Consider the following 72,089-nt stretch of genomic DNA (forward strand, 5'->3'; position numbering starts at 1 on the left):
TTTCAACTATTATTTGGTTTGGTTTCTTGACTAGAGTTAGTCAAGATTTGTTGTTTTGTAATAGAGTTACTAAAAGGGGATTACAATAGAGTTATTATAAAGGGTGAGGTATTAAGAGTTTAATTCCTAGATTGCAATAAGTTGTAATCTAAAGTTTGCTCGGTTTAGTGTTGTAACGATCCGACCGGTTGTTTTACTTTCTAAAATCTTGCTCCCCTGAATGAGACTCCCCGTATGTTCTTTTAATGTTTTATGACATGCAAAAATGGTTAGTTCAGGATTTGTAATGGTTCGGGTTAAAATTGGAACACTTGGTTCCTTGGTTTGGCTTTAAGACGCTAAGTTTGACTTTGGTCAACATTTTGAGTAAACAACCTCAGAATTGGGATTTGACGGTCCCAATAGGTTCGTATGATAATTTTGGACTTGGTCGTATATTTGGATCAGGTTTTAGATGACCCGGGAGCATTTCGACGCTTAATAGTGAAAGTTGGCACACTGAAGGTTTTAGAGTTCTTTAAATTTGGATTGAAGTAGGATTTGGTGTTATCGAGGTCCAATTGGGATTTCGAGACCGGGAATAGTTCCATATGGTAATTTAAGGCTTGCACGCAAAATTTGGTATCATTACAAGTAGTTTAAGTAGGATTCGACGCATTCGGAGTAAGTTGGAAAAACTTGAAGTTCATAAGTTGATCCAATTTGGTTTGGAGTGTGATTACTAGTTTTGTTGCTGTTTTATGTATTCCGAGGGTGCGAGCGAGTCCGTTTTATAACTTCAAACTTTTCGGTATGTTTGGGAGGGGCTCCGAGTATTAATCGAACGAGGTGCGGAACTCACTTGGCGTTGGAAGTTTAACTGAAGCACCAGGCTTCTGGTTTAATCGCACCTACGAGCTCGCAGAAGCGAGCTGGAGATCGCAGAAGTGGCCTGAGGTTGGCCAGGCCTGGATCGCAGATGCGGCTAAGCTTTCACAAAAGCGGGTCCACAGATGCGGGGCCCGTCCGTAGATGTGAGACGTAGCCACATGTGCGATGGGCCAGTGTCCAGGCGTGTTCCGCAAAAGCGGACTGTTGACCGCAGAAGCGGAAGTCCCTTCGCAGGTGCGTAAATCGCAGAAGGCAGAATACTTCATTTAAGTCGGGACTTAGGCATTTTGAGCTCATTTATTTTATTTCTTGGGCGATTTTTGGAGCTCTTAGAGAAGGGTTTTCACCTAACACTTTGAGGGAGATAATTTCTGCATAATGTGAGTTAAATAGATAGATTATGGACATATTTAACATGTAAAATTTGTGAAATCATGGGTTTAGATGAAAAACCTAGGTTTTGATAAAAATGGAATTTAACCACGAAATGGTTATGGAAATTAGTGAAAAAAATCATTTATTTGAGTTCGTGAGGTTACAGGTAATAACTTTCTTTAAAAATTTCCGAAATTCGGGCACGTGAGCCCGGGATAAATTTTAGTAATTCTTCAATTAGGGTTGGGTAATCGCTTTAATAGTGAGGATATGAACTTTTGAACATGTATTGATTATTTTATATAATATTTGACTAGTTTCGGGTCGTTTGGCACCGAGTTGAGGGTTTAAAGTACATTTGTGGACCGTAAAATAAGCTTTGAGACGAGGTAAGTCTCTTTTCTAACCTTGTAAGAGGGAATTAACCCCATAGGTGAATTAAATTAATATGTGTTTTTATTTATGGGGGCTACGTATGAGGTGACGAGAATCCATGCGTAGCTACTAATTATGCTTATGTCTGGGTTATTTAGGACCTAAATCATGTTATACTTGCGATGTTTGCACCCTACTTGTTAATTTAAGTGCTTAAATCATATTGGAACTTGATAAAGGAATTGTAAAAGGTTGTATTTCATTTACTTGAGTTTTGGATGGGTTACTTAACCGTTAATAGGAATTGGTGCTTCTTTGAATATTAGTCTCTTAATAATCTTTGAATCGGTTGTTTATAAAGTATCTTATCTTCTTGTGGAGCGGGCTGAACGCCTCGGCAATAGAATAGATACATCTATGGTTCGTTCCATTCAACCCACGGTAGTGCACAATATATATGTTTATATTTTGGTTCGGGCCATACGACCTCGGCATAATTCGTGCGTAATAATACTTGGAGCCCAATTATACTTGATATTGTTTCATTGGCTTGAGAGGTTAAATTGTCAAACGATGGAAATTGAATTGGGATTTACTATTAGTGAAAGAATTATTTATTTATTTCTTGTTATTGAGTCTTCAGCTTCATTCATGTATCCCATGCTTAATTATAATCTCGGTATTTTATTGTTAGCCCATAGTGAGTGTCGAAGTCGACCCCTCGTCACTACTTTTTCGAGGTTAGACTAGATACTTACTGGGTACATGTTGTTTATTTACCCACGCTACACTTCTGCACTAAACGTGCAGGATCTGAGGCAGGTACATATGGTTATCATCCCTTCGTGCTCCCTTGATTCCACGAGACTTTGCGGTGAGCTGTCATCCGAGCCCGTTCTGCAGCACCCGAATGCTTTCTTTTGCTTTTACTTTCTGTCTATTTCACTTCAGATAATAGTATAGTATTTTTTGTATATTCTACTATTAGTTCATACACTTGTGACACCTGATCTTGGAGATCATGCTAGTAGATACCCGATGATTTTTGGATTATTTATTTCATCTCATTTGCTTTTAAAAACTGTTTATGTCTCATGTTATCAAATTTTACACTTCTTATTTATCCAATAACTAAAGATCAACCGTTTCAAAATTATTAAAAGAAATAATCACACGGTTAGTTCACTGTTGGCTTGCCTAGCGGTAAGTTTAGACGTCATCACGACTTATAGGAGAAATTGGGTTGTGACAAGTGTAGTTGGAATCCTACTAGGGTAGGTCGGGGTTTTTAATCGCTTGAACAAAGAATTTTCCACGTAAATATCGCATATTCTTTATTTACTACATATTTACTGTGGGAACAAATAAAAACCCTAATTTCAAGTACTGTTTGGTTTTACTTTCCGCTTATTTACTCTGGGAACACATACTATATTGTTTGGTGGACTCCCAGTTTTTGTCAATCATGAACTTGAAAATTCTATTTGAAATTGAAATTGAATTTGTGGTCTGAAAAGTGCATTTCAAGTGAAAACTTTCAGATTTTAAATTTTTATCTCCCAAATCTATAACTTTCACAAACTTTTTTCCATAAAAAACTTGACAGTAGCCAACACAAATCACAAACTTTTTCAAACTTCAACTTCAGATTCAAATGTATGTCCAATGGGGCTTCATGACTGAAATATATACCGTTCTTATATGTATTTTAGTCATTTTCGTAATGCAATCTTCCTTCATTTGCTATATCTGAATGTCATTAATAGAACAAAAATTCCTGTCACTATAATTCCTTGCTGTAAAATACTCCCTCCGTTCCATATTGAATGAGGTAGTTTGACTCGGCACGGAGTTTAAAAAAAAAGAAAAAAACTTTAGGAACTTGTGGTCTTAAAAGGTTAAGGGGTAAAAAAGTTTGTGGGACCATGACATTTGTGTGACTATAAAAGTTTTTCATTAAGGGTAAATGGGTAAAATGGATGAGTTTAAAGTTGAATTATTTCCAAAATTAAGAAATATGTCATTTATTTTGGAACAGACAAAAAAAGAAAAGTACTCTACTTAATATGAAACGGATGGAATAATGATTTTGATGGATTCAATCAAGAAATATTATCTGGTCCCTCCAGAAAGCAAGGTGTGTATTTGTTTTTGGAAACTTCTAAATAAAAGTTGTATTGTCAATCAAAATGGTAGGCAAGACATGTTTTAATTTTCTTATTCTGCTTGTTTCTTCGATGAGGGTCTGAGTTTTCTCGAAATGGCGGAAAGTAATAAGAGTCTGCAAGTTCGGGTATGGTACAACCTGTTTAACCAAAAATCTGAGTCTTTGGTCAAAGCTAAAAAGAAATTCGGGTTACTGATAATCAGGAGACAAAAATAAAATACTTTTGAGAACGATGGTAAAGAAGCAAATAGATGTATATTTCAATAAATTCTCAATAGTATTCCGTGTCCTTACAAATGATGATACTTCTTCCTTTTATAGATAATTCTAGGTAAAGGAATGAAGCCTCAGCTTTAATGATATAATCATGAGTAATAAATGATATTAAATAAGCCGTTATACAATCATTCCTATTAAATACCGACTTCATAACGTATCAAGTATTTAATAATGAATTTGGACTCCTTTCTGTCACCAGATCTTTGCTTTCAATGCCTTCTATCCGTTGGCTGTAGATAATTTAAATTGGTACGAGACTCGTATCTATACGTTGTCTCGTGCCTATTTAAATTCTTCTTCCCGTGGCTGTTTCCATCCGTGCCTCTTAGTCAATTGCTGCGCTTTGACCATTTAACTAATCCACGTGTCATGCCACATCATCTTTTAATATAAACTCAGTTTTTTCCCAATACAGATAGTCCCCCCACTTTCCATTTTTTTATCAATTAAATAATTGGGAAGTGGATCTTCATGTAAAAGGAATTTTTACCGCAATTAATGCTCATGACAGTACTAACGTCTCATCAGTCTTTTCCATTTAATGTTCTGCCCATGTGTCATTTTCTAATTGATTCCACTATTCATGCTCTTTTTCGAGACTTCTTCACTCTCACTATTTACGAAGTGATAGCTGCCTTTATTATAGGCTTTTCATCATTACACTTAAAAAGTTGACGGTTCCCATTTTACACATAACTTTGTCCTCCTTTGTCTTCTTCACAAATCTTCAGCACATACTTCCTTCTTAACAATGTCTTCTTCAAACCCTAACCGTAAAAAAGTTCCAATTTTAGATCAATTCCCCAACGCCCCTGTTAGACACAGAAGAGGCGGAGGAGGTAGGCTTCGAACAGGGTTAGAATCTACGCGAGGCGGCTCCTCTGGTTCTTCTTCAAGGAGTTCCATCCCAAAAGCCCCTTCTTCTAAGAGTAGGGAAATTCTTGATCCTTCTCAGGAACCCTCAGTTGATGATATAGTTCCCGGCGATTTGTCTTTTGAAAGTGACAAAACGTCTCTTCAAAAACAAATTAAAAATTTAGAAAGAGACGATACTTACCCAACAATAGTAACGGAACTTACAATCCCCACCATAAGAAGAGATTGTAACTGGAAGGATAGTCTCCGAATGTCAATTCCTTCCCCAAATCAAAGAATTTCCTCTTTTAGAAGTGGGTATTCTTCTGTTTACACTTACCCCTTCACTTTAGGTTTCAATCCTCCGATTGACCCAGTTATTCTCGATTTTTGTCGTTTCTTTACAATTTGTTTGGCCCAAATCGGTCCATTGGTGTGGAGAAAAGTGGCTTGTTTGAGATATTTATCTTCCAAGGCCAATGTCAATTTCACCTTTTCTCACCTCATTCATCTATACCATCCTAACTTAATACGTCATGGGGTTTTTACCTTAACTGCAAGGAGCAAAAAGGTTTTGGTAAATCCTGAGGATGATAAAGATCGTGGATGGTATATTCGTTATGTTGCTGTTCGTACAGTGGACTTGATTGGTGAAACAAATATTCCCTTCCCTGAGAAGTGGAATTTTGAACGTAGGTTTCCTTTTATTTACCGTACTTACTTTTGAGAATTTCAAAAGAAAGTTGTTTTATAATCTCGTCCCTTCTTGTTTTTTTGTAGCAACCATGGGAGATGTGGAACCTATTCCCAACTTTCGTGGTTGGGTAGATTCACTTTTGAAGATTGCTTCTAGGGAGAAGAGAACTTGGAAATCAATTTCTTCCTTACATGGCTGGAAAGTCAAAACACACGGTATCCCCTCTTTTATAATTTTTTTTTACATGTTAAGTGCTTTTTCCTCAACTTTAATCATGTATATCCATCCTTTAATCAGGATTTGGCATTAGAGGAATGACGGCTGAAGTAGCTATGGCCATTCGCATGTCTGCGAATGCTGCTCTTGATTTGGATAAGGCTCGAGCCTTGCTGCCTAAAAGGAAAGCTGCAAAGGAAAGTTCTGAAGAAGAAGAAGAGGAGAATACCTCCCTAATTACCAGGCCAAGGGTCAGGAGACGAATAATCATTGATGATGAAATTGAAAACACTCCTGCTCGTACCTCCGCCACCGAGCCTGTTTTGATTCAATCTGATGAGGACACCGAACCAAGAGATAATGATGAATCAATTCAGCATCTTTTTGACAGTGGTTTCGAGAGTGGCGAGCTCGGCCCTGTTTTTGATGAAGCTCCTCTTTCCTCATTTGTTCCTATTTCTTCCATTCCTCTGCCAGCCGTAAGTATTTCGTTACCAGTTTTGACGACTTCCGTTCTTTTGCCAGTCTCTACTGCTCCTATATCCGTTCCCTTGGCTGTTTCTACCGCACCTTCTTCTGCTCCTGTGGTTTCTACATCTTTTCCTTCCATTCCTTCCACTGCTCCTCTTCCCTCTGTTCATCATACAGAGACAGGTTCTAGCAGTGGAAGTATGACTATGAGAAGTGTTACTTTGGAGGTTCCTGCCAATCATAGCCTCTTGAGGAAGACCGGCAGAGCCGATGTTTGGCTCGAACCTCTAATTGGAGATATCGAGAAGAAGAAGATGGAGAGACATAGCTGCTTAACTCTGATGAATGACGTAGTTCATTCTACTTTGAAGGTGTTTTTACCAACAAGTTTTTTTTTAAAATTATCTTCAATCTCTCATTTCCATGACTTACCTCTGTAGGCTAATCTTATTGGCACGGAATTAATGGGAAGAATTTCCCTACTGGAAAGAAGAGCTCGTGAGTCTGAAAAGACTATGCACGAGGCCGAGGAAATAGCTAGGGGAGCCCAGCTTGAAGCAACCAATTGGAAGGAGCAGTTCGAGAATGCTCAAGGGACCATAGAGGAGTTGCAAGAAGATAAAAATCTCCTGGAGCAGCAAAACCGTGGTTTAACTTCTGAACTGGCAACTGTCAAAGCCTCTTCAAGCCAATTGAAAAGAGACAAAGAGCTTTTGGAATGCTCTTTGTCAGAACAATTATCCAGGGCTAGTGAAGAAGTTAGAGAGCTGAAGGCACTTTTGGCTAGGAAGGAAGAATATGCAGGAGAGTTAGTGCAAAGCTTGACTCAAGCTCAGGCTGACTTACAGACTTCCTCTGACGAGATTCATGCCTTGAAGAGTTCTCATGCTTCTCTTGAAGCTTCCCTTGATTCCCATTTAGCTGAATATCAAATCTTAAAAAACGATCTTGCTATGTGGGAAAAGGAATATGGACTTCTAGAGGAAAATTTTAACATAGAAGTGAGTTGGGCTTTCCTGAAATCTCGTCGTGATGCTTTGACGGAAGCTGCTCAAGAAGGTTTTGACTTGCAGTCTGAACTGGCCAAAGTCATAGATACCATCGAGAAAAGCCAACAGTCTGCTGATACTCCTTCTCCTGCACTTGAAGTTCCTGGAACAGAAGAACTTTTAAATGAAGAAGTGCATACTGCAGCAATTGGGATTACAATTCCTGCTTCAGCTGAAAACGTTGCAATTCCAGCTTCAGAGGGTGAAACTTCTATGACCCAGTCTGTGGAAGTTGAAGCTTCCGTGACTCTTGTTTCCCTCATTGATCCTAACATCTCAAGCTCTGCTGAAATCGTTCCTGTTGCTGCTTCTTCAGAAGTTGCCACCGTGCCTGTGGCTGAAAGTGAAATAAATATTGCAACTTCTGATGTGCTGACCCCTTCAATTGAATGATGGTTTTATCCCTTAGTTTTTTAAGGGATTTTTTGGTGAAAGTCCCCAGTTATCCTAATGGGGCACTTGTATAAACTTTAATTGACTAAGTTTCTACTTAGTCTTTTTAATTATATTAAGAAGTTTTGTTAGTACTGCAATGTGTTCTATTCTTGCCTTTAGCTTACTTATTTAGGACTTATAGAATAGTTTAGCATTTTTATCCTTTGAAAATGCTTTATGATACTTCTCATGACTTATTAACATGAGGATTATAAAAGAGGGCCCTTTTATTTTATCGACACTTAATGAAGAAGACGTCTCAACTTCAGAATGGTGTTATAATACGATGAAAGTAATAGGAAAACACACGTTTTATATGAAACAACTTTGGCAAGTTTTTATTCATAAACTTTTAACAAGTGTTTGATTGTTACATGTATTACAATACATCTACAACTTTCTCGTAACTGTTTTTCTTGTAACAGATTTGTAAATAACATAAAATAAACAAGGTTTTTCTTTATAACCTGTTTCAGTACATAGTCATGACCCTATCTTTACATGTTAAGAAGGGTTTGAGAGGTGACTTTATTTATGAGTTTGAGAGATGACTCTGTTGTTCTCATGAATGCTGAAGACTTCGTAACTTTTTCTCAACACTTGCTTCTTTGTAGCCGATTTTTGTTCGATAGTCGTATCTGTCTCTTTCTACACATATCTGTGTATAATATGTAGTCCCCCAAGTGTTTGAGCGGTGAAGTATGAAGCCTCGAGCATTTGTTTCTTTTACTTTGGCCCTTTTCCTGAAATAGAAAGATATACGGGACTCGACGGTGCGATTATAGATGAAGACTGCCTAACTCGTGTGTATTTCCATCAGATTAATTGCAACCCTGGGCTAGGAATTTAAGAATACTCCATTTTGCCTTGCAGGTTGTGACTCATCATTTGGCACGAGTTAGGATATTTTGCCTAGCATCTAAAATCGTTAGTAAAATATTAATAAACCAATAGAGAAATTTTAACATGATGATACCTGACATAGGTACTTTCTTAAAAGTAATATCTTTTTAAGTGGACAGCATTCCAATGTGAGGGTAAAATTTTACCATCCATTGTTTCCAACTGGTATGCTCTTTTTCCCGCAATGCCACGGACTTTGTATGGTCCTTCCCATGTTGGACTTAGCTTTCCTGAGTTAGCAGCTTTTGCAGATTGGAACACCTTTTTAAGCACGAAGTCCCCAATTTTGAAAAATCTGAGGCGTGCTTTCCTATTGTAATATCGTTCTATTACTTGCTTTTGTGCTGCCATTCTTATCAAAGCAGCTTCTCTTCTTCCTTCAAGTAAATCTAGGCTAACCCGCATCTCTTCATTATTAGATTCCTCCGTTGCCTGATCGTATCGTGTGCTTGGCTCACCTATTTCAACTGGAATTAAGGCTTCCGTACCATAAACCATCGAAAATGGTGTTTCTCCAGTGCCTGTTTTGGTCGTTGTACGATAAGCCCATAGTACTCCAGGTAACACCTCAGGCCAATTACCTTTTGAATCTTGTAACCTCTTTTTCAAGTTATTAATAATAACTTTGTTAGTTGATTCTGCTTGTCCATTCCCCACTGGATGATATGGCGTAGACGTTATTCTTTTGATCTGCCAACTTCGAAGAAATTCTGTAACTTGTGCTCCAATAAATTGTGGTCCATTGTCACACACGATCTCCTTTGGTACTCCAAAGCGGCATATTATATTTCGCCATATGAAGTCTTTAACTTCTTTTTCTCGTACCTGTTTAAATGCCCCTGCTTCTACCCATTTAGTGAAATAATCTGTAAGTACAAGTAGAAATTTTACCTGACCTTTTGCTTGTGGAAGTGGACCTACGATATCCATTCCCCATTTCATAAAGGGCCAAGGGGCTAAAACAGGATGTAGTAACTCAGCTGGTCTGTGCATATTATTGCCGTACCTTTGACATTTATCACATTTGGACACGAAACTGGTTGCCTCTTCTTCCATCTTAGGCCAATAATATCCTGTGCGAATTAACGTTCTTACCAGTGACCGTCCTCCTGCGTGATTCCCACAATGTCCTTCATGTACTTCTCTCATGACATATTCGGTTTGAGAGGGACCGAGACACCTTGCTAGTGGTCCGCCGAACATCTTTCGATAAAGATTACCTTGATATAAACAATATCGTGCAGCTTTTTTGCGAAGCGCGTAAGCCTTTCCTTTGTCATTAGGCACGGTTCCGTGCTGTAAGAAGGCAACAATTTCATTTCTCCAATCCCATGTTAGATGATTAAAATTTACCTCGTTTTTATCAGGTTCAAGAACGGAATGAAATAGATGTATGACTGAAGCATCTGTATTGTTTGCCACGTCTGCTGCGGACGCAAGGTTAGCTAAAGCATCTGCCTCTACATTTTCATCCCTTGGGATCTGCACTACTTTCCAAGTTTGGAATTGCTTTATTAACTCCCGTACCTTTGCGAGGTATTCTTGCATTTGTGACTCTCTGGCTGTATAAGTCCCCAACATCTGATTAACCACGAGTTGAGAATCACTCTTGATTATAATCTGTGTTATGCCGAGTTCTCGTGCCAATTCTAAACCTGCAATTACAGCCTCATACTCTACTTCATTGTTAGTTATAGAATGACATTTTATAGCTTGTCTTATGGTCTCACCTGCAGGTGGTACGAGGACTATTCCTAAGTCTGCCCCTTTTCCATTAGATGAACCGTCAGCGTATAAAACCCAAGTCCCCGGGTTCGCACCATTAAAAACTAATAATTCTTTTTCTGCTTCTAAATGCATCCCCTGGCTAAAATCAGCCACGAAATCAGCTAGTACCTGAGACTTTATAGCGGTCCTGGGTTGATAAATAACTTCATACTCACTTAGTTCTATAGCCCATTTTGCTAATCTTCCTGAAAGTTCGTGTTTATGCAATATATTTCGAAGTGGGAAAGCAGTAACAACTACAATGGGATGACATTGAAAATAAGGTCTTAACTTTCTATATGCCATGATCAAAGCTAATGCTAATTTTTCTAGCTGTGGTTATCGTGTCTCAGCTTCCAATAAGGACTTACTTACATAATAAATAGGAGATTGTTTACCTTGGTCCTCGCGGACTAAAACAACACTTACTGCGACTTCAGACACGGCCAAATAAATGAGAAGTTTTTCCCCCACCTTCGGTTTTGCCAACAACGGTGGTTTTGACAAATAAGCTTTCAAATTTCTAAGAGCTTGTTGACAATCTTCATTCCATTCAAAATGATCTTGCTTTTTAAGTGCAGAGAAAAACTTAAAACACCTTTCCGAGGATTTGGAAATAAATCTCCCCAAAGCTGCAATTCTTCCCGTTAATCTTTGTACTTCCTTTTTATTAGTAAGTATATCCGGGATTTCTTCTATTGCTTTGATCTGAGAAGGATTCACTTCAATACCACGATTAGAAACAAGAAAACCCAAAAACTTACCTGATGCCACCCCAAATGCACATTTTTCTGGGTTGAGTTTCATATTAAATTTTCGCAAAATTTCAAAAGTAACAGATAGATGAGAAACATGGTCGTGAGATTGCTGGGTTTTGACGAGCATATCGTCTATATATACCTCCATCGTTTTCCCTAAATGTTCTTGGAACATTTTGGTGACCAACCTTTGATAGGTTGCCCCAGCATTTTTGAGGCCAAAGGGCATTACCTTATAACAGTAAGTCCCCCTGTCTGTGATGAAAGAAGTTTTTTCTTCATCACCAGGATCCATTTTAATCTGATTATATTCTGAGTATGCATCTAAAAAACTTAAAAGTTCATGACCTGCGGTTGCATCAATTAGTTGATCTATATGCGGTAAGGGAAAGGAATCTTTTGGACAGGCTCTATTTAAATCGGTATAATCTACACAAACACACCACTTACCATTTTTCTTGGGTACGACCACCGTATTAGCTAACCAAGTAGGATATTTTACCTCACGGATTGATCCGATTTTTAATAACTTTTGGACTTCCTCCTGAATCACCTGGTTCGTGAAAGCACCTTGTTTCCGTTTCTTTTGCTTTATTAGTGTGAAAGAGGGGTCCTCATTGAGTTTGTGAGTGACCACATTTGGTGGAATACCTGTCATGTCAGCGTGGGACCAAGCAAAGCAGTCTAAGTTAGCTTTTAAAAATTTGATTATCATACCTCGCATGTTCGTGCTTAAATTGGCCCCGACATAAACCTTCCGTTCAGGTCACTGATCAAATAACATCACTGCCTCAAGATCTTCAATTGTCGTTTTGATGCTTTCATTTTCTTCAGGTTCTTGAATTGTGTCAGGTCTTGAGTCCAAATCCGTCTTTTCCTGTTCAGTTGAAGTTTGATCTTTTTTACCTTCAACTGTTTCCTGTAATTGCTTACTTTTCTTTATTCTCGGTGCTCGTACTTGTTACAGCGTTGACACTTTGAGCCATCTGCTGATCCCCACGAATTTGGCAAATTCCCCATGGTGATGGGAATTTAATAACCTGATGTAGAGTTGATGGGACAGCGTCCATATCGTGTATCCATGGTCTCCCCATGATCATATTGTAGGCCATTTCCATATCAACTACCTGAAATTTAGTTTCCTTCACAACACCCATAGCAAAAGTTGTTAGAAATACCTCACCTTTTGTTACTACACTTGAATTGTCAAAGCCTGACAAGGTGTGCGCCTTGGGTATCATTTTGTCTTCAGCTTGCATCTCTCGTAGTACCCTTAATAATATAATGTTTACAGAACTCCTTGGATCAATCAAAACTCGTTTTACATTTCATGTACAAGTAAAGATATTACCAGTGCGTCATTATGTGGAGTTGTTACTCCTTTGGTATCTGCGTCATCAAATGAAATACTTTCATTTTCAAGGACCTGCCGCACTCGTTTCCCGTGTGTAATTGTTACCTTAGAAACCTTGTTGGAGGTTATATAGGTTACGCCGTGAATGTCCTCTCCCCCGCTTATGACATTCATTGTCCTTTTGGGTGAAGGAGGTTGTGGTGGCTTTTGTCTGTTTTTCATATAAGCTTGTTTTCCTTTCTCACTAAATAACTCAGTGAGCTACCCTTGCTTTAATAAATGATCCACTTCACTCTGCAGGAATCTGCATTCTGAAGTTTTGTGCCCATGATCGTTGAGAAATTCGCACCAATGATCCGGATTGCGTCTACTTGGATTTGACCGCATCTCTTTTGGCCACCGTACCTTATCTTCCATGCTTCTTAAAACAGCTACGAGCTCGGAGGTAGAGACATTAAAATTATATCCACCGAATCGTGCCTTTAAACTCCGGTCATCATCTCGTGATTCTTGTCTGTTCCGATCATTCCTGAACTTTGAAGAAGAACCATAATCCCGATTCCTTGATTTTTGATCATATTGCTGGCTATCTTGTTTCGACCGTGGGTCCTTTCCTGCGGGTCCCATATATGGATCGTACTTGTTTTTACCTAATCTTTTTTCTATTTCTGACCTTCGAGTACCGCCCCTTTCTTCATGATGGAGCTTAGGTACAGTATCTTCTTCGATCCGCAGCTTCGTGCTATACCTGTTGTAAACATCATTCCATGTGGTTGCAGGAAATTCTCTAAGACTTTCTTTGAGCCGTCTCGTGGCTTCAGAACTTTTGTCATTTAAATTACTTGCAAAAGCTATAGCAGCCCAATTGTCAGGCACACGAGGTAGAGTCATTCTTTCACGCTGGAATCTATCAACGAAGTTTCTAAGCAACTCCGAATCCCCTTGTTTGATTTTGAAAATATCTTCCATCCTTTTCTCAACCTTTTGTGCTCCCGAATGTGCTTTAATAAAAGAATCTGCAAGCTCAGCAAAAGAATTAATAGAATTTTCAGATAAAAGAGAATACCAGGTTAATGCACCCTTGGTGAGTGTTTCTCCAAATTTCTTGACCAATACTGATTCAATTTCTTGTTTGGTCAAGTCGTTACCTTTTATGCCGGTTGTAAATGCAGTTAAGTGGTCACGTGGGTCTGTAGTACCATCATATTTTGGGATGTCAGGCATTTTGAACTTTTTCGGAATTGGAAGGGGAGCAGCACTAGGCTTCCATGGTTGTTGTGAGTATTTGTCCATGTCTACTCCTTTTATTACAGGTGGAACTCCAGGGATTTGTTCAATACGCTCATTTTGTTCCTTAAGCTGTTTCTGCAAGGTTAGTACTAAATTTTGCAAATACGAATTATTTAAATTACCTGGTCCCCCTTCTTGTGGTTCACTGGGGGTTGCTCCGTTTCCAGAATTATCAAGACCAGAACGGGGGTTCTCCAATGTATTATTATTAGGAGTTGGTGTAGGTGGCGCAGCAGGCAATCGACTAACAAGTGCCTGAAGAGCTTTGCCGACCTGTGCATCAATTAGCTTTTGCAAAGCTTCAGTTGTAACTCCTTCAAAATGTTCAGATTGCTCTTGTTGATCAGCACGGGATTCAGTAACAGGAGTGCCTTCACGAGATTGACGTGGTGAATTTAGAGGAGAGGGAACCACGTTATCTTGATTTTGATGTATTTGATTCTCATGGTTTCCCAATGTGTTATTACTATTGTTGTCGGCGTTGTTGTTTGACATGGTGACGCCAATAGATAAGATGTAGCTTAAAAGGAAAGATTATCAGATTCCCGGTAACAGAACCAAGTTGTTTAACCAAAAATCTGAGTCTTTGGTCAAAGCTAAAAAGAAATTCGGGTTACTGATAATCAGGAGACAAAAATAAAATACTTTTGAGAACGATGGTAAAGAAGCAAATAGATGTATATTTCAATAAATTCTCAATAGTATTCCGTGTCCTTACAAATGATGATACTTCTTCCTTTTATAGATAATTCTAGGTAAAGGAATGAAGCCTCAGCTTTAATGATATAATCATGAGTAATAAATGATATTAAATAAGCCGTTATACAATCATTCCTATTAAATACCGACTTCATAACGTATCAAGTATTTAATAATGAATTTGGACTCCTTTCTGTCACCAGATCTTTGCTTTCAATGCCTTCTATCCGTTGGCTGTAGATAATTTAAATTGGTACGAGACTCGTATCTATACGTTGTCTCGTGCCTATTTAAATTCTTCTTCCCGTGGCTGTTTCCATCCGTGCCTCTTAGTCAATTGCTGCGCTTTGACCATTTAACTAATCCACGTGTCATGCCACATCATCTTTTAATATAAACTCAGTTTTTTCCCAATACACGGCCTACAACATATATAAAGACAAGCAGCTGTATCTTGATAAGAAGTCGTCTTCTAGATAGTCTTTGTGTAGGAAAAATGCCTTGCCACCTATTTTCTTCTGAGTTGAATTAATTCTCTCTTCTTTTTTTTTGCCGATTCACTTATGTGATTTAAATTCTCTATTTTTTTTTTCCTCACATAAACCTATAACCAGCCTGAGCAAATTGAATGTCTAAAAAGTGAAAGAGGGACTAATATTCAACCAAAAGTGAAAAGGCAAATTTACGTCAAGATTGCATAATAGGATAAGAAACCGTTAATATTGTATTTTGTTATTATTATTATTCTACCTATTTAGAAGCGAGAATAAGGTGCTCTTGGTCGTCTAGGGGTATTTTAGTCTTTTCGGTATAGTTTACACAATTTCTACGCCAAAACTTTTCCTTCTCAGCATATTTTATTTTACACTATTCTGTTCACGTTCTCTTCCCTAGGATACGTGGCTCTTTCTCTTCTCAAACGTGTAACATCAGGCTCCTCTTGTTTTTGGTGGTTTCAGTTGTTTTCTTAGTTTGCTAACACCTGTGTTTCATGGGGATCAACAATGAACGTTGGGGGTTAAACATTATCTCTTCAGGTTTTTATGGGATCAGCGATATATTTTGAGTTAAAGATTATCTGTTCAGGTTAGATTACTTCGATGCCCTTCTTTTTGGAAAATATGATCTTCACTTTTAGGGTTATATTTGACACTTTATAGAATTGTTTAGCTATGACCGCTGAATAAATTCTGGATTAGACGTTGTTCTGCTTGGGTTTTCTCTCCATATTTCACTGTTTACCTTTTCGTATTTGTGCTCGTTTGCTCACAGGTGATTAGTTTGTTTGATCTATAAATTTGAGATTAGATTACACAACTTGTTCAATTTTTCAGTTGTCTGATGTTTACTAATTACCAGTTGCAAAAGTTAAAGGGATAAAAACTATCATGCTAACTGAAGGCGATTGTTTGATGAGCAAAATCAACGGATTACGAAGAAACAAATATTATAACTTATTTATATAATTAAAAGAACTCGAATGGCAGACCGTAACTAATACATTAAAGTAGAAATAAAATGTTTATGGAGTAGTAGTTAATAAAATTTTATGGAACATACTATGTTTGTGTGCCTGAGTTAATTGAAAAGGTATCTTTATTAGACGTACTTACTAGCATTTTTTGATAGAAGTATATATATGAAGGACTACACAAGCAAGCCGCTCTATTTTTCCCTCGGTGGATTTAATAACAATAAGAAAATCAGAGTTGGTCAAGTTGTTCTGTGTTGAAGTCACTTGGTTGTGGAACTGGTCAATGGGAAAGACTTTAGTCTTCTTTGGTCTGAGAAAACAGTCTTTCCTTGATCAAATTGTGAACTATTTACTGTTATAGTTATGTTTGCACCTGCTGTAGTTTCGTGGGAATTTCTTTGTAAATTGGAGTTGTCACTCACTGAATACTAGCAATGCTATATCAAGTTTTCTTTTCTTTTTCCTGCTTCAGTTTGTAGTAGATAGAGCTTATTTGATTCTCATTAAGGAATTGAAATAATCTTTCGAACGGACTCCATATGCTTCCAAGGAACCAATAGAGAAAACAATCAGGGGAAACTTTTAGTGATGTATCAACTGTCTGAACTTATGTTTTCATTAAGGCTTACTATTGTTACATATTCAGGCTTTCACTTAAAATTAATCTATCTTAACTTATTTTGTCGTACTTCTTACGAATTAGATATATCAGTAAAAGCACGAATAGATATAGCACTGTCAGAGATGGCTCCAACAATCTTATATGTTTATCAACCAGTTATTTAGCCTAATCTTGTTGCTTCAATTTCAGTAATTATGGTTACCATTGATCGTTTGTTTCAGATTTTGAATTTTTAAGGTTGAGTTATTAATAGTACTCTCTACTTTGCAGTCTTGATGCACGTTAAATATGAAGTATATGTCTTTATATTATTACTATTGTTATATTTTTTTTAACCATAAACAACTTAATAATTTTATGCCAAAGAAAAAAACAACCAAATTTGCATCTTTAGTTCCACCAGTGTTAGCATGTAAAAGAAATTCTTATGTGCTTCTATAGTACATTCAATTTCTTTGCCACAAGGAAAACCTTCAGCCTACCAATAAATACGATTCAACAGTTACTTTGCTTTGTTTATCAGTAAGTGCCAAAGCTGTTCTTATGCCTTTCTAAGGGTGTGCGGGAGTGTGTATGAGACTGGTGTGGTGTGTCTGAGGAGTAAAGATGAGTGAGTGACAATGAGAATGAATGAGCGCGAGAGGGTGTGAGTGTACGTGTGTGTCCCCACAATGAATGAATAGTTTGTAACAAATTGTTAGAGCATCTTTCAGTTATTTCCTTTCTTTTCACTCCCTTCTCACTATTTTCTGAGAAAGTTGTTGTTATTTTAAGGCAATTGGTTTTACCAATTAATTATTCTCACAAAATGGGAGTGGCACATCGTGATATAAAACCAGATAACATCGTGTTTGCTTCCCAGGTAGAACATGTTTCGATTATTTTTTTATTACGTTACAACCACTTTTCTTTTTAACTCCCAATTTCTTTTATTTTTAGATGTTCGTGTTATTTCCTATTCACAAGTTTTAGTTTCTTTATTACTATCTTTAACTGCATATCCACATATTTGGTCTGCTAATAGAGTTTACTCTAGTGATCTTCTTTCTTGTCTTTACCATTCATCTTAATATTTTTGCGAGTATTTTGAATGCACAATGTGTTGAAGTTGATGCTAACCATGACTACAACTTATTTCTGCCTTTCTAGAACTGCTGACGCTTCTGTTACATTTGGTCCGACAAAAAAAGTTGCTCGACGTGCTTACAGGTAACCAACTATCTTATCTTTATATATTTGTAAACGCATGCTCTTATTAGCACATCCTCTATTTCTCCTGCCCGTTGTACTACTAACCGTTAATGTTGCGCACTGTTTTTGTTTCTACAAGTTGTGGTATTGTATTTATCTGCAATGTTGTTTGACGATAGCTGTTGTTGGTGCTCACAGCAGGTGTCATGTATATCAAAGTGCAGTACCTTTTTGTGCTTCTACATACTCGCTAATATAAATTGATATCTTGCTAAAGGGTTGTGTGACAGTTTGCACAACTTCATTTAGGAGTAAATACTACGATTGTGATGGATCATACACAAAAAATAAACGTCCCCTCTCAGAGACAGATAGAAATGTCAGTCGACGTGAAAAATACAAAGAGATGGCAGTAGAGAAAAAGCAAAAGTTATTGCTACAACGCCGACTAAAATACCAAGAGTCAAAGAGACATACGCTTTTTGAGAATATAACTACTGTTCCCTTGATTGGAACAATGGCTGGTAAAGAAAGAGATGAAACACGTCCATTTTTTGTCTATGAAAAAGGTGAGTATGCTTTCTTTGCTCGCTTTTAAAATAGCTACCACTATTTAGTTCCATCTAAATACCACCTACCTTCATTTTAGGTTCAACGTCAATTGTATCCACTGAACTACGTAACAGTGTCTCCAAGATAGTTACACCCAAAGGTATGTTCAGTTTTTTGTCTCCTATTAACAGTCATGACTGCTTTTGCTTTGCCTTAGTTTTAATGATCCATTTCGAATATACAGATGGTACAACAACCACAAAGTTTACTCCAAACATCAGTCGGTTGCGTTCAAACTATGTTTCGCTTCAGAGAGTTCCAATTTGCAAATTTTGCTCAGCGAAAAGATTTGAATATGAACTTCCTGCATTCTGCTGTCGTACTGGGACAGTAAAGTTAACTTCTCATCAAATGTCTGTGAAATTGCGTAATTTATATGTTGGAAATAGCGTGGCATCTAACCACTTTCAAACATACATTAGAACATAAAATAATCTTTTTGCATTCACGTCACTTGGTGTAAAGTATGACAAAGATTTAGCAAAAAGAAACTCCGGTATTTACACCTTCAGAGTTCAAGGAAAGATGTACCATTGGATAAATAATTTGTACCCTACAGATGACAAACCAAGAAACATACAATCATATTTCTACGATAATAGCAATGAGCTGACACATAGGATGGCATGCTCTAAGAGAGTACATGAATCGGTAGTGAAGGAATTGATAGATATATTATCAATAAACCCATACTCTGTGTTTTTACGATCTTTGGTCCATATACCGAACCTACGAGATTTCCATATAGCTCTCAAATGTGACATAGACTTGGACCAGAGAGTATATAATTTGCCAACTTCATCTGAAATTGCAGCAATATGGACCGAGGAAAATGTTGACGCAGCCTTTAATGCACCACATATTCAAATTTACCCTCACAATGATCAAACACAAATAGTGAATTACTACTATGGCTATTACGATGCATTGCAATATCCGCTATTGTTTCCACTAGGACAAAGTGGACGGCATTGTGGTATTAAAAAGCTCCCAGAAAATTGTCCTGCATACGCAAGAATTGCGCAGCACGAAGAGGTACCAAGCATACGAAATGTTACCTCCCTTCACGGATATTTGGAAATGGAAGCTGAGATTCTAATTAAAGGACAGCAACGAAGGGATACAGTTTCTGTCCGTGAATATTACTGTTACAAACTACAAATGAGAAACGATGATGAAAATAAATATTGCACACAGGAAGAATATTTCAGCAGTATTCAGTTGATGAGTACATTAAACTTGAAACACAAAGGTTGGATTTTGCAGTATTCAATCAAGATTTGTTCAGAATGGCTATGCTAGAAGGACTTCTTGACATTTTGCGATTAGGGGAACACGATGCTTCTAATATCGGGAAACAAACTTTCTTTCCAAGTTCTTTTATTGGAGGGCCCCGAGATATGCGTCAACGGTACATGGATATTATTGCGCTCGTGCAACATTTCGGTAAACCTGATTTATTTATAACAATGACATGCAATCCCTCTTGGACAGAAATAAAGGAACATTTAATCTCAACTGATAAGGCACATAACAGGCCTAATTTGATCAGTCGAGTATTTAGAGCGAAAATAGAAGAATTCAAAAAGGATATACTAAAACGAAATATCTTTGGGAAAGTTGCAGCTTTTATGTATACTATAGAGTTCCAAAAGCGAGGTTTACCTCACGCTCATTTTCTTATAATATTAACCAATGAATACAAGTTACTTACTCCAGAGGCCTACGATAATATTATTAGTGCAGAAATACCTAATGAAAAAGCAGAATCAGATTTATATTCATTTGTTCTTAAACACATGATGCATGGTCCGTGCGGTAATCTAAACCCAACAAATTCTTGTATGAAGAAAAAAGGTTACTGTAAATTCAAATACCCAAAAAACTTTGCGGAGCAGACATCAAAAGGAATAGAATCTTATCCAATTTATAGAAGACGCAATACATGAATGGTAGTAAAAATAAGAGAACGACACTTGGATAACTCATGGGTTGTTCCATATAATCCTTTTTTGCTCGGGAAATTTGATTGCCATATGAATGTTGAGATATGTTCTGATATTAAGGTCGTTAAGTATCTTTATAAGTATATATGTAAAGGACACGATAAGATTGCATTTTATATACACAATAAGGGCACCAACACAGAAGTAATAGATGAGATAAAAGAATATCAGTCTGCTAGATGGGTCTCGCCTCCGGAAGCTATGTGGCGGTTGTACGGTTTCTCCATCAGTAAAATGTACCCGAGTGTATGCCCTCTTCAACTTCACCTTAAAGGACAACAATTTGTTTCATTTAAAAGCAGCACAAACATAGATACGCTTGTAAATAATCTGATGATTAAGCAGACGATGTCAACACAATTTTTTGAAATGAATAGAACAAACACAGACGCTGGAGAACTCAATCTATTAGATCGAGAATTCCCCGAAGATTTCGTTTGGTCTGCAACGGAGAAAATATGGACGCGTCGAAAAAAACAACGTGCTATTGGCCATGTACTAACATGTCATCCAACAGAAGGAGAGCTATACTACCTTAGGATGTTACTAATAAATATTAGAGGACCAAAATCATATAGGGATTTACTAACTGTTAACGGAGAATGCTGCAGTAGCTTTAGGGAATCTGCGGAAAAGCGCGGATTGCTACAGAGTGATAATAGCTTGACATAATGCATGTCTGAAGCAGCAAGTTATCAAATTCCATACAGTTTGAGATGTTTATTTGCTATATTATTGGTCTACTGCAATCTGACTAACCCGAGACAACTTTGGGAGCAATTTGAAGAGCACATGTCAGAGGATTACAGCTTGTCACCTAATATTCACAAAAGAGACATACGATACATGGTTATAAACCATATTAATGATATATTGCACTCCATGGGTTGCGACATAAATGAATATCATCTCGTTCCAGAAGCAATAAGGTCTTCTATAGTTGCAAAAGACGCAAAAGAGGTGTACTATGAAAGGACCATCATTGTAACTGAAGAGGATATACTACTACACAAAAAGTTGAATGAAGATCAACTCAAAGCGTACAATGTAATTACAGACATGATTTTTTCAAACAAAGTGGGAGCATTCTTTATTGATGGTCCGGGAGGAACTGGAAAAACCTTCTTGTACCGTGCGTTGCTGGCAACTATACGATCTAAAGGATATATAGCATTGGAAACTGCCACTTTCGGTGTAGCTGCTTCTATACATCTTGGTGGACGAACTGCACATTCACGTTTTAAAATTCCAATAAATATTGACGAAAATGTCACATGCAACATTATCAAGAAAATCTCACTAGCATGTTTGATTTAGCATGCCAAATTAATCATATGAGACGAAGTATCAATGGCGAAAAAAAGAATGATCGAACTGCTTGATTTACTTTTAAAGGACTTAATGGATTCAACAATACTATTTGGTGGAAAGGTTGTAGTTTTTGGAGGTGATTTCAGAAAAACACTTCCAGTAGTTTGAAACGGGGAAAAAGAAGATTTCATTAATGAAAGTTTACTATATTCTCATATCTGGGAAGAACTTGAAAGGTTGCGGTTATTTGAAAATATGAGAGCAAAAGATGATCCTTCATTTTGTAATTTTTTATTGAGAGTAGGAAATGGAAAAGAAAAAGTGACCTCAACAAATAAGATTGAAATTCCAGCATCCTTCATCGTTCCTTATATAACTGAAAAGGAATCTTTGGATAAACTCTTCACGATAACTTATCCAGATTTGCATACATTTTTTTTTCCTCGTCCTGCATAAGCTCTCGTGTTATGCTAACAACTAAGAATGATTTCGTTGATGAGATTAACGACATGCTTGTTGCTCGATTTCCAGAGGAAGCAAAAACTTTTGTTAGCATTGATGAAACCATTGAACCTACTAATCAATCACAGTATGAGGATTTGCTGCATAGTTTAAATCCACTTGGTCTGCTGCCATACAAATTAACATTGAAAAAGAACTGTCCAATTATATTATTACGAAATTTAAATCCGCCTGAGGGTTTATGTAACGGTACACGTTTGACTTGCTACGACTTTAAATCACATGTCATTAGCGCCAATATTTCAGTGGGTGACTTAAAAAATACACATGTGTTTATCCCAAGAATACCCTTACTATCATCCCAAGACAAAAAAATGCTTGTCCCATTTAAAAGGACACAATTTCCTGTAAGATTGTATTTCGCCATGACAATAAATAAGGCACAAGGTCAGACATTGGATTTTGTTGGAATTTATTTACGAGAACCTATTTTTTCACACGACCAACTTTATGTTGCTTTGTCTAGAGCAAAGAGTTCGAACTCTGTGAAGGTGCTAATTCGACCCACTATACCAGGTAGCTATGACGATTGCTGCACAGAAAATATTGTGTACAATGAAATTATTGAAAAGGCTATTTTATGAGGATATTGCAACTAGAGCACATAGTATCTTAGCTAAAAAACCTATGAAGAAGTCGATACAACATACTGTTGGTACGCAATCCGGTGCGTAACAATCAGAATGCATTCATTGAAGTGATGCAGACCAGAGAGGATATCTTCTTTGTACATGATTGTTTTGACCCAAGACAAAACAACAATGACCTACAATATTGGCTAACATGGTCATACAGAGACACTTGGCTGCAGGTCTGATACATGTTCCTAATACTAATAGGTAATATCCGCAAAACTGACACTTCTCTGCAGGGGACAACAGCTAAGAAACATACGCACATCCTGGTAGAAAATGATTCCTATATGTAATTTTAGCAGTGTAGGAAGATCCCAGAAAATTTTTAGTTAAGCAATAATCTTATATTTTTAAAAAACAGAAATGTTTACACAACGTGGGTGTTTGGTGCAGTAAGACTACCATAGTGCCAGATTCGTGTGCTAATTATCATGACGTGTAGTTTATACCCAAATAGCGTCCTCAGTTCCTCTATTTAATTATCCGTCGGTATCTATAGTTTATCTTTCAGTAAATGATGATTTATTATTTTTGTTCTTCTTCTTTTCCACTGCAGATTGTACATAACAAATGCAGTACAGACTAACCATTGACAAGATCACTCCACAAATAAAAGAGTGGATCTCAAAAGTACAAGTGATTGAGAAACCTCGACCAAGGAAAAGTAAAGATGGAAAGACCCGATTCCAGATTGTCGTTGTTCAAGACGAAAATGTAATTTTCTCTCTACCATGCTATTCCTTGTTCTACTGTCTGACATATAATTTCAATCACCATTATTTTTTAATATAAACAAAAGAAAGAAACTTATCAGCTTAAGTTATCATACAGTTAATTATTTCTCCTGGTGTAAACTATATTAAGAAGTAAATATTAGAAAATCTCTCTGAAGCCAGATTTTACGCATCTACCATTCACTCCTGCTTGATATTTTCTTGCCCAGCATCTTCGGAAAAATAAATGTGATACCAAACTTTTGGGTTTCTGTTTCGGATTAATTACATCCGCCCTTTTAACCCTTGGTTTGTCTAAAAGTATATTTTCGCATTACTTTTTGCACTTTCCCTGGTCGAAATTTTCTTTTAGTTACATATAATATTTTTTGCTACTAACCAGTTCTGCTGAATTTTATACATTCTGGGAGCTACCAGTTTGGATTTTAGGAAGCCTTTTTGAAGATAATTACTGCATATGTCATCATAACATTTGAATTTTACGCATGCTTAGAACTTTTTACATGTGTGTTTTTTCCATCTCTCCGTATATTGGTATAAACAATATAGTTAGGCAGTTTGCACCAATTAATATATCGAGCGAAAAAATAGGTCTAACAAAATATCATTAGAGCTGCTCCATATCTGTATGCTCACTTCTTCGGCTGTGTTGTAGCCACATAATATATTGAACAATAATTATCTCTTATGGGACTTATTTTGATTTGTAGTATCATTGTACAAATATTGGCTCGGTTCTGGAAACATACATTTTTTGGGTAAAGGAAACTAGAATAGTAGCAGTTGAGTATACTTGATTGGCGTGTGCACGCACGCACACCCCCCTCCCCCCCACATATATATATATATATATATATATATATATATATATATATATATATATATATCAAACAAATAACTGGCTCATGATTCCCGACTGGGGCACAATCATTACTAATGTCATCAAGTATTAATGTTGTTGTAGCTATTTGGCATATACCATTATCCTTACACATTCTTGTTGAAAGGTTAGTTTTGTCGGTATTTTTGTTTTTATTTAGGAGTGGCCTTAGGAATTTCTTCTTTGCTGATTCAATTTGTTCAGTTGGACGTTGTTGGTTCTTTTTTTTCCCTCTCTTTCAAATTTATCCCTATTGATTTCTTCGTTGTAGACATCATATTGTTACTAGGTTGGTTGCACATGGTGTATGAGGAATTCAATTTCGGTTTCCCTTAATTTCTAGGCATTCCCTTGAGTTCACTCAAAAAGGTTCATGCTTTCACGTAAGAACAAATAGAACAAAAGAGGAGAAAAGTTATTTCAGAAGCTTCCCAGTGTAGTTGCAGGCCATCCATTGAGTTTTCTAATGCGTCTTCATTTTGACTAATAACCTCTTTAATGAAATAAATCAACTAATTAGATACTATCATATTTCCAGATGATTATATGGTATGACTTACTAGCAGGTCCAATACTAAGTACTCCACCCGTCTACGTATTATTGTCTTTGCCTGTGCTAATTGTAGTGTTTCTCGCTTACTGCGAATGTTGAAGATAGAAAGGGAAGATGTTCTCGCAACTTCCTCCAATGATTCTCAAGATGTTATAAGAATGACGAGAGACTGTGAAGTTTTTGTAGGTATACATGATGAATACATGAATATAAATATGCTGACGCATAAGATCTATTATTAACCAAAAAGTGATCAAAGGCATCTACCAATTACACATCTATAGTTAAGATGAGTCATCACTATAATTGGTTGCCTCGTCAAAGTTAGTTGAGGTTCTGAGCAGATTGTGCTTTATGTTATTTCATGGAAAGAAAATAAAAGAGAGGATCTGACAACTGATAAAAAAATTTAAGTTTAAATACTTCAGTGACTTGTGCACGCTGATGTCCTTTTCTTCGTCTATATTTTGGGGCTTTTATGGATTTGCTTCAGATATTGCCTTTAGATAAGTTATTTGATTTTTTATGAGTTTCAAGGGAGCACTCGATGTTAAACTGTCTAAATTCTGAAGTTTTTTGGTTGTTATTGTATTTATCTATAGTTCCTTAATACATTTTATGGAAATGAAAAAGGAAAGATGAAGAAAATTGTTCTTTCTTATATCCATATATTGCTGCTGTCATGAATCCTCATGCAAAGATTTGTCCAGAAATGGATCAATTTTCTTGCCATCTCTTCAATACTCTATATTTTTATGTCTCTGTAAGTTTTATATGCACATATTTTTTTGGAATCTGGTAACTAAATCATCATGATATCAAAAAACAGGAAGATAAAGTGGTTGCTGTTCTGTACGGGGAAGATATAGAAAAGTATGCAGACAAGCTCACCCCGTTTTCCACTTACTTGATATCTACTGCAAAAGTGAGGGTTCCTTTACCATACGGTGTACCTACCAACCGTTTTGAATGGGTTATCGACAGATTTACTGTTGTCGAAGAGGTGAAAGATGACAACTTACAAGATCCACCGCTCCCGCCTCCGACGAGGTTGAATACTGTACCTTTTGCATATCTGCACGACCAACAGCGAAATACAGAATTTGGTAACCATTATTTTACGCATAGTACTCGTTCACAATTAAATTTATTTGTATCCTTACATTCTGGAACTGTGCACATTGGTCTAAATTATAAGCCACTTGCAATTTTCATTAAACGGACATAATTGTCGTTGTGGTGAAATGTCGCTCGGTAAAGTACGCTGGCGCTAACAATATCAAATGCCGTGAAATCACCGTACTTGATACCAGGTAAGTCTATTGGAGTTCTATTTACCTTACTACTTTCGCTACATCATAAAACTAAATTTTCCCAGAGAAAGATTTTCTTAGCACAATATTATTAGACACACTAAATTGGTTATAAGAGGAATAGATGATTTGATTTACAAAGAGGATCAACACAGTAAAATCAAATACATTGTAAATATCCAAATATTAAGAATCCTTGATTTATGCTTTGAATACCCAAATTCACAGGTGTTGCTTCAATGATAACGAATACTACATAACCCAAATACAAAAAAAGGATGTTGTAGTTGCATTCCAATAGCCAGAATCGTGACAAACAACATAAATATTAGCAAAAGTTGAGTAATTAGCAACTGTGACCAACTTTAAGATTATTAATTTTTTTTTGATTTGGTGACCAATTTAAGATAAAGAAATTAGTACAAGAAGGACAAGACAATAAGCAGACCGAGCTAACCACAAAAACCAAAGCTAAAAATTGTTTCTTCAAGCTATAAAATGCAACCATAACACTTTAATAAAATGTTTAATACTAAATAATTTAAACACAAAAATCAAAGCTAAAAATTATTTCTTGAAGCTCAAAGAATATAAAGTGTTTACAATTATAACAATTTACAGAAAATACTCAATACCCAATAATCTAAACATAAATCAAAGCTAAAAATTATTTCTTGAAGCTCACAAGCATACCCAGTGTTTAAAACCAAAACAATCTATAGAAAATACTTAATACCCAATAAGCTAAAGTTGAAATAAAATCAACTGAAGAACATAAAAAGAGATAAAAAAAATCATAAGTACATCCAATTATTCATTCCAAACTGGAAAAACCTGTATACGTCATGCTGCATTTGTTTACTTAGGCATTCACAATGCCTCATTTATAAAACCCTTCTGCCAACCTTAACTCTCCTGCCCGAACGTTTCACTTAATTCTTTTCGCATTGTTTGAATAACGATCTTATCGAATTGTCTCTGTTATTTTTAAATTTACACCTCTTCTTTATTATTCTTGGTGACATTATTACTATTGTATTTTTGGGGGGATAGTGTCATTTACTGTCCATTCCTTCTATTGTAGTGTGAGGCCTACTATCCTTACGCTGTGGGAAGAATTTGCCGATGCTGATGGAAGTATCCTAGCTGCACATGTTGCTGAATATCCAATAATTGTAGCAAAACGAATTACCCGAACCAACTATGCTGGTATGGAAAAACTTACGCTTTTTTTTTGGTACTACAAGGGATCTGTTATGAATTCTTTACTAACATAATGTATCATATAGGATTATCATTATCGACAAGGTACAATTCGGTCATACTGATAAATCCACCATATCCTCAAGTTGAGGGACTTCTGAACTGGTATGAAACAGATATTTATGTACCAAATTTTATACTTCGATCTTTATTTCATGCAAGCTAAACATGTGCGGTAAAACTACATGATCCAGCATATACAATTCTCTATCGTACCATCGTGTTTCCCTTCTTACCAAAAAAAGGGAAATACTTAGCGGGCTATACATTCAAAAAAACTTCTTTCAGTCAATTACAGGTTTATAGCAATTTGGTATCTATGTATCTTTATTGAAATGCTCTTCAGCTACACTGCATCTCATTTTATAATATAGCTTTATGAGTTTAAAATGTTAAAGCTTATATGCAAACTTCATCATTAAAATAATTTACTGAACAGCTCTTGGGAATGTGTGACTTTGTCCGTAAATCATTGACCATTTTTGTATGGTATATGTAACATTAGTAAGACTAAGCAGTCCAGTATGGATTGTTATCCCATTGATCATCTATGAAATAGCACTGCACCACGTTGATTGTTATGACAATCGCTCTACAATCTGACAAACAAGGTGATACTGTTGTTCAACTCTAGCGAAATTTCTGCAAAAATTAGCTTATTCTGCTAATAACCAGAATTTCTTATCAGTATTCTTAGAAAATGTCTACACTATATGTTTACTTACCATATATGCTATATGTTGGAGCAGTAGTCAACTGAAAAATTATCTTATTTGCATTACAACTGTGGTCAACTGAATGATGTATTATTTATTTATTTTTTCTGTCAATTTTTCGTGTTACTGGTATAACTGCCGCAATAATTTCTCATTGAAACAACCTATTCCTACTTTTTCCTACGTTTTTTTAGCTTGCGACAACCTTTCTGTATCATTTTAAATCTACGTGACATTTGTTGGCATTGAAATTCTCCATACACATACAGGGTCAGAGACAACAGACGCACATTGATGAGATACAATCAGCAAACTAATTCGTCACTTGTGCTTGCGCCAGATATTGTACCAATTGTTGATATCCCGTCACAATCTCATGTATGTGTATTTTATGCATGCTAATATGTGTACATATAAAGTACTTTAGTATTTTAACCCCAACTCAATAAATCTGCTTATATCTCCTTCTTTCGCAGATACAAGTCTTTTGAAGTGGAAGGTAAATTATCACCGCCAAATGACAACCAAGATTTTTATGAATTATTGTGTTCACACTGCGGGCATCAGTACAGAACTCATTCGCCCAAAATTATTCATTGTGCGAGCTGCAAACAACGTGCAATGTTAACACCCAGGTACAAAGATAGTCAAATAGTTATTCCAGAAAGTTGGAGTTCGCTTTACTTTCAACATCAAACTGACGGTCACCCCAAAACCTTGTCGCTAGATTAACCATCACCACTAATTATGTACTCAAATGAGAATCAGCATATAATTCCTTGGTCAATAAATAGTGGAGTAGAAAGAATTATAAATAATTAGAATTTTCATGTACAAATTGGAAGAAAGTTATAGCCGACAACTTCAAACAAAAAAGGTATTTTTTGTCATTGGCATCATGAAAATAAAATAACGTATATCAAAGAGATCAGTTAATTTACTTGATGCTTGAATCATATTCTCTTATATATATATATATATATATATATATATATATATACTAGCTTTGGCAGTACATCATGAAACAATATGCTAGATTTGCTATTTCATGTTAAAAAAACTTTATTCCCTTGAAGATTTGTTACACTCCAGAACAGAAAAAAAGGAAGAACTGAACAGTATCATGTATCTAAAACATCATTTTTTTGGGTTTATAGAGAGCATTTACATTCTTTTCTAAGAAACCAGGCAAGTCAACTATTGCTAACAACTTTTTCTCATGTGGGGTACTTAGTGTTAATTGTGTTTTTTCTTTTTTGTTGCTATTAGAGCACGCTTTGAGGTTGTCATGACAGACAGCAGTGGATCAGCTGTAGCAACATTAATAGGTGAATTAGGAGAAAAATTTCTTGATATGACCGCCGCGGGTATCTGTGAAATAATCTCCGTAAAGGTATGTTGTTGATGGCAATTGGAGAAACTTTGTTAAAATTATGATACAGTGAAAGCAAGTGTACTCTTAGTTCTTTCTATTCTGTCTTCATTGATGTCTGCCTTTGGGTATAAGGTGCCTTTTAATTTCTTATGCATCCCAAGTACTTTATAGGCTAAAAAATAGTATATTACTTTTGATCACCATCTTGATGTGTTAAATTCATGTTTTTCTTTCTTGCAGAAACAACCATTACCTCTTGAACATGTTCGACAACGTCTTACTCATAGACTCTTCAAGATACAACTGCGGAAAACATTTTCTAGAACTTCTGATATGCGGTTGTTCATTGTGTCCTACTTTGTCAAGGAAGATTTATTTCAGTTGCCCGCAGCAGTTGCCTCTAAAGAAATTGGAGAAAGCAGTAACACTAAATTGAAAAATGTTGCAATAGGGAAACAGTTAGAAAGAGGAGAAAGCAGTCACTCGAATATGCAAGAAGTTATACCTACAGAAGAGCTGAAGAACGAGTTAACTACAGAAGGTAGTTCTTCCACTAAGAGGAAACAAACTGAACTGAATAGCTCCCCCAAGAAAAAATGAAGGTTAATAAGCTTTATCTCTACTTTTTCATTACTCCTTTTAACATGCAGAATAAATAACTCAAACAAAACTCAAAGAAAAATAGACATAACAATGATGAAAGCACCTGGCAAAGCTGAGGGAAAATTAGAAGATTTCCTCTTTTGATCATTAACATACTCTTTAAGGAACCATAATGAAATCCCAGCAGTTGCTCTGCTGGACCACCTACTGTAATTTATCAAATAAGTCATCTTTAGATTCAATTACAGAGCATGTCACCTCAGCTTATTCTTCCATTGTCTCCATTACTTAGCATCCTAGTGTTCGTCAAGTAAAATAGGCTTAAAGAAAGCTGAAAAGTCTGAGTTTGAAATAGTGTAACTTTTCTTTTCTTTTTTAAAATAATGATATTATCTATTCAGAACTGTGTGAATTTCTCGATTGGTTACCTAGGACAGATTCTTCAGTTTTCTTTTTTTCGTGATATGTGGCTTTTGTGTTGTCTTTAGAATCAGAAAATGGTTGTCCAATTAGCTCAATCCTTTTATTTTCTTCTCACTAACAGCAAAGGGCATAGTTCTTTTTTCTCCTATTAGAATTCATCGGAATGATATTACTTTTTATGAATCTCTAGCATTTCATTTTGTTGTTAGAGCTCTCATAAGTTGTGTATATGTTTTAATGATAGTACTTGACTCTACGCTTTCGCTTACCTGCATGTAAAATTATTATTTTTCCTATAAGATTCTTCCAAGGAAGGCCCTCTTCTAGATAAATTTAGAGCACACCATCTTTCAGCAGGTTCCAGTAATATTCCACTGATTATGCGTGAAAAAGACTTCGCTAAGCCGCTCAGTTAATATAGAGCAATTGTTGCTGCATCCTTTATACTTAACAAGCAGTTGCTTATAAGGCCATTCTAAAAAATCTATGCCGCAATTAGGTTCTGAATTTTCTCCTATTACACAATATGCTTTTCAATATAAAATACTGGTATACTTCAGTAAAAATATTCTCTAGCATGAGATTCCAATACTTAAATATTTCTCTTTCGCTCTTACATTTACCCATTTCTTTGCAGTCTGCGCGTATAGACATCTTTTGGAGCTATGTACATATGTGTTTCAAACCTGCTAGCTTATGTGCTACAGGTACCACAAATAAAACCTACTACCTTTTCAATCTCCCTAATTACTTTGCCATTATTGACATCCTTTTGTTTTCCACTACTGCAGAAAACATGGACAATGCGTTTCACTTTGCGCAACTTACTGGCATGTACATTTACTTTTTTGGTTAGCCAGTGAAACATAACGGTCCTGTAACTTATGTAAATAGTGCTTGCTAAAGACTCACCAGTAAATATGATCCTTTTGGCTTGAATTTGTTTTCATCGTTTTTATGATATATCCAAGTTTATAAATAGAAACATAATCGTTGTTTGTCCTGCTGGTATAAGAAATAAGAAATTTGCAGTGATAACAATCAGTTTAATGCAGTTAATTCGTAATAACTTAAAAGAGATTGCAATATTACTATTATGTTAATGATAATATGCGTTGCCAGAAAATGCGATAAATGATACAAATAATACTGCATAAATATTGACTACATATTCATCAATAGTCTTTATACCCAGATCCTTGCTTTTGAAGTTCTTAGATAATAGTTCTACTAACTAAGAAGACGTTGTCAGTGGGATTTTCAAATCTGTATTTTACTATAATATAGTAAAGTTATTTATTATTTTCATAAAAAAGATATCAGTTGCTAACTTATGAAATTTGGGTCCGGGCTCAGCACCGGCCATTTCCCACTAGTAATAATATATAGAAGAGGGAATGAGAGGAGCTTCTGGTCAATATGAATTGACAAAAAGACCAGGCCATTTCAGTTATTTCCTCTATATGTCCTGCATATACATGTGGAACTTGAAGGGTCCTTTGGGGTATTTACAGCTTTATTCGCTTTGTATTTCGGCGCTGGACTATTGGACCAGTTAATTTTACAGTCCAACACATCAGGTTCCTATGAATTAAACTGTGATGCATATGTGATTGCCACGTTTTGCTAATATGACAACTATTTGCATGGCCAATATATGGATTTATGTACTTTAAGTTTGATTAGGTATATAATTTAACAAAAAGCTAACTTGAGTTATATGCCAAGCTGTAAGAGTTACAGACCACAACAAAGTATAGCATTCAACTTATTTTTCCATGTTGATTTATTTAAAGCCAGGTAAATTTCAAGTTACGGATAAAAACATGTGCTAAATTATGTAACATTTAACAAAATAATCCTTTCATAAGAAACAAATATAACCAAAAATAATTAAATGTTTACTTACCTTAAGATAAGCAACATAATTAATTATAAAACCGAACTAACTTAACGTTAGGAAGGAATTGGAATTTGTTTGTCTATTAGTATTATTTTGTTTTGGTAACTAATTAGTAGAATACAAATTATTTACAAAAGGCTAACCCTTAAATATTACTATGTTATTTCAAACCAAACATTGAGTTACTTTTATTAATTATTAATTAAGTTATTCTCATTTAGAAAAACTTGCTCCGTCTTAATTTATAATATTAATATTAAATTTATTATTTTTTCATATATATAACAGGAAGAGGGTCATCTGATTAGGAAATGACACAGACTTAAATTAAATCTCACGGTATTAGTGTTCAAACTATAATATTTTTACCATTTGAATCTTCATGATTATTTTGAAGGTCAGGTAAATATTTCAAAATTGAATTGCTCAGTTTATAATTCAAGCACTCACTACAAAAAAATGTTGTATTTGCGGAGGTTTTATCTACATATTGCGGGGGTCATAAACCTCCGCAATACACTTTTACGGCGGTTTCCAAAACCCCCGCAATAATGTTCGCCGCAACCAATTTGCGGGGGTTTTCTGACAGACCGCCGTTATCATATAGCGGCAGACATTTGACGGCGGTATAACCTCCGCAATTTGGTAGTTGGTTGTCGTTTATTAAAACAAATAGCGGAGGTCTGAAACCCCCGCAATTTCTTTATTTAACCCCCACAAATTTTATAACACAATATTATCATATGTTAAATAGCGGCAGTTATAACCTTTTTCTGCAATATAATGTTACTCCATAACTGTTCCAATTTCAATTACATTAATATAATGAAGCATCAACAAATTATATAAATTGCTTAGTGGAATCAAGTAACATCAATATATTAATAAACCACAATACATTAGTCTCAAAAATTTGCTTTAAACATAACAACTCCAACCATTAAACACAAAACATCAATATTATAAGTCTTAAAACTAACATTAAACATAACATCCACTCCAACCATTATGGACAAAAGATCTACTATGATCATTCAATCGAGTACGATACTTAATTATCTAATACATTTGCAAGCAACTTCAATGGTTGTCGTTAGGATTACTTTCACCGAATGATCTTCTTATATCCGTGGGTAAAATGGATCCGCTAGCCGCATCACTTGGCTACAAAACAATCAAAAGAAAATATAATTAAAAAAAAGTACCTCAACAATATCCTATAACTAATTATACTTGGACTGAACAATCATATTTTACAAAATTAAATAAGAAAGTTATCAACTATTCTTACCATTGAATGAGGAGGAGAAACAAATATCCCTGCAAATTCTTCAGGTATCTTCCCTTCTTTCATTATCATATACGCCTTAAAAGCATTCATTATTTGAGTGTTAGCATTCATCATTTGAGTGTTAACATTCATCATTTCTCTGTAGTTCTCCTGGCTTTGATTGTGAGCATTCAACATTTGATTGTACTTCTCTTGGCATTGAGAAGAACATGAACCATTATTATAACTTGAAGCATTCAAATCACTATAGCGAGGTCTTGTTTGTCTAAAAGCTCTGCTAGGAACAACTCCTAATCCTAAGCACCTTACCCTTGCAGAGTGCTCTTTTCCCAACACCTTACCAACAGCATCATTTGGCGAAATTTCAGACTCATCCACAGTGCTTTGGGTCAATGCTAGTTCAATTTTTTCCTAAATACATTACACACCAAAAGCAAGTGTCCTTACTTCAATCAGTGATTGACAAGTTAGCTACACATAGAAAAGCAAGCTATGAAATAAAAACTTGATCTTTTAGATGAAAAGAGACATCATGGTGGACATCTTTCAGGGGATTGCAGAAGAAGAAACCAAAGACAAGAAAATGAAAGAATGCATAGAGGAGGGAGATTCCAAGGTAACAACAGAGAAATACAGCAACAAAAGGAGCTCCAATAACAGTAACAACAGTAAGGAATCTTCTGAATCTTCAAATCTCAAAGAAATAGTCCACAATGGTTAGCCTAAGTCAGCCGACTTTTCTCCTACCTATGCTACTTCAAAGAAAGTACGTACGTACTTTAGTTCTTGCTCATCTACCAAAATTTTCCTATTTATACCCCATTTCACTGATAGAACCATCGACATAATATTACTCTCATCACAATTTCCCATGGAAATGCATAGCAAAGAGGCTCAAGCAAGAAATGCTAGTACTCTGTGCCCAACACAGAAAAATTGTAGTAGTAGCATTTTCGTGACACATAAGAACCAATTTTTATCAATAAAAATTGTCCAAATTGTAGTACTAATCAAGAATTCTGTATACTGAAGAACCAAATGTTACGAATATAACAACAATTGCTATTGATGCCTGGTATGCAGAAGAATTCTGAACATAATCTTTCTTGGCAGGAGACAGTTAAATAACAAAGATTCGAGAAATTCAGTGCTTCTATCACTATTAGCAGATACCACGAAGAAAACAAAATCTAGGTGCTCAAATAAAGAGAGGATTATACCAGACCACGAACGAACAATTAAATGACCTTCACAAACTTATCCTGAACTGAAATGCCCAGAACCTGCAGAAAAACAAAAAATGTACCTTGAGACTGATTCAAACACAAAGTAGAGCAGAAAGAGGGAAAGCAGCTGGCGACAATTGTCTTCTCTGAAGGTCCCCAGGAGTTCTAAAATACACAAGCAAAAGGAAATATTTCAATTAAGACATCAATCACAGAAATTAACCTACAAAATACACAAAAAACCTAAATTTTAGAACCTAATGTGAAAGGAGAAAGAGGACTTGCATCTCGATTTCAGCAAAGAGTGTTATGTCCTTCTTCAAAATACACCGATTCTACCAAATTTCTGCGGATTCTACCAAATTTTTGCCGATTCAAAATACACCGATTCTACCAAATTTCTTCAAAATACACTGATTCTACCAAATTAACAGAGAAAATAAACTTAAAACCCACATGCATGAAGAAAGAAAGACAAAAAAGCAAATTCAAAGACTGAAAGAGCAAAATCAAAGCAAAATCGAAGAGGAATTTGTATGAAAGAGCAAAATCAAATAAACTTACATCCAATTGATTGATAGATCTGAAGTTTTCTTTCATATCTCTTTTATTTTGCAACAGAGGAGGCGCTGAAGAAAGATGAGGCACTGAAGAAAAGCAGAGAGCTTGAAATCGGAGGAAATGAAGAAGAAATGGAAGAGATTAAGTTTTGTTCGGCTATTTTTGATTAAGTGATTCACTGAGAGTGGGTTTCTGGAAATGAAAAAAGTGAAAATGAGAAAGGGGTTTGGGGGAAAAAGAGAGGAAAACGATTAAAAAACGAGGGAAACATTGGGCACTTTTTTTTTAATGATTGCGGAGGTTAACGACCGACGCAAATTTAATATATTTGCGGGGTAAATAAACCCCACAATTTGTTATAGATTGCTGAGGTTATAAAAACCGTCTCAATAAAACCGCCGCAAATTTGGCGTTTTTGTAGTGACTTAACGAGAAAAATCTATAAACATAAAGAGTAAAATTAGTACTCCTTCAGAAATATTTGTTTCTATATTTTTAGGTTCACTTATTTTTTCATATATTAAAAAAATGACATCTTATCTTATTTCAATACTATTAACTAACAGATTATCAACAACGAAAAATGCAAATACTTTGGTTATTCACAAGTTGACGGGGTTTAAATAAATTTAGGGACTTCGCATTCTTAAATTTAACGTGCTAAGAAATTACCAAAATGTGTTGCCTATGAATATTTGTGCTACAAATAAGCCCACCTATTATTACGCTAAAACAAAATTTATTGTAAATTTCAGATAAGAATATGAGCAAAAAACAACACACAACGACAAAAAAAAAACAAGTTGATAAAATATTGGTAACCTTTTTATGTCTTTTTCCTTGATGTTAAATTCCAACAAACAGAGGCAGAACTATGCTATACTAAGAGGGTTTACTGGCACCTGTAAAGTTCGGTAAAAATTTTATGTTTACATGTATATATTTTCTAGAAAATAGTGATATATTAGCACTGACACCTTAAATATAAAATAGATTTTGGTTGAATCAAAAAATGTACTCGCGACCTTCAAATTCTAGATTCGCCTCTGCAAACAATTAAGTTTAAAATGAGATGGTTAACTTGGAAATACAATGATTTCTATTAAACAAAGATGCATATGAAATTTTCATCTTTAAATATATTATTTAAATTAACCTGAATGATCTTTACAAAATAATTAAAGTAATGCAACTAAGAAAATTATTTTTGTAATTAAGTGTTGGGCCCATGCTAAGCATGGACCATCCCTCATCTAGTTTTGTTATAAATGACAATTTAAGAAATAAACATATTGTCTTGCAGCCTATGCCGCATAAGCTTTTTTCTTTTTCTAACTTATTTATTAATAATAGGTAAATTGGACTATAATTAGGCCCTAAAGAACCACCTTCTTGTATAGTTTTTATGGTAAAAAATGATAGCAAAATGCTCTGATTAGTGTTTTTCATGCGTTGCAGGCTACATACAATAAAAGAAGTCTATGGAGTACTTTTGGGATAAACTACAGAGAAAAAGAGGCCAATCTTACAATATCCGCTAAGTGCACCACGCGAAGGCAGCAAAACCAGAACTGGAGATGGACTGCCGCGGTCCCGACGTAACCGCGATCGGACCGCGGCAGAAGGCTGTTGCGGATTCTGAGAGGCTAGTTGGCCGCGGTCCTGGTGTAACCGCGGTAAGACCGCGATAGGAAGCAGAAAATTAAGGGACTGAAGTGCAAAACACGGGATTTTTAGCCCAAAACCCTATATTAAACAATAGAACTCGCCCAAGGGAGGCATGTAATGTTTTAGAGAGTACTTTGGCAAGAGAAACAAGTGTGAGAGATCACCAGAAACATCATATTTTCTTTTTCTCTTTATTTTTCTTTCAATTTTGATCATGAATATTTTCATAGTTTATTTACCCATTGTCATGAGTAGCTAAATCCTTTGTCTAAGGTTTTGATGGAACCTATTGAAGGATGAACTTCTTGATTATGTTAATATAGTTTGCAAGTTTAATCTTTATTTGTTCAACTACGCGTTTGTTGTAGTTAATTGACAAGATCCTCAATTAGCTGTGCCTAATTAGTGTGCATAACTCGGGAGAGAGTGCATATTTAGGTGATTGTTGAACAACACCACTCCCAAAGTATAAGAGGGATCTATAACTGCGGGGTTAAATGTGGGATTAGGGATAACGAAGTCTTGGGTGCAATCTAAAGTGAACTGTAATAAACAAAGCCAGCTAGTGTATCTCGGGAGAGTGCGTCTAGTAAATTATCGTGATTACTCGGGAGAGATTCACGGTAAAAAGAGTGTTCATGATTGATAGAGATGTGTTGGTAAATCTATATGAAACATAAACAGAAGGGATTCCATCAATAGGGGAAATCACTACCTTAGAACCTTCTCATTATTGTTCACAACTTAAGCATATTTAGTTTACAACTGTTTATTGACTTTCAATCTTAGTTATTAAATATACCATCAACTATTATTCACAACGTTTGGGAAAGTTGATTCTAAAGAATTTAGTAAGTCCAACGAAAGTAATTGATAGGTTAATTCTTTGCGGATTCGATTTTGGGCATAAATACTCAGGTTATATTTGTAACGTCTGCATTGTCCTTTTATAAAGCATAGTTGGGCGTGATTAAATTTTGGCGTCGTTGCCGGGGAATTAACGGTGTTATCAATTACAATTGAAAGAAGTACAAAAATTCTTATTGTAGTCATTTTTTCTCTATACCCAATTTTTACATTGAAATTTTAACGTTTTTTGACTTGGTTGCACAGGTGCATGCCTAGAAACTCATCCAGATCTGGTGAAGTATTTGAAGCATTACAAGATCCCGAGAAAGTTTTCAAGGCCTTAAATCGGGCTAATCGGAAAAACAAACAACAACCAACAACTGCACAATTTGAAACAGTCATGGGGGATCACGAGGAAAACCCAGCGGTACCAATAGTGCCAGAGGCTGCTCTCTATGACTGGGCACAACCCACAATTGAAAATCTGTCCACAGCCATTGTAGTTCCACAGATATAGGCTGAGTCATTCCAAATTACGAATAACATGCTGCACTTGTTGCAGAATAAGGGACTATTTTCGGGGTCGCAAGTCGAAGATCCTCAGCAGCACTTGAAGAACTTCCTCTCTATCTGCAAAACCCAAAGGCCCAAACGTAACTCCTGAAGCAATCAAGCTGTTATTGTTTCCATTCTCAGTGACAAGAGCTGCCCAGACTTGGCTAAACTCACTTCCCATAAATTCTATAACAACTTGGGATGAGTTAGTCAGGCAATTCCATAACAAGTTCCACCCACCCAATAAGACTGCGCAACAAATTGATGAAATTTTGAGTTTTAAACAGAAACCAATGGAGACACTTCATGAAACATGGGAGCTCTTTAAAGGGATGCTGGTTATATGCCCGCACCATGGTATTCCAGATCTGATGTTGGGGCTGCGGTTTTACATGGGATTGTCAAATAGCGTGAATAACATTGTTGATGCTTCAGCTGGTGGAGCATTTTTTATCAAATCATGGAGAGAAGGCCAGAGTTTGCTTGACAAGATGGCACAAAATTCGGGATGGACAACCAGGAATGCACCTATCACTCCAGTGGTTCACTCAGTGCCCTTAGATCCATCCAACTCTATGGCTGAAAATATGGCCACCTTATTGACACAGATGAGTATACTCACCAAAAAGGTGGAAGAGTCAGGGCAGAAGCAGCAGGTACACATCGTAGATACTACCAATGGGGGCTTGTGCGCATCTTGCATTAGTCAGCCAATCGGTAACCAATGGAATGCAGAACATGATCATCACCACTACCTTGAAGACATGAATTATGTGTCTAATTATGGAGGCCAGAGACAGGGTGGTCAGAATTGGGGCCAGCAAAATCAGCAATACAGGCCAATCCATCCACAGTTCAACAATGAAAACATGGGAAGTATGAGATCCCCTAACAATATGGCACCTTACCCAAGGCCACAGGGATATAATAATCAGAATCAGCAGCAGGGGTATCACCCTCCTCAACAGCAGCATGGTGGAAGGCAGGAAGATGGGTTTGCTAGACTTGAGGCAATGATGCAGCAGGTTATTGGGTCTAATGCAAAGATTAATGAGAGAGTGGATGCACATGATGCAGCAATCAAGAATATTGAAGTGCAGGTGGGCCAAATTTCTATGTCTCTGAACAATCGTCCTCATGGGACACTACCTGCAGACACCCAGATAAATTCAAAAGATCAAGGCCCAAAGTAGCTGATGGCGGTAAGTCTACGTAATGACAGAGATCTGGATGTAGATCAAGAGAGGGCTCGAGAAACTAGACAAGCTAAGACACTTATACCAGTGCCCATTGAGCTGGATGAGTCAACGAAACTGACGGAGGTGCCAGTCCAGCCTGCCCAGAAAGAAAATAGCATTCAGAATGCGACCGAGAAAGAAGCTGAGACAGTCTAGGAACCAGTAGTTGATGTAGCAGCTGATAAGGATCAATCTCAGTTGATTGGGAAGAAGAGACCTCCTGCACCTTTCCCTCAGAGGCTGGCTAAGTACCAAAATGAGGAACAATACAAGAAGTTCTTCGAAATGCTGAAACAAATCCATGTAAACATACCATTGATTGAAGCTTTGAAGGAGATGCCTGGGTATGCAAAAATGATGAAGGACTTGATGTCCCGAAAGTTTGATTTCCAAGACTTGGCCACAGTTACTCTTACTTAGACATGTAGTGCAGTGGTGACTAGACCAATTGCAGAAAAGCTGTCTGACCCAGGGAGCTTTACAATTCCATGCACTATTGGTAATTTTGCTTTTGCTAAAGCACTGTGTGATCTAGGGGCCAGCATCAATCATATGCCCCTGACGATTTACAAGAGGCTGGGCATTGGAAGAGCTAGACTCACCTCTATGTTGTTGCAGCTGGCTGACAGGACAGTGAAACGACCCTCTGGTATATTGGATGATGTGCTAATTCAGGTAGGGAAATTTGTGTTCCCTGCAGATTTTGTGATCTTAGACTGCATAGTGGATGAAGAGATTCCCATAATTTTGGGAATACTATTCTTGGCCATAGGGAGAGCTCTCATTAATTGTGAAACCGGGGAGCTCAAGATGAGATTGAACGATAAGGAGATAACATTCAATGTGCAGAAATCTATGAGGCGACCAAGTGAATTCGCCAATTATTCTCTTATTGATGTCGTGGATGTAATCGTAGAGACTGATGATGAGGTGTTAACCATTGAGGACCCCCTTGCTGCATGTTTAATGAATTTGGATGAGGTAAATGGAGAGGAACTGGCGGAATGGGTGTTGGCATTAGAGGGTAGAGGGTTCTGGGATAGAACTCTAGAATTTGAGCCCTTGCACTTGGAAAATCGAGAGACTCCTCCAGCCAAGCCATTTATCGAAGAACCACCAAAGATGGAGTTAAAGCCATTGACCAACTATCTCAAGTATGAATTCCTTGGACCTAACTCCACATTACCTGTTATTATCTCATCTAGTTTGTTAGATGTGCAGGCGCAACAACTCTTGCAGGTACTTAAGGAGTGCAAGACTGCCATTGGGTGGACCATGGCAGACATAAATTGGATCAGCCCCGCCTACTGTATGCACAAAATTCTACTAGAAGAGGGACACAAACCTTCCAAGGAACACCAAAGAAGGCTGAACCCTAACATGAAGGAAGTGGTGAAGAAGGAAGTAATAAAGTGATTAGACACGGGAATTATCTTCCCAATCTCTGACAGCATCTGGGTTAGCCCAGTTCAATGTGTACCTAAAAAGGGTGGCATGACGGTAGTTAAGAATGATAACAATGAATTGATCTCTACAAGAACAGTCACGGGCTGGAGAATTTGCATGGATTATAGAAAGCTAAATCTAGCCACCCGGAAAGACCACTTCCCACTTTCCTTCATTGATCAGATGTTAGACAGACTGGCAGGGAGGTCACACTTCTATTTTCTGGACGGGTACTCAGGATACAACCAGATCTCTATTGCACCGGAGGACAGAGAGAAGACCTTTTTCACTTTCCCTTATGGCATTTATGCCTTTCGGAGGATGCCCTTTGGCCTATGCAACGCACCCGCCACATTCCAACGGTGCATGATGGCCATATTCACTGACATGGTAGAGGACATAATGGAGGTGTTCATGGATGACTTCTTAGTGGTGGGGAATTCATTTGATGAGTGCCTAATAAATCTGACACGTGTGCTGAAACGGTGTATCGAGACTAACTTGGTTCTGAACTGGGAGAAGTGTCACTTCATGGTATAAGAAGGCATAGTCTTAGGGCATCGGGTGTCAAGCAAAGGAATTGAGGTGGATCGTGCTAAAGTGGATGTAATAGCAAAGCTACCTCCTCCAACTTCAGTCAAAGCAATTAGAAGCTTCCTTGGGCATGCCGGTTTCTACCGGAGATTCATAAAAGACTTCTCAAAAATTACCAACCCTCTCTGTAAGTTGTTAGAAAAAGATCACCCTTTCTTGTTTTCTAATGATTGCAGGGTAGCATTCGAGGAGCTGAAAAAGAGACTGGTCACAACACCTATCATTGTTGCCCCCAACTGGGAGCAACCATTCGAACTCATGTGTGATGCCAGTGACTACGCAGTGGGGGCAGTGCTGGGATAGCGGAAGGACAAGCTGATGCATCTAATCTACTATGCTAGTAGAACGCTGAGTGGAGCCCAACTGAACTATACTGTGACTGAGAAGGAGATGTTGGCTGTGGTGTTTGCTTTCGACAAGTTCAGATCATATCTGATTGGTTCTAAGGTAATTGTATACACTGATCATGCAGCTCTCAGGTACTTGATTGAGAAGAAGGAGTCTAAGTCGCGCCTGATTCGTTGGGTGTTGCTGCTGCAAGAATTCGACCTTGAAATTCGTGACCGTAAAGGCACAGAGAACCAAGTTGCTGATCATCTATCACGAGTTGAGGGAGCTGAAAATGCAGTTGAGGTTGAAGATATTCTGGAAACTTTTCCAGACAAGCAACTGCTCGCTACTAATCTTGAGGAAGCGCCATGGTATGCAGACTTTGCAAATTACCTGGCATGCGGTATAGTTCCCTATGACCTTTCATCTGTACAAAAGAAAAAGTTTTATCGTGACTACCGCATGTATTATTGGGATGAGCCTTACCTGTTTAGAATTTGTGTTGACAATATGATCCGGAGGTATGTCCCCGAGATAGAACAATCTTCTGTTTTGCAGGCTTGTCACGCATCGGCTTATGGAGGACATTTTGGAGGGGTTAGGACAGCTGCAAAAGTGCTTGAGGCCGGATTCTTTTGGCCAACAGTGTTTAAAGATACGCACCAATGGGTGAAGGGCTGCAATGAATGTCAGCGGATCGGGAACATTTCCCGTCGCCATGAGATGACCATGAACCCAATTCAAGAGGTAGAAGTGTTTGATGTCTGGGGAATTGACTTCATGGGTCCCTTCGTCAGCTCCTATGGCAATAAGTACATACTTGTTGTTGTGGATTACGTGTCCAAATGGGTAGAAGCTGCAGCGTTGCCCACTAATGATGCAAGTGGTGGTGGGTTTTTTGAAGAAGAACATATTCACCAAATTTGGGATACCAAGAGCGATTATCAGAGATGGAGGCACTCACTTCTGTAATAGAGCTTTCGAGAAGTTGCTTGCAAAGTATGATGTATGCCACAAGGTGTCTACCCCTTATCACCCGCAAACTAGTGGGCAGGTTGAAGTGTCCAACAGGAGATAAAGAGTGTGCTAACCAAGACTGTGAACGCCACAAGAACTGATTAGGCGAAAAAGTTAGATGATGCACTCTGGGCCTATAGAACTGCTTTTAAAACACCGATTGGTATGTCACCATATAAGTTGGTGTTCGGGAAGGCCTGCCATTTGCCAGTGGAACTTGAACATAGAGCGTGGTGGGCACTGAAACAGCTGAATCTACACATCGAGGCTGCGGACACAACGAGAATCACAGAATTGCATGAGCTCAACGAGTTCAGACATCTTGCTTTTGAGAGCACAAGGTTGTACAAGGAAAGAATGAAGAGGTTGCACGACAAGAACATTGTGGAGCGAAATTTCAATCCTGGAGATATGGTGTTGCTTTATAACTCACAATTAAGGCTATTTTTGGGTAAACTCAGGTCACGATGGTCTGGACCATTTAGAGTGGTCGAAGTTTTCCCTTCAGGTGCTGTCGAGATTGCCATAGAGAAAGACTCTCGTACATTTAGAGTCAATGGGCAGAGATTGAAACTATATGTGGGCATGAGCGAACCAAAGGAAGTGTCTGGGCTACACCTGACTGAACCACAGAGGTCGAGCGAGCCTTAAATGCACTCATCTGCGTCGTGTCGCGACGTTAAATCAGGCGCTGCGTGGGAGACAACCCACGAACGTGTTGTAAGTGTAATGCATAAAAAATATATAGCAGGAACATGCCCAGACCGCGGTAAGACCACGGTCAAATATCCCCTCTGAAAGAGGTCTACCGCGGTCCCAGCGTAACCGCGGTAGGACCGCGGCAGACCAGTGTGGGCCAGGTAAGTGCAGAATTTTTTTTTTCTTTTTTTTCCCCCCATTTAATAAACCTAACCCCCCACTATTCCCCCAAATCCTTCTTTTCTTCAAACCACCCGCAACCCCCATCCCCTTCTCTCTTCTCTTCTCTCTTTCACACCATCTCCTATCCCTCAAACCCCCATTGTTGCCCCTCCTTTCTTCTCTATCTTTCTCTCTCCACAACCTATCCCTTCCATTCCTCCTCAAGGTAAGCTTCTCTATTCTTTTCTCTTTCTTTTCCATAACTTAGTGTAATGAGTAGTCTAAATTAGTTTCAATTAAACCCTAGGTAGTGTTTTAGTGTAATTTTTTTTCTTTCTTTCCTTTCTTTTTCTCCATTATTTGCTTCTTTTGGCCATGATTAATGCTTAAATGGTTGGGTTTTCATTGTGCTTAACTTGGGGGAAATTTTTAGAATGTTTGGAGGCCTAAACAAATTTTTTAGGGTGAAGCTTGGTGGAGGGGCCTAAATGGACGAAAATTGGGGTGTGTTGTAAAATTTTGGAGAACTTTGTGCCCTTCTTAGTTTGTGGTGGTGGTAGCATTTGACATGATTCACTTGTGGGAGATTGTGTGGGGTATTATATGGCAGAATTGTAGAATTAATAGTGGTGTGAGGGCAATAGTGGAGGTTGTCGACTCTGGGCACCTTACTAATTGGGTATACTGGCATGGATTGACAAAAGGAAACTGTTTGGTGCCATCAGGTGGCGAAGTCTGAGTACCCATCCGACTAGCATATGTTAGGATGCATATGATTGTTACCCTGAATTGTCTGCAGGTAATATGGCCCGAAAAAGGCGAAAGAGCTCGGCAAGCACTTCCCAAATGCCAATATATGATGCCACCAGGTTCCAGTCACAGGAGGCAGAGGACGCGTTTCATGCTAAGGCCACCAAAAGCTTTATCCCTGAGATTCCTGTTGATAGGGCTGCCCTCCGTATGGAAAAAGCATACATATATGAAGAAATCAGATGGAGGGAGATGGAGTTCTTGTTTGATGAACCTGAGACGACAAACCCAATATTAGTCCGGGAGTTCTACGCGAACTGCCCGGAACATTTGTGCCGGTCTGTGACTGTGCGGGGCAGGGTGGTAGATGCCTCAATTCTGAAGATTCGCCAGGTCTTGCAGCTGCCCCAGTTCACTGGTGACATTGATCATTACCACGACGCCCAAGGGGTCACTTGGGACACTATGATTGAGATAATCTGCGCATGGGGTCAACCAATCTGGCTACAGGAAAACATTACCCTTCACTCCAAGTCATTCACACATGAGGCTAAGTGCTGGTTCACCATTATTTGCAGCCGGTTATTTCCCACGGGCAACACGACAGATGTGAACCACCTACGGGCTCTATTGGTGTGGTGCTTCGTCACAAAGAAAGACTTTGATGTGGCGAGAATTATTGGAGATGAAATGATCCTTCGGTCACCTCTGCTATCTAAGGGGTTTTACTTCCCCTCACTTGTGACGAGGTTGTGTCTGCTGGATGGTGTCCCCACCTATCCTACAGATGGAGCTTTGCCCGCAAAAACGGCATTCAGAGCTTCAAAGATCACAGTGGGCAGAGATGCACCCACAACTATTGAGCTTGATGATAAGGATGACGCCCCAGCACCCATGGCACCATCCAAGAGATCCTATGATGGAGCCGGATCCTCTCGGCAACCCCATACTAGGGCAGGGTTCTCTAGATCATAGTCCAGCCGACCCATGTTGCATTCTTTGGAGGAAGAGGTGGCAGATCTTTGCTCCTCGGTGGATGGCCTGCATGTGCGTATGGATGCCATGTCTCAGCGGCATGCCAGGTCTGAGAGCCGGATGATAGCTTGGTTCCGTGCTTTGGGGAGGGCTTGTCATGTGGATCCCAGCACCGTCTCCGACTCCGAGTGATGCTCAGGGAAGTCTTCTTACCCTTCTGCACTTTATTTGTGTTATGACATGGGGACATGCCATATTCTTTTTGTGTGGGGTGGGAGACTTGCTTTAGTGGTGTATTGTTAGTGTACATATACATTGGTTGTAAAATAAATAAATGTAGGAGACTCTTCCTGAGGACGGACCACTTGGACAGTACTCTTGAGGGAAGTAGTCCATTTAGATTTTTATTTTATTTTATTTTTCTTTTTAGGTAGTGTAGTAATTCCTCCTTGGTTTTTCTTTTGACCACGGTTCTTTTCCAAGGGCTTTTCTTGAACCGGGTTAGGTAGATTTTTCTTTAATATTTTTAGGACCCTTAGGACTCTATTGGACTAAGATGGGTGAGGGCAAGAATGCAACCCATAATGTACACACTTGCAAATAACTAAAACGAACTTAAGGGTGCGACGTCTACGCTCGTTTGTAGACTCGTAATTTTATGCCTTAATTTTGCACACCTTGTCTTTCTTGAACGCTCACGTGAGTGTGTTGACAAACTAATTCGGAATGAGTTACATGCCAAGTGTGTGTGAGATAATACTTGTATTCTGTGCTTGCATGCGATACCTAGAACTTACCCTGTGTGTTTGCAAAGCGAAATAGAAGTTGTTTGGCCTTAGAGATAATTGAGGCATTTCCTTGTGTAGCTTGTATAATTATGAATCCACCCGTACATATTGCCATAGTTAACCCCTTCGAGCCTGAAGCCTGTTCTTTGATAACCTTACAATAACCTACATCCCTGTGTTTGAATAGTTTGACTGTTTGAACCTGTACCACCTAGAAGCACTTGAATCGTTAAAGAGCATATAAAATCAAAGTGTGGGGTAGTAATGAAGTGGGAAAAGAAAAATCAGGAAAATACTTGAATGGTGCAATGGCTGTTAAAAGAAAAGAAAAAAAAAAGGCCAGTTGCACCTAAAGAAAAGTGGGGGTAGCCTATGAAACAAGTGTGAAAGAATGATTGGCTTGAACATGGAAATTGGAATAAAGGGAACGATTGTATTAAAAGTGCTTAGAGAGGTTAGTCACTATATCCAAATATATTATACCCGTCCCTTAGCCTACATTATAACCAAATAATGACCTCTTGATCTTGGACTGAACAACTTGATTAGTAGAGTATTACACTAAGGGCAAGCTTATGGTGTATCTGTATGGCATGTGAATGTTCTTTGCTGAGAGTGAGTGGATTCGTTCTATCTATAGTTCCTTGTTGCTTGATTTTATATGTGTGGAACTTCTCTCAGAAATGTGATGTGAAGGCATGTGACTCAGGAAGAAAAAACAAGTTTTCACCTATGTTTAGAGTAACTAGAGTAAGCACGAGTGTGGCATGGCATTAGGGTCTTCATCTGAGATGTGGCTGTTGCACTGCTTAGATTGTTCTTTCATAATGGCGGGTATGACATAAACTGGGTAATGCATCGACCTAGAAGTGTGGTTCAACTTGCTTGAGGATGAGCAAAGATTTAAGTGTGGGGTGTTGATAATAGGTGAATTGGACTATAATTAGGCCCTAAAGAACCACCTTCTTGTATAGTTTTTATGGTAAACAAATGATAGCAAAATGCTCTGATTAGTGGTTTTCATGCGTTGCAGGCTACATACAATAAAAGAAGTCTATGGAGTACTTTTGGGATCAACTACAGAGAAAAAGAGGCCAATCTTACAATATCCGCTAAGTGCACCACGCGAAGGTAGCAAAACCAGAACTGGAGATGGACTGCCGCGGTCCCGGCGTAACCGCGGTCGGACCGCGGCAAAAGGCTGTTGGGAATTCTGAGAGGCTAGTTGGCCGCGGTCCTGGCGTAACCGCGGTAGGACTGTGATAGGAAGCGGAAAATTGAGGGACTGAAGTGCAAAACACGGGATTTTTAGCCCAAAACCCTATATTAAACAATAGAACTCGCCCAAGGGAGGCATGTAATGTTTTAGAGAGTACTTTGGCAAGAGAAACAAGTGTGAGAGATCACCTAAAACATTATATTTTCTTCTTCTCTTTATTTTTCTTGCAATTTTGATCATGAATATTTTCATAGTTTATTTACCCATTGTCATGAGTAGCTAAATCTTTTGTCTAGGGTTTTGATGGAACCTATTGAAGGATGAACTTCTTGATTATGTTAATATAGTTTGCCAGTTTAATCTCTATTTGTTCAACTACGTGTTTGTTGTAGTTAATTGACAGGATCCTCAATTAGCTGTGCCTAATTAGTGTGCATAACTCGGGAGAGAGTGCATATTTAGGTGATTGTTGAACAACACCACTTCCAAAGTATAAGAGGGATCTATAACTGCGGGTTTAAAGGTGGGATTGGGGATAACGAAGTCTTGGGTGCAATCTAAAGTGAACTGTAATAAACAAAGCCAGCTAGCGTATCTCGGGAGAGTGCGTCTAGTAAATTATCGTGATTACTCGGGAGAGATTCACGGTAAAAAGAGTGTTCATGATTGATAGAGATATGTTGGTAAATCTATATGAAACATAAACAGAAGGGATTCCATCAATAGGGGAAATCACTACCTTAGAACCTTCTCATTATTGTTCACAACTTAAGCATATTTAGTTTACAACTGTTTATTGACTTTCAATCTTAGTTATTAAATATACCATCAACTATTATTCACAACGTTTGGGGAAGTTTATTCTAAAGAATTTAGTAAGTCCAATGAAAGTAATTGATAGGTTAATTCTCTGTGGATTCGACTCTGGGCATAAATACTCAGGTTATATTTACAACGTCCGCATTGTCCTTTTATAAGGCATAGTTGGGCGTGATCATTTATTAGAGCAATTTATGCAAAATATTCATTGAGCTTAAGATAATTACCCATTTGAACACTAGTTACAATATTACCTACCCAATTAAAACTAATAACCCATACCTTCCCACCCATCCCAACTTTTTTTATCCATTTGGCTTAGTTTAGTTTGATTTGGATTGACTTTACTTGGTTTCATTTGAATTGGCTTGGCTTGGCTTGGTTTGTATTGAATTTGCTTGACTTTGGCTTGAATTGGCTTGGTTTATACTCTAGTAGCTTAGTGACTTCATGTGGCTGGGTATTAAACAAAAATGGATAGGGGGAAAAGGCATTGGTAGGGGCGGGCCGGGTAAACACTTTCCTATGCATGGGTATTTGCTAAACTTGCCCTATTTATTATACTCCTATGATGTTAGCTAGCTTTTGCGGCACTTTTCATTTCATCTAAGTTTATGCTTTTTTGGGTAGGATTTCAAGTTCCTCTTCAATATTTTTAGTTAGCTATGTTTCTTAACTGAAAATGGTACCACATTTTTTTTTCTTTTTTTGCAAAGTTTTCTTAGGAAGGTTTGAAAGTAAACCGAAATATGAGCATGCAAGTTTAAGTATGCTACGGCCAAGAAAATAAAGCCAGCATGCTGTACTTTATGACGTAGGCAGTTTTGTGCACTAAGCACCCGCTATGCGCAGGGTCGGACCACAAGAGTCTATTGTACACAACCTTACCCTGCATTTTTGCAAGAGGCTGTTACCACAACTTGAACCCGAGACTCCTGATCACATGTCAACAATTTACCAGTTACGTCAAGGCTCCCTTCATGATGTAAGAAGTGAAAATATGATTTCCTACGACTAGCTACAGTTTGAATAAAAGAATGCAATCGTATAAAGATCTCCAATGTTTAATTACCAATCTCTTATGTTATTTTTTACCAATCTCCTATGAAAAAAAAGTTATATAACTAAAAGAATATTTATAATGGATCATAGCGCCTAACGGTAACTGGACGTGGAGAACGTTCGGTTTTATTACCCACAACTCGCTTATTTACGTTCCTTTCTCTCTCTCTTCGATAAGCCTAAAGGTAACATCTCCATTGGAAAATCCCAGCACCGGCACTCGTCCAGGTAAACCAGGTAAGTACTCGTCCCTCTTTTTATCTCTCCTTTCTCTCTCCTTTCTCTCTCCCCGTGTCTCTCTCTTTCTTCCCCTTTCTGTTAACCCTAGTAGCAGCTAGGCCGGCGACCCACCGGCATCGTTACGTCTTTCTTATGCTTTTCCGGCCCGACCACACCACCCTCCTCTGTGTTTCCTTTTCTTCAAACCTTTTCTCGTCGCAACACTGTTTCTCGGACTGGCACTGTTTTCCAGCGACCGTTCCAGTGACAGTCCTCCCCCTTTCTTGGTCCCGTGGTTTGTTGTGTGTGTTTCAGGTAGCACTTTTGGTGACTGTTTGGTGACGGGCAGGAGGTGCACGGGCAAGCGTAGCAGAGCAGGCCATTTGGCAGTCACAAAGGGCTGGACGTCGGGTTGCAAAGCACCCAGGTTATATTTGCGGGAATTGTTGTGGCTGCCCAGGCAAGCGCGAGGCATACGGGAGAGTAGAGCGGAGCATCACCGGGTGCATCAATTCATATTTCCAGGTTCTTTCCATCGGGAGTTGGTACCTCCCGTTTTCTTGTCTCTTTCTCTATGTTAGTTAATTTGTGGCTATTTAGTTAGCATCACTTTAAGCATATTATTAGAATACTTGTAGTTGCAACCTGTTATTTTCTAGTTTAGGTCTGTGTTAGTCTTTTCCGGAGTCTGTCGTAGGTATAGTGGCTGTGGTGTGGGATGGTAGAGTAAGGTCATGTCCTCGAGGGGTGCCGGGGGTGAGAATGAGGGTCAGAGGTTGGGACGAGAGGAAAGGAGGGTAAGGGGAAAGAGGGAGCTTGTAGATTGAGGATCGGGTCGTGGAACATAGGCACGCTGACGGGTAAGTCTATTGAGTTTGCAAAGATTCTCCAGAAGAGAAAGATTAATATAGCTTGTGTCCAGGAGACTAGGTGGGCAGCGTCAAAGGCAAGGAATGCGGATGAGTATAAGTTGTGGTACTCTGGAGTCGTGAGGGGTAAGAATGGAGTGGGTATATTGGTGGATAGTAATCTTAGAGAGTCTGTGGTTGAGGTTAGGCGAGTGAATGATAGGCTAATGTTTATTAAGTCGGTGATTGGTGAGTGCACCCTCAATGTAGTTAGCGTTTACGTGCCGCAAGCGGGCTTGGATGAGGAGGTTAAGAGGCGCTTTTGAGATGGCTTGGACGATATTGTGCGTAGTATTCCACCTACTGAAAGGTTATTTATTGGAGGGGATTTTAATGGACATATTGGGGCGACTGCTGGTAGTTATGGCGAGGTGCATGGTGGCTTTGGCCTTGGGGATAGGAACGGAAGAGGTACTTCACTGCTAGACTTCGCTAAGGCTTTCGAGCTGGTGATTGCGAACTCGACTTTTCCGAGGAGGGAGGGGCATCTGGTCACTTTTCGAAGTTCGGCGGTGAAGACTCAGATCGATTACATTATCCTCAGAAGGTGTGATAGAGGGTTGTGCAAGGATTGCAAGGTTATCCCGGGAGAGATCCTCGCGACTCAGCATAGGCTCTTAGTGATGGACATCGGCATTATGATGAAGAGGAAGAAGAGGTATGTTCGTGGATGACTGAGGATTAGACGGGGAGCTTTAACAAAGGATAAAGCCCAGGAGTTGGAGGGGAGGTTAGCCACTATGGGAGCTTGGAGGAGTAGTGGAGATGCGAGAGAGGTGGTGGCGAAGAAGGTAGCATACGCGAAGTTGGCAGGGAGCACAAGCGAGGAGGAGAGGAGAGCGAATAGAGAGAGGTACAAAGTGGCTAGGAAGGAGGCAAAACTGGCGGTCACGGAGGCTAAGAATGCAGCGTTTAGCCGTCTATACGAGGAATTAGGGGAGAAAGGCAGGGACAGGAAGTTGTTTTGGCTGGCTAAAGCGAGGAAGAGGAAGGCCCAGGATCTTGACCAAGTAAGGTGCATCAAAACGAGGATGGTAGAGTATTGATGGGAGAGTCCCAGATTAAGCGAAGATGGCAGGGATACTTTTATGGTCTTCTAAATGAGGAGAGGGATTGGGATATAGCGCTAGGGGACTTGGGGCATTCGGAGAGTCTCCGAGATTCTAGGCATTGCAGGCGCATTAAGGTGTAGGAGGTCGTGGGGGCTTTTCGCAAAATGAGTAGGAGTAGAGCGACTGGGCCAGATGAAATTCCGGTTGAGTTTTGGAAGTGTGTGGGTAGAGCAGGATTGGAATGGTTGACTGGGTTGTTCAATGTAATTTTTAGGACGAAGAGGATGCCGGAGGAATGGAGGTCGAATACAGTGGTTCTGTTGTACAAAAACAAAGATGATATCCAGTGTTGTAACAATTATAGGGGTATCAAGTTACTTAGACATACCATGAAAGTTTGAGAGAGGGTGGTGGAGGTGAGGGTGAGGAAGACGACGTCTATATCCGACAATCAGTTTGGGTTCATGTCGGGCCGCTCCACTACGGAAGCTATCCACCTTATTAGGAGGTTGGTGGAACAGTACATGGATAAGAAGAAGGATCTGCACATGGTGTTTATTGACTTGGAGAAAGCGTATGACAAGATTCCTAGAGAGGTGCTCTGGAGATGTCTTGAGGTGAAGGGCGTGCCGGTAGCCTACATAAGAGTGATCAAGGACATGTATGATGGAGCTAAGACCAAGGTTAGGACTGTGGGAGGCGACTCGGAGCATTTCCCGGTTGTTATGGGTTTACACCAAGGCTCTGCGCTTAGCCCGTTCTTATTTGCCTTGGTGATGGATGCTTTGACATACCATATTCAAGGGGAGGTGCCATGGTGTATGTTATTTGCTGATGTCATAGTTCTAATTGACGAGACGAGGGCCGGTGTTAACGAGAGATTGGAGGTTTGGAGACAGACTCTCGAGTGTAAAGGTTTCAAATTGAGCAGGTCTAAGACAGAGTACCTGGAGTAGAAGTTTAGCGCTGAGTCGAGGGAAGTAGACGGGGACGTGAGGCTTGGGTCACAGGTCATCCCCAAGAGAGATAGCTTCAAGTACCTTGGGTCGATGATTCAGGGGGACGGAGAGATCGACGAGGACGTCACTCACTGCATAGGGGCGGGCTGGATGAAATGGAGGCTTGCATCTAGAGTCTTGTGTGACAAGAAAGTGTCATCGATACTCAAATGTAAGTTTTATAGAGTTGTGGTTAGACCGGCCATGTTGTATAGGGCAGAGTGTTGGCCGGTTAAGAACTCCCATATCCAGAGGATGAAAGTAGTAGAGATGTTGATGTTGAGGTGGATGTGCGGGCACACTAGGACAGACACGATTAGAAATGAAGATATTCAGAAGAAGGTAGGCGTCGCCCCTGTGGATGACAAGATACGGGAAGCGAGGCTCAGATGGTTCGGGCACGTGCAGAGGAGAAACCTTGATGCACCGGTGAGGAGGTGTGAGTGGTTGGCAGTGGTGGGTACGAGAAGAGGTAGAGGGAGACCTAAGAAGTATTGGGGAGAGGTGATCAGCCAGAACATGGTACGACCGCAGATTTCCGAGGACATGGCCCTTGATAGGAAGGCCTGGAGATCAAGCATTAGGGTTGTAGAATAAGGGTAGTTGAGCTCTCCTTACTTCATATCGGGGGTGAGGCGGGGTTGGATTAGAGTTGATCTTAGATGGCTTGCAGTTTATGTTGAACACACACTATTCTTGCTGTTTATCTTAGCCGCGGGCCTTAGACTCTGGTTACTGTTATTGCATGTCATTCATCTTTTGGTTTTTATGCTTCTGTTACTATTACTGTTTCCACTGGAGTTACTAATGAATTCTCTTTTCTTGTTTTTTTTATTTCCGTCTTTCTGAGCCGGGGGTCTATCGGAAACAGCCTCTCTGCCCTATCGGGGCAAGGGTAAGGTCTGCATATACATTACCCTCCCCAGATCCCACTATGTGAGATTATACTGGGTAATTGTTGTTGTTGATCATAGCGCCGATCTCCCCAAGGTCTGATATTCTAGAAGTGTATGTCTATTCTATATGAGGAGTTAAAGCTTTTTAAATATACAAGGGAAATGTCATAGGTATGCTAGTGGAGATAAGAAGGATTTGAGGGGGGTGGGTTGGGACTTGGGGAAGCTCATATAGGACTGTGTATAGACACATAATGGCCAAAAAATAGAGTGCATGTACGTACTCAAGTTCATGCATGATGCCTAATTTTGTCACTAAGTTCAGAAAAACAATAACATGAAGGCATCTTTGACCTATTTAATTTATTCTTCCATATCCCTCCCACTTCTGATGGCCTTCCTCACCAACACACATGCAAATGCCCATGCCTTGGATAATGAAGTTGAAAAATAGCCATATATGCAAAAGGATCAAGCACAACATAAAACCAATACAGCATAATAAAATTTTAATCCAAGATAAAACATGCAGTCCACATGCCTGAACCAAGTTCCTATCAGGTGGGTCATAGAACCTTGTCTAGTGCCTTTATTTATACATAAATTTATACTCCGCATTGAAAGTAATGAGTTCAGTAATGAGTTCAGATGAACCCGGTGACCTTTTATTTTTCTCTTCTAACAAGACAGTAGCGATTCTAACAGAGCAACGTTTGTTATGGTGTTTCGGTATGTCCAAGGAGACATTCTCTTGGAACCAAATTTAGGCACTCTCATCTAGAATAGCTTTTCCAATGAGCTTGACTGGAGTTGCCCAATTCTTCCATTGTAATGTAATAACATAATGACCTGAAAGCAAGGGACTCCTAACCACCTAACGTATACATAAAGATCAAAATCAAATCCTACATGGAAATCACCACAGTATGAGTATCCAGATCCAAGTTGGAGACAAACAGATGGGGGTTCATCATCAAATTATTGTCAACTTTACATTTTGTGAACACAATTTCTTTCAATCAATGGAGCATTCATTTTCTTCAAATCAACTAGGATATAACGTTGCCAAAAACAAAGCTGATAATATTTTGCGAGGTTATGAAAATAAATGTCCATAACCAGAAAGGGACATAAGCAAAAGTGCAACAACCTGCTTCATTAAAGTCCCAAAAGTATGTATAGTCTCATCTATGAAGTATTTTGGTATATTCGTAAATGCATATCATACAAGTAAACATTTCAAATCAGCCTTTTGAGCATTCTTCACCCAAAATTTTCAATTGGCAACAGATTTTCTGCTAAAGCAAATCTTACTGCATGAATCTAGTGCACTATAGCTTAGAAATGGAGCTATTCTCAAGTCATTTCGTAACTACTTCAGTTTTAGGGACAGCTTAGATAAATTCAGATCAGTTGTTAAGCTCAATAAAATGTTGAAAGGGCACACCTGGCGGTCAAATCCTGTATAGCTTAAAGATTATGTAAAGAAAAAAGAAGATATATTTTCTATACCAATTTGATTTCAGTGTTTGTATGTAACATCTGTCTGCTGGAATCTTCAGGGGTGAACAGCAGTTATGTCCTGAGAAATTTCGTTCGTTTGCTTAGCATTAGGTTGTTGAATGAAGCCATGCCTTATTATGCTCCACTACAAAGGCAGTTTTAACATCATCGCATGATTCTGCTTGCCTGTAGGACCCTTTGAAGCTCATCAGCAATTTCAGGCAGTAGCACCGGTTTACGAATAATTCCATTCATTCCAATCTGCAGGCATCTTCCACTAACATCTTCATCAGCAGATGCAAAACCAACGATCAACGGCCAGCTGCGGCTACGAAACTTCCGAATTCTCATGGTTACTTCAAAGCCGTCTAAATCAGGCAGGTGAAGATCCAAAAGGACAATTTGGAATGAAGATACAGCAGGGGCCAGAGCACCAAGACAGTCGTGTCCCGATGAAACTGCAGAAACAACGCATCCTAATTTTTCAAGTAGCTTCCTTGTTACAGCTCTATTCACATCATCATAATCTGCTAAGAGAACATTAACCCCCTGGAGGAGTGAGTGTGGATGCGAGTGATCAGAAGATTCTCCATATTCAGGAATGCCTATGGCAATTGATGGCCGCAGTTGAAACCCAAGAATGACGGTCATGCTTTGATCAAAACCTTCTGGATTTGGGACTACCCAGATGTCTCCTTGCATCAACTGCGCATTATTTTCACACATCAGAGGGATGTTAGTTCAACCCCAAATTAACTGCACATATATGCACTCGAAATTGTTATGAAAGGGAAAGAAAATACATAATTTGATGCAAAAGGTCTCATCCAACTCGAAAAATTTTAAATGAGCCTGCACCAATGTCATTTTTCCCTAGAAATGACAACTTTACTTGCTTCTCATAGTTGAATGTCTAATGTTACCACAGAAGAAAGAGCTTAAAACCAAATGAGTTGGGTGCATAAATTCCAGTTATATGACACATATACAGATGTTGCTATTTAGCAATAGAGTACCTGAACCAGCTTTCTGCACACAGTGAAGCTCAACCTTTCCTCCACTTCCCTACTGCGGCGTGTTTCACAACATTGTGGCAATGTGGATGCTATGCCCTCTGGATGAGAATGATTATTGCTTGATCCAACTTCAAACCTGATATAGACATTTTCAAGAGATGAGTGTGACCTCCTTGTCTTCCAAGCTCCGTCGATGCCTTCCCTTCTTGCACTTTCTGGGAGAACTCTAAATGTAAGATAACCTCCATTGGGGTCCTTCAAAAGATTCCCAACCATATGAAGAATAACTTGAAAAACTCTTCTTTCATCGCCCATGACATGATTTGGCAAAGATTTGTCAACCTCGATGGAAATATTGTAACCCCTATGAGCACACAAACACTTGGCAAGACAAGCAGCTTCTTTTATCATGGAATGTAGCTGAAAATGCCTCATCTCCAGAGGGAATCTACTATTGTCCTTTGTCGAAGTATCCATCACATCATTTATAAGGGTTGACACAACATTGCTGGTTTTAGTCATTGCATCCACAAGAAGCCGCTGCTCATTACCCAAGTTATCATCTTGCATCAAGGAGAGAAGACCCAATATTGAGTGCATGGGTCTTCTCAGACCATGGCTCATAACCATCTGAAATGCATTCCTTGCTTGACTCGCCCTAAGTGCATCCGGCTTTGCTTGTTGCAGAGCTCGATTTTGCTCCTCCAATGTTTCTCTCATATGCTGAGACTCTTCAAGAACTGCAGCATGGGACAGAGCCACAGCAACCTGATCAGCCACGACCCTGACTATCTCAATTTCCTGGTTGCTCCAAGATCTACCTTGTTCACTAGGAAGAACCAACACCAGTATGGCATAGCATTCTGGGACAAGTTCAGGAGTTCCACCTTTGAAGTTCGACACCTTCAGCATCGGCATCCTAACAGCAGCCACAGCTCCTGGTTCACTACTCCCTCCACTACTCGCAGCAGCAAGTGGGGAGTCGGCATCAAGTAACTTTACTCCATCACTCCCCTTAATCTCCCTTACATCTGGATCACTTGTCGGAATAGGCATATTATACATATTAGAAAAGCTTCTTCCTTTCAGCTCATGAATCAGGTTCATCTCAGTTTTATTCTCATTGGGCTTCCAAATAGCACAATTATGCAAATCCAGTGTCTTCGCTAACTCCACCAGAGTTGTATATAGTATTGTATGACGATCAAGTGACTTTCGAATCTCCTGCGTAAGCATCCGGACATGCCATCCAGCTTCCTTTTGCTGCTTTATTAATCCAACCTCTCGACCAAGATCCCAAGTCTTCTTCTTTAACATAAACTCCCTCACTTTGATTTTGAGCAGCATAGGAAAGAGGGTGATAAGGGTTATAGCAGTGGCAAAGGATACGAGTGCAGTGAGGACTTTAAAAATGGTTAGAGCAAGCATAAGCTGAAATGGGTGTTGGCCATAGTAAGTCCAGAAATTGAGCAAATGAGTCATCCCACACAGAACAATGAATGCAATAAATTGGAAGAGCACCCATTTGAATGGAAAGTTAGAACAGCTTACGAAGTAAAGGAGCTCAATTGGGATAGAAAAATAGGCTATCGCAATAAATAAATCACTGATTCTTTGGCACTCTAAGATACGCTCAATGCTCCAAAATCCTTCATCATCACAGTTACAACGAGGGAAACCATTATCAGCAGCCGATAAGGAAACAAGGAATGACAAAATTAACAAAGCTGATGCTAATGTCCTTAACATTGCATCCAATTTGACCAAGTCTTCAGCTCATTTACTGGATAGACTATATATCTTCTACTTCAGCAGCGATGCCAGCTTCATCTGCAATTATAGACCTGACAAATCCAACCACATATGCATGAAACAACTTGTTATGTTCATTTCCAGTTCAACAATGTGACCAGGAACATGAAAACACCTTTTCTAGAGCAAAGGAAAACGAAGCGGCATGGCATCAATATAAAATTCCAGAGATAGATTCAAGTGCATGCACCAACACCCACTTGCAATAACATATGTTGCTTAATTTCCAAACAGCACAGACTCAAAGACAAACTAGCCCTACAATTTAAAAAGGAAATTTTCTTGCATAATTGTTACTTCAACATAACTAGTGTAGTAATTTTTTAATGACACGTGCTGCTTGTGCGCAACTCGACTATTCCACGATACTAGATATTATATTGATCGCAAAATTGTTACTTCAGAATTACTATTATATCAATCGCAAATACAGATTCAGACTCATAAGTCCACCAGAACAAGTAAGAGATTACTAAAAGGAACAATAATTAAATAAGCATAAAATTCAAGTAAAACTTGAAAACGTAAAAAATAAAAATAAATAAAAATTTACCTGGAATAAAAACAAACACATGTTTATTATAGAGCAAAATCCAGAGCAAGCCAATCCAATAAAGAGATCTTATGGTTCACCCACATGCAGACCCCCAATAAAAATAAATACGCAAATTTAGGGGGTATCATCTTCTTCTTATCCGAAACTCCATCAATACCAATGCTTCCCCCAAGCCTGCACTGGTATCCTCAACAACTCAATGGTCCAAATACACCATATCTACTCATAACTTTACCATAACCCAATTATGGTAAACGGGTACCACATTACAACCCATTTAACTGTTCCGGGCTCCAAATTCAGAACTCCGTCGCTGGCACCACCATAAAACTGGCAGTGATGAAGGGGCAAAACTGGATTTTCGCTTCAGCACTTTCCTTGAAGAATTTTTATTCGTACTAGCTACGTACACTTTTGTTTAAGCAAATGAAACTTCTATAAATTGTAAAGAGAAAGAGAGTGACATTGCAAGCACTATATGTATAGAGAGAGGAGAGAGAGAAGTAAGAGGTATTTTGGCGCCGTTGTTTGTTGAGTAGGACTGTAGGGGAGAAGAAAATGGAAGCAAAGTGAGGAGGAGAATCTAAAAGGGGGGGGGGTGGAGTAGAGTGGGGCCCACAGTCCTTACATGAAGAGAACTTAGACGCACTTTTGCCCAATAAAGTAGTCCTTTTCCACAATGGATCTAATATTAGACTCCATTATTTTATTTTTCAAAATCTATTACACACACTCTCTCTCTTCTCTGTATCTTTCTCTAGAGAGGAATGTAATAGCCCACGTGCCAATGGAGTAGATTAAACGCGCTAGCGGAGGAGCGTGAATGATATTCATACGGAAAAGCATCGCAAACCTACTGGTTGGCCGGACGTACACAGCCCCATGGAAAACGGGCAAAGCTAAGATGGGTCAAAATATTTCATATAAACACTTTAATTGAGAAGGGACCTATTAAAATAAGTTTTCTACCATTTCAATTTTTATATATATAATTTTTAGTGAAATATAATCTCTAACAAGATTATAATACTCTTAGTGAAAAGAACTACATGAGTAAACCCAAATCCAAATAATTATTAGTGATATATAACCATTAACTGGTTTAATCGAGCCCGAGCTAGTTATATAAAATTACGTATAAGTTGTCTAATTATATTCTAGTTAATTTTTTCACTTGATTTGAATTGTTTCTTCTTCGTTTTTCATTTTCATTTTAACCGTTGAAGAAAATACTTTAGTTCGATGTTGCAGTGTATGCTAAAAGAATTAAATTTAAAATTCAAAACAAAAAATGTGATGCACATGATCAGTGACCCATATTTACTGTGGGAGAATCGTGAGACAATTGCGCGTGGTTGTCACAAGTTAGAGGGGTCAAATTCCAGTTGGGAATAAAATAAAGAAAGAAATGTCTAAGAATCCAAATTTTATTCAAGATGGAGAGATCAGTTTTACTTTTTGAAATCATAGTTATATTTGAACGCACTCTTTCTCTTTATAGTAGTAGTTAGCATATATTTATCGATTCATTCTAAAGAGAACGTTCTTCTTTACTTTCACAACTCTAAAGCATCACGTGATTAGTTAATTTTATTTTTATAAATTACATGAGTTTACAAAAGGACGAGAGAAAAATATTGTGCATGCTTAGTTTGTGCTTGTGCTTGTGCTTATTCTTTATCTTGTTGATATTACGCGACAGTTTTTTCCGGCTCAATATTAAATCAAATTAAATATATTTGATTTTTTACCAATTTTATTCGGGTTTTTTTTATTTGATTCGATTTTTGATTTAGTTTGAACATACTTACTTTCAGCTACTTTTAATAAGGTAAGCCAAACAAATCTAAGAAATTATTTTTTAAAAAAATTTGTGGTTTAAACATACGATGATAATTGTATGTTTATAAATTATATTATGAAGAATAATATAAAATATTTAAAAGTAAATTATTTTTAAATATAAAAATAAATTAATAGAAATAATGTCACATAAAATTTAATTGAGGGAGTAATATACAGTTGTAAACACTGTTCTTTAACTCTAGTTCTGCTCATTGCGATCCATTACCACAATTCAATAAGATTCTGTCCTTTCCCTTTTGTTGTTTCCATTTAATAAAAGATGCAGTTCAAATGGAAGTCATCAAACATGTTTTTAAGATAATGTCCTTATCTTTTTACAATCACATCTTTATCTTTAGGAATAAAACGTGACATTTTTCCAATTCCGCTCAAATACTTTGACAAAACAAAGTCCAACAGAAAATAGTGTCTCCAAATAAATATCTTCTTGGTTTGATTTTAAATGAAACGGAAAAGGGCCAAAAATGTCGTTGAACTATTCGAAATAGCTCAAAAATATCCTTCGTTTGTTTTTGGTGCCAAAAATATCTCTGCCGTCTATGTTTTGGACCACAAATGCCCCTAAACCGTTAGTCTTGCCATTGAAGCTAACATGACAGTCCAACTAGGTTACATGGCCATCCACCTAAGCAATCCAGCATGGCAAAATTATTTTTCCGAATTTTTTTATTAAAATACAAAATTAAAATTTATTCCCAAAAAAGTAAAAAATATTCGGAAAAATGATTTATTTTGGAATTTTTTTATTAAAATAAAAAATGAACACTTATTCCAAAAATAGTAAAAGAATTTCGGAAAATTATTTATTTATTAAAATATTATATATAATATACAAAATAAATTATTTTGGGGCGTGCTTTAATATATTTTTCCGAAATTCTTTTACTTTTTTTGAAATAAGTGTTCGACCGTGAAAATTTAAATTTCACTTAAAGTTAATTTTCGGAATTTTTGAAAATTTCAAAACTCCAAAAATTATAAGAACTTCAGATGAACCAATTGATACTTACAGTAGAAGTGTGCCTTTTGTGAAGCTATAACTGATAAGTATCTAAAAATTTAGATAAAACTAATCATAAATTCACAAAAGAAAACAATTGAGTTTTTAAATCAAATCATAAAGCCCAATCAAGAATAATTTTTTCAGATTTTTTTTACTATTTTCGGAATAAGTGTTGATTTTGTATTTTAATAAAAAAAAATCCGAAATAAATAATTTTTCTGAATATTTTTTACTTTTTTCGGAATAAATGTTGATTTTGTATTTTAATAAAAATTTCCGGAAAAATAGTTTTTCCGAAAAAATAGTTTTGCCATGCTAGATTAGGTGGATGACCATGTAAGCAAATCTAACTTAGTTGGACTGTCATGTCAGCTTCAATGGCAAGACTAACTGTTTAGGGGCATTTGTGATCCAAAACATAAACGGCAGGGATATTTTTGGCACCGAAAACAAACGGAGAATATTTTTGAGTTATTTCAAATAGTTCAAGGACATTTTTGGCCCTTTTCCATAAATGAAATACTCTATCCTTTTTCTTCCTTTTCCTCTTTATGAGGGAATTTCGGACCCCAAAGGTTTGGTGTTTGAACAATTTACATCATGGAGCTTTATTGTGTACTAATCTACTCCCTAAACCTTTTATGCCAAGCATTTTCTGGCAAAATGAGTTAGTAAAATGTCAGATATGCCCCTACCTTGAAAAATCCAAGAATTTTTTTAATTTAATTCTCTACTGAAGGCAGAAACATATATGGAAACTCTCGCCCGAAAAATTTATATGACTTAGTGTTGGCAAAATGGATAAAATAACAGTTAATTATTCATATTATCCACTAAAAAATAGGTTGAATAATGAAGTATTTAAAAATTGGTCAAATATAGAAAATATTCATATTATCTATTTATTTATATCTATATCTATATTATTATAAAAGCATGAATACAATGTCGGTTTGCAAAAATAACCTTATAATATTAAGCATAATAACTCATAATAAAAGGACATAACCGGAATTCTTGATATTAGAATTATAATCCTATTAGTTTTAGGACATAATACTACACGTTAGGAATCCTACATGATTACCTTTAGGAATCCTATTAGTATAATTATTTTCGGGCTGTCTAATTCATATAAAATTGAACAAGTAATATCTTTAGTCATGTAATTATTACTTATAGGATATACTTCTTAAAAATGTCATATTACTAATTTAATTTGAGAATGTAATATATTGTCCAAGTCTAGTTAGAAAAAGAAGAGACTATTATTATTAAAGCATAAATACAATATTACTATACCAAAATAGCCTTAAATATTAAGCAAAAGAATTCACAAGGAAAGGACATAACCGCGGTAACCTCTTTTTTTTGGACTACAACACATTCTATGCTAATTTTTAATATTTAAAATTTTAAAATCAATAAAATTTTATCTATTAAATTCTTATTAAAAATATGTAGGAATATTTAATAAAATTAATTTCATAAGAATCCTCCATATTTGGCAATACAATACCACTCCATAATGTCCAATACTAAGAAAAAATAAAAATAATATTAAATAGATTGCATAAAGAGTTGAAATTGAGAAAAAAATACCCCCATGTTTTCCTACTCAAATAATATTTTTTTAATTAATGTTTCGTGTAATATTAAAAAATACTCAATTATTAAACAACAACTAAGAAAATATTTAAGAATATAAATGAGTGAGAAACAGAAAAAATAATAATTGGTAAGAGTCAATACCACTAATGATTCTACAAACATAACGATCTAAAAGTAAAATGTCATATCAATCTTTTACTCTTTGGAAATAAAATTTATGGTGGATAAAATTATAATTACAAGAGATGCACTAGTATTAAGATCTGAAACAATATAGAATATAGTATTTTTTGTGTTAAAACTAAATAATTAAAAAATTTAGTTAATTATTTAGCAAGAGAATCCAATTCAATTATTTTTACATGTCATCATATGAGTAAAATTCTTATTCAAGTTAAAAAAATCTTAGGGTACATAAATTTATTACATAAAAAGAGCGTTAGAACACGAAGTAAAAAGGTTAGTATATTATTAAGAATCACAATGCTATACAAGTGTATGAGGAAGCACAATCAAAGCCAAATCCTAATCAAGAACAAGCTTTCAAGACTATATTATAAAGAATCGACTCTGGTATAACAAAATTATTTTTTGTAGATGCCTCCGACAAAGTCGAAATAATATTTCTATGTCATGCAATACTTGCAAATATCATATCAAGATCCATGACACTGTTAGCAGTAATAGTAAGTGGTGTACCAACAACGATTTTATTGTGAGGCCACCCACTTTAGATTTGATATACCTCTTCAAACAACTTTAATAACCATCACAAATATATCAAAGCAGAGCAATAGTACTAAATTTATAAGGAAAGTTAAAGTGATAATATGGGATGAAATACTTATGGCTAAGTGTCAAACGATCGAAATAATTTCCCGGAGTTCTAGAGATATATTGGATATTAAAGAATCGTTTAATGAAAAATTAATGGTTTGGGAGGTGATTTATGTCAAGTACTACAAGTAGTTCCAAAATCAACAAAGTAAAGACTATAAAAGCTAACTTGTCAAAGTTATACTTCTGGCCTCAAATGCAAAAGATTCAACTCACAAGAAATATAAAGTAAGAACAGATCCAGTATTCAGTTTCTTCTTGCTTCGTGTCGAAAACGAAGAAGAGCATCCAATAAAAGATAATTTAGTTCTTCCTGAACATTTGGTTATCAATCCCAATAGTAATGGTGGTGCATTTATTAAGAGAAATATTTTTATCATTAGATTAAAATGCAATTTGTGCAAATCATATGATAAAATTAAAAAGATATCTTAGCTAGCAGAAATGAATATGTTGATCAACTAAATAAAAAGGTTGATTGCAAAATTTTATTGCAGTAAAAATAAAAATATTTTTCAGTTTTTGACTCAGCATAAAATGATACCAATAATTACTACTAAGAAGAATACTTAAGTACTTTAATACCAAATGGTCTTCTACCATACATGTTTGTTATCAAGTTTATTATTTCTTACGTATGTTAGTGTTACCGTATATATTATAGACTAAGTTAAAATTGATCTTCCTCTGTATATAGGTTAATTTTGAAGAAAAATATGCCCCTCATGCTACTGAAAAACTTAGATACGCCGAATAGCTTATGCAATAGAACACAGATGGTATATAGAAGTTTTGACAATAACGTCATACATGCAAAAATTATGATACTGGTCAATATGCTTCTAAGTATATTCTTCTTATCCCTGAATTCAACTTTCGTCTTCCGAAACTAAGGAATATCCTTTTAGATTTGTGTGAAAATAATTTTTAGTATGTTTATGTTTTGCAAATATAATAAATAAAGCACAAAGTCAAGCATCCTAAATATACCGCAATATGTTTTCTTGCACGAACAATTATATATTGCAGTTTCAAGAGGGATATCAAGATCGACAACAAGAGTTCTGGTTAAGGCAGAGCAAACAAAGCATTAAGAAAAAAATACACAAAAAATATTGTCCACAAAGAAGTGTTCGTTAAGATACCATCACATTAAATACTTAAACTATAATACATAATTATCTAACTAACATGAAAAATTGATTACTTGTGTAGTTTTGATGATGTCCTTTTATTTTAAATTCATGTATTATACTAATGTAATAATATTTTTCGGCGTTTAGATGATTGTTGTATTATTATACATAAAATTTTCTCATTAATTGAATTTTATTGTTTCTTCATATAAATAAATGTTTAAATCATCACGTGTCATTATTAACGTGCAACGCACGTTCATAGATACTAGTTCACTTAAAAAATGGATAACCAATAAGTTAAACTTTTACATTTGCAAGACTCAAATTGGAGGTTGCTTATTTTTAGGAGACTAGGAATTCTCCCAAAAGTGATCATATTCAAGAAGTCGTTGATAATATGGATATCCCATTTTCTATAAACAAGATCTAGTCAGATATTTATCTGTTTTGCATTAAGAATTTTTGACCCACAAATATTTGATCCGACCCGCTCGTTTGCCGCTCCTAATTTGACCCAAGGGCAGGAAATTAGGACTTAAGGCTTAGGTCTTATTTTAATTGTTTTTATATAGAGAAACATTTACATTCGTAATCCATATTTAGCTTATTAAATAAAATTAGTCCTCTCAAATCTCAATATCTTGGATACGTATATTCTTCAAGTCGGGAGAAAGCTAGTTAAAAGATTACCATCCATAGGTTATAAAGTTTTCCATTGTTGCCCAAAAACAAAATATGCTAATATACTTACACTGATTTACTTTACCACTTTCTTTTAAAGATGCCACACGATCTGTAGAAATTGGAAAACATATTTGTCAAAGAAACACTCTGACGTTACAGAATGCATAGTGGTATAACAAGTAGATCAGGGCTATTCCAATTTTAATCATTGCCTTCTAGGGATGGTGTATAAAGATAAAAATAACAAATAACTATATATATATAACTTCATTCTCTTTGTCTCAAATTATTTGAAGTCGAATTTGGTTTAGTTCACAAATTTTTAAGTAGTTTAATATTTTAAAATATACACAATATTGTAAGTTAAACTTTCTTATTTTCACAACAATTTTATAGTATTTAAAATGTTCCCATAGTATGTAATATTGCCTTGAAAAATGCCCTCTTACGATATTCTTTTATTTCCACAATGACTAGCTATTAAGTACATTAATTTTTCTATCTCGAAATGATTATCATATTTTACCTTGAAAATCAAAAAATTAACTCAAAAAATTAGTACTCCGTACTAAACACTACCGTAGTAACGTAAATTGAAGAGAAGAGGAGTATACATAGGGAGAATTTTTCTACAGTCGAGCAATGTGTATAATATAAAGTATTTTCTAATACATTAATCACGAGGTATAAGATAAAGTGCTGTAATGATAGAAATATGAACAGAGATGATTAAGACATGAAGGTTCATGCACTTGAAACTTGTGTGGAAAACATTTCTTTCAAAAGTCAATTATTTTGGCTATAATAATATTGTTGAAACCTAAGGATCGGACTTAACATTGTTTGTTCCTTGATGTTAAACCTACGTTGTTTTCAGGTCGCTATTCCTCCTGATTCCAATCAGGTGGAATTTATAAAACCTGTGGGCTTAAGTACTAGTACTAGTACTACTGTTTTTGTTAAAAAGAATCTATTACGTAATTGCTTCTTTCCAAGAATTAGCCCAAAGTTTGACACGTAGCCTTAAAAAAAATGTTTGACACGTTCTTAGTTAATTTTCGTCAACAACACCTTGGACCAGTTCAAATGCATATCTTTTGGTTAGTAAATGGTCAAATTATCTAGTCAATTTTCTAATTCACTTTGTATAATATGATTTTCTCCATTTCAACCAATTGTCGAATTGAATACCAGTAAATAGTGCGAAGTCCTACATCGAGCTTTTTGTAATGTAATGCAGAATACAGGGGGTTGCAAAATCAGTGGCTTGCGATGCAATTGCTTAAATTTTAGTAGACAAACAACATGATTAGGGCATTCTAAGTTAAGATTCATACATGTATGGGTCCAAATTTGGACAAACACGACCGTTGATGAACACGACGAACGATGAAATCCACACAGCTCGATATCTTGCAGAGAGCAATCTTAAGGCGAACAAGAGACGGTACGACCCTTGCAGTAGTGCAGACCTATTAGGGAACATCGGAAATATTCTCTCGAATATTCCCTATAACTTGTCTTTTAGAGCTCAGCAAGGTTGGGTTTCTTACATATAGAACATGAAACAACTTTGTAAGGGGAGACTTTTTCGCTAATCCATAACACTTACTGTAAACTTACTTACAAAAAGGATTGAGAAGATTATTATTGAAGGTATTTCTTTTGGGTTTAAACGAGATAAAGAATTCTTATCATCCGTATTCACCTTATCTATCTTTCATTCTAGAGATTATTATACTTAGCTAAGATTTACCCCTTCATCATCTTTGATTGATTTGTTCAAAAAGGTTTCAATATCTTTTGAGCCAAACAATTTGGCGCCGTCTGTGGGAATTTCTATAGCTGAGATCTTAGTATCGTCTAGATTCTTGAAAGAAATAATCACCTCATTTCAGTCTCACAAAGGCCAACAATGGCAGAAAAGGGATAAGCAAGGCTAAAGGAAATAGTAGGTGTCACGAACAACCTCCTGAATTCCTTCAATGAAGCCAGTGGAGAAGACAACGAAAATGTAACACTAAGTGCTACACCTGAAGGGGAGATCTGACTCCCCCCACACGAGGGTTTAACTATCTCGCGCGACAGGGAAACCTTAACATCCGCAGCAGGAGAAGCACTACTAGCCGTGAAAAGTCTATTAGAAGAATGGTTGACAAACACCTTGAGCAACATACTCGAGAAACCCGTTCAGAGGGATATCGAAGACACATTACCCGCAGAAACCGCAGTTGTCGCCGATGAGTCAGAAACTATACGAACAGGTAACACCCGCACTGTCGCTGATGCAGGCAACAATGCACTTGCAACCATCTTAAAGAAAATGGAAGAGATGGAAAATGAGAACAAAACACTCCGTGACCAGATGAAAGAGCATCAAGAAAGGGTTGATAAAATACCGTGCGCTCTGAAGTTGCTACCAAAACGTGACGTGGGCCGATTCGTCAAACAACCATAGAGCAAAGAGGCAGCCTCCCACTCTATTCCAAAAACCTTCAAAATGCTGCCATATCTGAAAATATATGATGGCACCACGGACCCAGGGGATCACTTAATCCATTACGTCACTACAGTAAAAGGCAACGATCTATCAAAAGAGCAGGTGCCGTCAGTACTGCTGAAAAAGTTCGGTGAAACTCTGACAGGAGGAGCATTGACATGGTATTCCCAACTACCAGCACGATCGACATCAAAGTTCGAAGAAATGGCAGATAAGTTCGTCATCGCTCACGCGGGAGCGAAAATGGCAGAAGCCAGGGTAAATGATATCTTCGCCGTCAGGTAAACGACAGGCGAGGGACTTCGGGATTTCCTAGCCCGATTCAACAAGATAAGGATGAGCCTACCGAACGTGTTAGAAGGGATGACGGTAGCAACCTTTCAAAATGGGTTGAATAGAAACGGGTCAAAAGCAACCAAGAAGCGGCTAAGTAGACTCATGAAGTACCCCACCCCCCACCACGTGGGAAGAGATCCATAATGCCTATTGCGCGAAGTGAGGGCAGAAAAGGATGACCTGAATGGCCTGATCTAGCGACTAACTTCGGTCCACACCGAGACAAGGAGAGATCGTGCAACAACGGCCGAAGGGATCAACTACCACGTTTCAACCGAGAAAGGCACCAGCCCTATGTCCGAACATCCAACCCACCTCCTCCACGACATACAGATGTCGCGCCTCGACACATTGCACCACCCCGAAGCGAAAGAGGTATGCCTCCACTGTTATCTGCTCATAACTTTTGTGTTTCTCCTTTAGAAATAGTGTACGCACTAGAAAAGCTCGGCACAAAGGTGCAGTGGCCGCAAAAGATGAAGTCGGATCCGAGCATCAGGAGATCGAACGTTCTGTGTGAATTCCCTCAGGAAAGGGGACAGAAGACTGAGGATTGCATAGGTCTGCGACATGAAGTGATAAGAATGTTAAACCAGGGATACCTGAAAGAACTGCTGAGTGACCGAGGACGGGCCAACTTCGCTCGTGGACGCGATCAACCTTAGGGACCTCCAAAACCGCTGTCACCATCTCGTACCATACAAATGATCATTGGTGGCAGAGACGACACGATAATCAACCATGTGAAATTCACCACCACGCACAAACTCAAATGGACAATCACCCACGAACGGTATGACAACTTTGAAGATAGTATCATCTTCGATAAGTCGGATACCAACGGTTTGTCTTTCCCTCACTATGATGCTTTGGTTATAACTTTACGCATCGCGGATACCGACGTAAAGAGAATAATGGTGGATGACAGAAGCGACACGTGTATTATTCACCTGCGAGTTCTCATGCAGATGAGGCTCGTGGATAAAATAATACCGCATTGCATAACATTGAAGGGTTTTAATAATGCAGTGGAATGAACCTCTAGAGAGATAGTGCTACCCGTCCTGGTAGGAGAAGTCACCCTGGAGATGACGTTCCACCTCATGAACCAGGAAACAGCCTACAACGCCATCATAGGGCGTTCATGGATACACGCCATGCGAGCCGTCCAGTCAAGTTTCTATCAAGTAATCAAATTTCCCACCCCATGGGGGACATTCAGCATCCAAGGCGAGCAACGCACCGCCCAATAATGCTACCGGATCGCCCAAGATTGTACACACACCAAACAACTAAAAGGGGTGAGTGCGGAAGCATAACAATCAGCCATATCGGGAACCAAACCCGACATACAAATGGAGGCCATCAAAGACCCGGATGTCGTAGAAGCTTGCAAGGCAACCGTAGAATACCTCGACCCCGTCCAACTGGACAACGCCGATAGCACGAAAAAGCTTATATCGGACACAACCTCTCAGAACCAGGTAAATATCGTGAGTTTTTAACTAATAATGCCGATTTGTTTACCTTTTCCCATTCAGATATGCCAGAAATCCCAAAAGATACTGCCCCACACAGCTAAATGTCGATCCTCTTTACTCACCAGTATGACAAATGAGGAGAAAGTTCAATGCTTCCATCAATGAGGCGGTCAGCAAAGATGTTGATAAATTACTCGGTAGTGGTTCCATCCGAGAGTCAAAATATCCCCAATGGGTCGCCAATGTGGTCATGGTCAAAAAGAAGAACGAGAAATGGCAGATGTGCGTCGACTTCACCGACTTAAATAAATCATGCCCGAAAGATTCCTTTCCATTACCACACATCGACCAGCTCATCGATGCAACGGCGAGACACAAACGACTGAGCTTCTTAGACGCTTACTCTGGTTACAACCAAATTCTAATGGCTGAAGAAGACCAAGAAAAGAACACTTTCATCACTCATCGAGGAGTGTACTGCTACAAGGTAATGCCGTTCGGACTCAAGAATGCAGAGGCGACGTATCAAAGGTTAGTCACCAAGATGTTCGAAGAACAACCCGGTAAGACCATGGAGGTTTACATCGACGACATGCTAGTAAAGTCGAAAACAAAAAAGGATCACATTGACCATCTGAAGGAAGCCTTAGAGATAATGAGGCAATACGGGATGAAGCTAAATCCCGAAAAATGCGCCTTCGGCGTAACTTCAGGAAAGTTCCTTGGTTTTCTAGTGTCACAAAGGGGTATCGAGGTCAACCCGGATCAGATCAGGGCTATCGAAGGAATACCGGAGATATTGACCAGCAAGAAGTAGGTGCAGAAATTAACAGGACGAATAGCCACCCTGTCGAGGTTCATTTCACGATCATCGGACAGATGCCATAAATTCTTCAATGTGCTAAGGAAAGACCACAGACTACAGTGGAATGCAGAATGTGTCGACGCCTTGAGGAAGATGAAAGCGTATATATCCTCGCCACCACTGCTCGTCAAAGCAGACCCTGGGGAATGCCTACTAGTATACCTAGCAGTCTCCGAAGTCGCAGTAAGTGCAGTCTTGATCCGCAAAAATAAAGGTACGCAATCTCCGATCTACTAAATTAGCAAAACCTTAATTGATGCCAAAAAAGGTACCCTCACCTTGAAAAACTAGCTTTGACATTAGTCGTAGCTTCACGAAAGCTTAGACCATATTTTCAATGTCACCCCATAAAAGTGGTGACAACCTTCCCCTTGAGAGGCATCCTACACAAACCCAAATTATCAGGTAGACTGGACAAATGGGCCATAGAATTAATCGAGCATGACATAACATATCAACCACAAATTTCCATTAAGTCGCAGGTGCTCGCCGAATTCGTCATTGATTTCAGCGAAGAAACATTGCCTGAAGTAGAGCAGGAGGTGCTCTGCGCTTCTGCACATTCCGATCTCTGGGTCCTCTACACCGACGCCGCATCTAATGCATTGAGATCGGGACTGGGACTCGTCCTCGAGGTTCCTACGGGCGAACTAATTCTCTAGTCCATACGATGCCCCGAGATGGCTAACAACGAGGCCGAGTATGAAGCTATGATTTCAGGATTGAAATTAGCCCTCCAATATGGCGCTCGACGACTCGTCCTACATTGTGACTCTCAACTCGTAGTGAACAAAGTCACCAGGACTTTCCAAATCAAAGAACAGAGACTACAAAAGTACCAGTCAGAAATTCACAAACTGCT

General features: G+C 37.7%; 2 protein-coding genes, 2 long non-coding RNA genes and 1 other non-coding gene across 5 annotated transcripts; 1 reads left to right on the forward strand and 4 right to left on the reverse strand.

Moving 5' to 3' along the window:
• Positions 1-21,815: 21,815 nt before the first annotated feature.
• LOC138871414 (replication protein A 70 kDa DNA-binding subunit B-like) lies at positions 21,816-30,367 on the forward strand. Its single transcript, XM_070149291.1, has 12 exons — positions 21,816-21,912; positions 22,308-22,400; positions 23,138-23,202; positions 23,510-23,647; positions 25,202-25,282; positions 25,930-26,206; positions 27,467-27,622; positions 27,703-27,781; positions 28,662-28,757; positions 28,869-29,027; positions 29,662-29,785; positions 30,008-30,367. Exons 1-12 carry the CDS (start codon positions 21,816-21,818, stop codon positions 30,365-30,367), a joined length of 1,725 nt encoding a protein of 574 aa, XP_070005392.1.
• Positions 30,368-33,554: 3,187 nt separating this feature from the next.
• On the reverse strand, positions 33,555-36,117 carry LOC104229648 (uncharacterized). The gene is made up of 4 exons (XR_011400263.1): positions 35,778-36,117; positions 35,208-35,270; positions 33,988-34,398; positions 33,555-33,860 (listed from the first exon to the last, which is right to left on the reverse strand). It is a non-coding gene; the product is annotated as an uncharacterized lncRNA (long non-coding RNA).
• LOC138870053 (uncharacterized) lies at positions 35,293-35,624 on the reverse strand. Its single transcript, XR_011400264.1, has 2 exons — positions 35,499-35,624; positions 35,293-35,378 (listed from the first exon to the last, which is right to left on the reverse strand). It is a non-coding gene; the product is annotated as an uncharacterized lncRNA (long non-coding RNA).
• A 2,983-nt stretch (positions 36,118-39,100) lies between the features above and the next one.
• Positions 39,101-39,207, reverse strand: LOC138872321 (small nucleolar RNA R71). Its single transcript, XR_011400778.1, has one exon. It is a non-coding gene; the product is annotated as a small nucleolar RNA R71 (small nucleolar RNA).
• Positions 39,208-55,172: 15,965 nt separating this feature from the next.
• LOC104231229 (ethylene receptor 2-like) lies at positions 55,173-59,447 on the reverse strand. Its single transcript, XM_009784184.2, has 3 exons — positions 58,903-59,447; positions 56,538-58,381; positions 55,173-56,226 (listed from the first exon to the last, which is right to left on the reverse strand). Exons 2-3 carry the CDS (start codon positions 58,284-58,286, stop codon positions 55,687-55,689), a joined length of 2,289 nt encoding a protein of 762 aa, XP_009782486.1. The 5' UTR covers positions 58,287-58,381; positions 58,903-59,447; the 3' UTR covers positions 55,173-55,686.
• Between the last annotated feature and the right edge of the window lie 12,642 nt (positions 59,448-72,089).

This window comes from Nicotiana sylvestris, chromosome 6 (assembly GCF_000393655.2).
Source record: "Nicotiana sylvestris chromosome 6, ASM39365v2, whole genome shotgun sequence".
Taxonomy (NCBI): domain Eukaryota; kingdom Viridiplantae; phylum Streptophyta; class Magnoliopsida; order Solanales; family Solanaceae; genus Nicotiana; species Nicotiana sylvestris.

What these genes read in the sequence shown, in the direction of transcription:
- LOC138871414 (XM_070149291.1), top strand. Translation starts at nt 21,816, where the DNA reads ATGGCGAAAAAAAGAATGATCGAACTGCTTGATTTACTTTTAAAGGAC. An exon ending in GTTGAGGGACTTCTGAACTG is followed by an intron (nt 27,782 to 28,661) that starts GTATGAAACAGA and finishes ATACACATACAG; the next exon opens with GGTCAGAGACAACAGACGCA. An exon ending in CGTGCAATGTTAACACCCAG is followed by an intron (nt 29,028 to 29,661) that starts GTACAAAGATAG and finishes TGTTGCTATTAG; the next exon opens with AGCACGCTTTGAGGTTGTCA.
- LOC104231229 (XM_009784184.2), bottom strand. Translation starts at nt 58,286, where the DNA reads ATGTTAAGGACATTAGCATCAGCTTTGTTAATTTTGTCATTCCTTGTT. An exon ending in TGTGCAGAAAGCTGGTTCAG is followed by an intron (nt 56,227 to 56,537) that starts GTACTCTATTGC and finishes AATAATGCGCAG; the next exon opens with TTGATGCAAGGAGACATCTG.